This window comes from Ambystoma mexicanum, chromosome 8, assembly GCF_040938575.1.
Source record: "Ambystoma mexicanum isolate Mex_15411 chromosome 8, UKY_AmexF1_1, whole genome shotgun sequence".
In the NCBI taxonomy this organism is placed as follows: Eukaryota; Metazoa; Chordata; class Amphibia; order Caudata; family Ambystomatidae; genus Ambystoma; species Ambystoma mexicanum.
This window is the reverse complement of record NC_090929.1, coordinates 766,522,646-766,594,734: the sequence shown is the minus strand read 5'-3', so window position 1 is coordinate 766,594,734 and position 72,089 is coordinate 766,522,646.

Genomic DNA, 72,089 nt, shown 5'->3' with positions numbered 1-72,089 from the left:
GGCTGTCGAAGTGAACCTTTCTTTAGAAGAGGGAGAGGGGACTTTTCTCCAGCTCGATTCAGCAGTTCTTTTGAAATTCCGGAGTGCTTTTATTTCTGCAGTGAACCATTTGTTCAAGTGAGCAGGTGGTTTGGCCTTTCTTAATTTAAGTGGTGCTATCTGATTTAAGGCTAGCTCCATGGTCTTGATATAAAGGTCAACTAGGGCAGCTGGGTTAGGGTTGGTGACAGCGGTAGTGTTAGTGATCAGCTGTAGAAGGGGTCTTAAGTTCTCTATAGAGATGTTACGTTTGTTCCTGGCCAGGATTTGTGGTGCCGTGGTAATAGGTGCACTTTTAAGAACGTTTTTGGGTAAGGTGAAAGTGATGAGATGGTGGTCTGTCCAGGCACAAGGTATGATGTCAACCAGTGAGATATTACAGTTAGCGTCGGCTAACCAGTCCAAGGTTCTCCATTTGGAATGTGTGGGTTTATTGCTATGTTGTATGAATCCTAGATGAGTGATAGTATCGTTAAGCAAGGACGCATTAGCATTATTAGGGTTGTGGAGACCTAGGTTGAAGTTGCCCATTATAATAATTTGTGACCCTGGTTTAGTGTTACAGCGTAGTGTTAGTCCATAGGAGTGAGATATCCTCCTCGAATGAGGTAGTAGCACCTGGTGGTCTTTAAACAATGTGGAGTAGGATAGTTCTGGAATTAGATAGTGAGATTTTGAGGGAGAGTAGGACAGCCGAGGGTAGACTTGTATTAGAGACTTCTCTAAAGTTCATGTTCCTTTTAGAAATGAGGGCTGACCCACCCCCAGTTTCCGTCTTTCTATCTGTGCGAAAGATCGTGTAATTCTCTGGGATGGCTAATGACAGTGCATGGCCTGCAGCAGGATGTAGCCATGTTTCTGTAATTGCAAGAAAGTCAAGGTTGTTGGATGTGATCAGATCAGCAATATCCGGGGCGTGTGCCACTAGAGAGCGAGCATTAATGAGCGCACCTTTGACTGTGGTGGTAGTAGCAGAGTCTAGGTCTCCTGCGAGATGCTCAGATGTCATAGATAGACTATGGTCTTGGAGAGTGTCATTGTGTGCGGTTTGGTGTGGTGTAGATCGTAAGTTGTTATTTTTAGTGTGCGATGTGCGGGTCAGATGATGTTTGGATTTAGGTGTGACACGCAAGCCTAATCTTCTGTTTCTCAAGAATGTGGAACAGGGGGCACTGAGGCTATGGTTGATAGGGGTTATCCGTGGTTTGAATTTGGGGCTGAAGCGGGAGCCAAGTCTCAGGTTTCTAATGTGTGTCGCGGAGGGTATAAGCGGTGTAGGCGGTGAGGCAAATCTGATAATCCATTCTGTGGGGGATAATTGTGGTTCTCGGATGATAGTAATAACCATTTAAAACACTCCCATCTTATTCTGTAAATCCCCCATTACTATACAGCGCATTCCTCCTTGTAAACAATGCCCTATGGATATATTTGGCAATAAAGTAAAACATGCTAAGATCTTCACCGTTTTTACAGCGTTCCAGTGCTTCTGACAACCTCCTGATACATTTTAGTCTGCACATTGGCAGTAAGTTCATTGCCCTAAGATCTCTATCTCTAGGGCATAGCAGCATTACATTGATAACAGATTCATTCAGTGTTCCACTGCTCTGACATGACAAGCGATTTGAGTTGTTCCATTTTTTTGTGAAGGCTACATGCAAAGTTCCTGCTCTTAGGTCAAATAACAACGAGAGACCCAGACCAGGGTAATCATATCTAAATAACACTCATAACAAAATAAACCCTTTACCGGTAAAGCTGCCCACCATAAAGGCCTGCACAGGTTGTGACAAAATTCTCTCTATAGTGCCATCTACAGGCTGCCTTGATGACTTCCCTGCTCACTGAGCCAATACAAGCTGGCTACTCCGAGAATTGATAAAGACCCAATGCTGAGCACCAGCTCTTAATGTGCCCCGGCCAAGGGACTGTGTGGTTGCCTTCTAAAACAACGGAATGTGCCAGTAACTCTTTAAACACGTGGAAGCTGGGTGCTGACCAGATGCAGGGCCATAAACATAAAGGTTTAAGGGCTATTATATGCTTAGGCTTTCCTGTTTTCATAGAAATCCGATAAACACCGGAAAAACACCCCCGGAAGAAAAAGTGTCTCCTAGGTTTAAACTGAAAAACACTGTTCCCTCTTTCCCAGTGGTGCCTTAGTATGAGCAGGTATGGGATGAAGTTTGGAATTGAAGAGGTGGCTGGAGATGGGGCTTGGCAGACAATAGGTAAAGGGCCCTACTCCCCCCATGTATGCTTGTTTGCTTTCTCCCATTGCTTTCCCTCCTGTCCCCTGACCTTATTTAAAAACACTGTACATTCAATGTTTCATCGTTTTCTTTGTAAAGAAAAATCTATTCATATATGGTCAGAGCTATTTTGAGGAATTGTAGACAAATTGCAGCCATATTTATGGTTGCAGATTCCTGTCTTAAAATTGGCCAAAATTCCTCAAATAGCCTTTGACCACTGACAAATATTTGTATTTACAAAAAATGGGTTAACATGGATTTTTCAGTGTCTTGGTTTGTGGTCAGAGACCCTCTGTGTATGTGCATCTGTCTGGAGGAGAGCTGAAAAGTGTCAACTGCCTGACGGCTTTAAAAGGAAAGCCGTGTGAGGCTTCCATGTACGAGGTTTGCGTGAGGTCATGGTGTCACGGTCGCCTCCCAAACTCATGTAGCTGTCTAGAAGGTGCAGGTCCATTAATTGCTGGTTAGCACTTTCTTCCTTCAAGGAGAGTTTTTAAATTAGGTGTGATTTATAAATGATGGCTCATTTAAGGGATATATGTGAGTGGACAGCGTAGCTTGTGGGCGGATGTAATCCCTTGGTTTCTTTTGAGGTTGGCAAGCTTGCTCAAGTATTTGGCTGCCAGGATTTTACCCAGGTTGTCATGTTCCCAGTTCAGACGCTTACCCACAAGAAAACAAGCATTTGTCTTCTATTGGGATTTTGTTTTCCAGGGATTATTTCACTACATATTGCTGTGTTTAAAAGGTGAGCACCTTTTATACTTTTCCAGCATTTATATTGGAACACTTCCTCTCTCATGTTATTTTTCTGGGGTTTATTACATTTTTTTTAAAGTCCAATACTTTTGTCTTGAACACTTCCTTCTAAGTGGAAGGTCAATTGAACTACATTTGTATATTTCACTTTAAGATATGTTCACTTACTGGGCATATATTCAGGGGTGCCAGCTTTTAATTTTCTCTATGGGGACAAAAGTTCCCACACAGAGTAAAGGGAGAGAGCCGTGCTCTTCCCCAGTCAAAGAAACACTTTTTACAGCACATGTTGCAGCAGGAATAGTACAAAAAAGTATTGCATGATTTACAACAATAATATTGACTTGTAGAAATGTTAGATATTACTGGATTAACACATTCATCTTTATTGTCCGGAAAGTGTTCATAATATCCTGGTCTAAGAGACATTACCCTACTTATGTGCGCAATGAAACAAAAAAGAATATGTGTTTGTTTAATGAAACAAAAAAGAATATGTGTTTGTTTATACTGGAAAAAACAGTTATCCGTGATTTTTTGAAGTGGGCAAACGAGATAACACTGATATACACAGATCCTGAAACTTTTTGAAAACACTGAAAAAACACCACCGGAAGTAACAAATAATAAACCCCTAAAACAGGAAACCCTATTAATATGCTCAAGCAGGTGTTTGTCACATTCCTCGTCTTCCCATATTTTCCCTCTGCCAGGCCCTGCTCCTTTGCCCTCATCAATGTCCTCAAGTCCACTTCGGACCCCACATAGCTCTCCTCCTCCTCTTCTGGAGTCTCTTCATCTAATTTATATATTATTTTCCTGAATGCCCAGCCACAAGGTGTTGCCACCACCCCTTGCTCATCCTCCTTTTTCCAGACCTTCTCTATCATACTTTTGGCTGCTTTGAACACAGTTTCTAACTGCCACTATACACCTTTTTCCTATATCGTCAAGTGTTTATTGTTACTGGCACCTGTTCTCTCAGGAGTGGTGACCCTAGCCTCTGGCTTCCCCTTTCCTGTTTCTGCTTTGTCCTTACTGGACACTCGGTGTGGGTTTGTGTACCCCGCTGCATGCATCAGCGTAGGGTACAGCCCACAGGGTGGGGGCAGTGCAGTGCGGTTGTCAGTATCGCTGTGTCGTTATCTTTCCTGACCCCTTTGATGGGTTCCTCCATTTTCTCTTCATAGAGCATCCATAGGCCTACATTATTTTGCCCACTTGGAAATTTGGTGCCTTTATATGTCACCATCCAATATGAGAACATGTTCTCTATGGTGTCACCATCAAATGTTCCTTCTCCTGGCCTCCCTGACCTCCTGGCCTCCCTGACCTCCCGACCTCCCTTCACATCTTTCAACCCAAACCAACATTCAATGGACTTCTCCACAAGCCCGCTCACTTATTCTTATCATGCTCACTGGCCCTCTCTACAGGCCAGCCCACCAATTATTTATCAATATACATAATTTGCCAAATTACCATACAACATTTTAGTCATATTTTTAAGGCAGACCATAGGAGCTGATTGGTGGCACTACATCAGTCCCTTTTAGCCAAATATATGTGCAGTGCTCCTAATTGGGTAATACAATTTTATGCCACACTTACATTAACACCTCTCATGACGTAACAAACCTTCCCACACTGCCCCTCAATTACGTGATTGTGCTGATCATCAAAAACACTTGTTTGGCATCGTTTGCCAATGTCCAATATACAAAATGGCTTGAGATGGCAAGGGGCGAGTCATTCACACTTAGTCAGACCAATGGCGTGCCCGTGGACATCAGCAAGGACACTGTGCAATGCTGCACTGTAGTGACACCGAAACCTCTCCCTGCTGATTGCCTCCTCATCCTGCACCCCAAAGCTTGTACCCCAACACTCTGGACCCCAAGATCCCTTCTCACGCCTGGCTGACAAGTGCAGTCTGAAAAACAATACCACACCATGGCTGGAGTATAACTAACCGTACATACTTTCCATTTCTCTGCCGATTTTCCTTGTGCACCCAAGTGCCTAGTTCATTGGACCCAAAAGTATCTCTTACAATTATTTATTTATTTATTTAGATTCTTAAAGAACCTTTACAAATTATAAGATTGAAAATTCAACAGTGATAATCATCAATTTAAAAACAGTCTAAAACATTTAAAATGATCAATCAATCGTTATTTAGTTCTGCCAATTATCACATTGTGCTACATAAAATGTAATCGCTAACCAATAAAATCACTAAAACTAGCAAACAGCTGTTGTACAGGTTCTAAAATGTTACAAACCCCATTAACCTAGACAATGCCTACTACTGTCTTAATTTAGTATTAAGAGTTTGACAAAAGTTTAACAAAATGACGCCATACCCAATACAAGGCTATATGCACCTGCTCAGTCACTGTTCAGGCAATAGTCCAAAAACACATCACTCTTTATCAACTTGGTCATGTGTGCCTCACTCAATGCTTTACATTCTTAAATACATGCCATGGGGTCTGTATATTCCAGGATAAAGGATTCTTAGAGTGTGCACCCTTGAATACAAAGAGCAGGAGCTGTTTGGCATGCATTCTGACGATTAAATTCCAGACTTCCGGGCGTAATTATTGGTCCAAACCCATAGCTTCAGTTTCCTGGTAAATGGAGCTTTCAGGGTATCAAATGTTGTGCCCCAACCAAAAAGAGGGTGCCAGATTATATTGCAATACAATTTCTCAATTACGAGTTTAAATTCCCCACCACTGTTTCCCAAAGCCGAAACCGAGTCACCCCCCTGTAGCATGTAGTTGACATTTAGGGTTTGAGTTCGCTTTTAGGTGCAGAACCAATTTCCAATAGCAAACCCTTCAAAGATACCATTCCCAATTCAAGCCTGAAATATTCAACGGGTGTAGAAGGAGACAATTTCAACATTCTTCTCCAAATGTAGCCCTCCAACCCACATCTCATAGCCAGGGCTTCCAGGTCATACAAGACCATAGGGAAGTAGCTTTGTTTATTTAGTGCAACTATCCCATCAATTGAGTAGACTGCGGTATTGGTTTGCGAATGTTGCAATCATGTGTGTCAAGCAGTGGGCCTTCTTCTTCTTAGCTTCAATTATGTATGCATAGTCCTTTTTTGCACTCATCATTAAACCCAAATAAGGATATTTATCAATGTAGGCCAGGTTTCCCAAGCTTGTGATGAAAGTGGGTCGGTTTACTTTTTTGATCATTATCAGCATGACCTTTGTTTTTTCCATATTTAGGGTCAGCTAATTTTCAGCTGTGTATTTAGCCAATTCCTCAAACATCCCCCTTGCTCCACAATCCCCCTTGTTCCACAATATGTATGGTTGAGAATCACCAAGTCGTCAGCATAGGACATACAAGGGATAAATACACCACCAATTCTATGGCAACATCCTATGGTTACTGGGAGCTTTTTGGGGGAGGTCAGCCAGATATAAGTTAAATAGCAGGGGGGCCAAAACGCAACCTTGCTTGACCCCTCCCTACCAATCGAGTCTCTTGCAGACGTATTGCCTACATCGTACAGCCACACTTGTCCCCCCGTATCATAATGCCTTCCCTTTAGTATGAATATCAACCACATTGGGCATCCTCAGTCCTCCATTTTCTCAAGAGCTCTGCTCGATTAATGCTGTCAAAAGCCAGCCAGAAGTCAAGTAAAATTACATATAAAGGAGCCCTTGCCTAGGTCGCTGCCCTAGAGAGCAGCGTCTCTAAAAAACTGAGGCTGTGGGTGGTAGAGCTACCCGGGCGAAAACATGTCTGAACAAATTGAAGTAGTTGAAATTCATCAACCCAGGACTTTAAGGCCCTCAGGACAAATGAAGAGAGCATTTTACATGTCACACACAAGAGGAACAATAGCCTGTAATTTTCTGGCTTCATTCGATCACATTTTTCATAGACTGCCAGCAATGTTGGTTGCTGCTATGAGGTCGGGATCTTATGTGATTGACATACTTTGTTGAATAAGATCTCCAAAATCTTAGACCAGCCACTTGGGTTGTGTTTCAAAACTACACGGGATATTTAATTTGGGCAGGGGCTCTGGAACGCTTGAGTTTCAAAATTGTGCTGTCAGTGTTGCTCCATGTATACGGCAACATCGACCCGCCCGAACCCCCTCCGGGCCTGATTACAGTCTCGGCTCTTGAATTAGATTGCCATCTTTGTCATGAAAGTAATCCAACCACACCTGTTCTTTGATGGGATTTAGGGCATGCTTTTTGCTCTCACCCTTGACCTGTGCTAAAGTTGACCATATATTTCTAGTGTCCCCACTTTTGAGAACACAAATCATATTTTTCCATTGCCTGTTCTTAATCGATGATCTCCAGTATTTTAACTAATGTTTATATTCGCCCTTGATCACCTTAGTTAATCGATTCAAATTGTTTTGTGCATCACCGTATGGCAGTCCGTATGGCCCTCAACCTTCTTCTCATTTTCCTTTTCGCCTCTGGAATTGGCGGATTGAAATCATTTGTATTTAAATGCACTGTTATTAGGTGTCCCGAAGGTTGGGAACCCATTTTGAACGCTATGCATCTCAGCTAATGTTCAATTTGGTTTATCTTTGAAGTTGTGCAACAACTGAATGTCACTATAACTCAGTTGGGAAAGTAGCTGGTTGGCCCCCAGCACATGTCTGCTGTTCCAGCAAATACGATTGCACAAGTGGTTCAACTGGATTTCTGTACAGCTACAGGAATTATCTACTGACTTAGGCTACCGTTTGATGCATGCCAGAATAGCATGGTCACTGAAGTCATTTGGAACCACTTTTAGATCTATTACCTCACCAAGACATATATTATTACAAACAAAGTAATCCAGGGTGGCTCAATGATTTTTCAAGCCCTATGTGTATTATCCTGGGCTGTCCCCACTGGTTCGACCATTCAATAAAGTAATCTCCCAGGTTCTTAAAAGGTTTACCACTGGGCACCCTTACTATTACTTATGTTCTGTACAATCACACTTTTCCTAGCTACATGACAATAGGCAGCACATTCTTGCTCATCTATACATTGTGCATTTAGATCACCCACCCAGGAGATTTAAATGATTTTCGGGGATCTCTCCCCAAGCCAAAAAAAGGTCCACTAGAAGTGCATGAACCTCATCCAGGCTCTGAGTGTCTGGGGGTTGTATAGATTTACTAGCAGGAAGTTACCCGTCCTGTGCTTAGTATCCAATACAAATCTTATCAACACCTAGTTTGTTGTGCTGCTCCATTTGGGCAAATCGATTAGCACTAGGTCCCTTGTGCTAAGCCTGATCAGGCACGGGATGCATGACAACATCTGAGGTAATAAGGAGCGATTTAAAAAAAGGGTATTGGCTGTTGGGAGCATTTCATCAATCTTAACTAATGTGCCCAGTATAGATGTGCCAGTATGACTGCTAGGTGCTAATGGCCTTTCGTATTGTCCTCGTGCCCCCATCCCCTTGAAGGTAGTGCTCATATAATCACATTTTGGCCCCTCATCACATTTGACGAGACTCTGCATTTGCTCTGCTGATGATCGACATTCCTCTAAATTAATGACCCCACTGGCTGTCGGATTTATGGAGGCCTTCAGGTGTTCTTTTATCCAGCTATTGCCAACACATTTGCTTACTCTCCCAGGGATGGTCAAACTAGTGGCACTGATAGAACCACCATTGAAAAGTTTGCGTTCTTAATGGGAGGCGGCTTGGCCCTCGAATAAGTCCCTCAATCCAAGGGGCCTCTAAGTATTACTTGCCTCTTCACCCTGGGCCTTGGAAAATGTTTTTGGTTTAGTGGGAGGCCCAGCTGAAATCCTTCCGGCACCTACTCTGTAAGAATTGTGTACACCTGGCATCACTTTGCAAAGGGAGGATGGCTTAGGGTCTTTATACACTTGTGCAATGTTCACCGAATCATCCAACCATATGGAAAATCTCCCTTCCCAGATTCAGCCACTTTAATTGGGCTTTCCACTGAACTGGGGGATTATGTGTTTTGGAGCCTCATCCAGTTGTAACTTACATCTTTCCCTTGACTATTTTCCTTCTTTAGTACACTGCTGGGTTCAGGAGTAGGAAAGAAAGCCAAGATGAAATCAGGCACTTGGTGGTTATTGATTTTAGTTTGTGTTGTTCCGATGCCGGGGACATGCACAATATGAATAAAGTCTCAATTTTTACTAGATTGGTGTTTATCAAGGGCTGCAAAGGAATATGTTCCACAGCATGGTCCACTCTCTGGGAGACATTCGAAACATCATCACAAGTGCTTTTGTCGCCCGATGTCTCCAGACAGGAAACCAATGCTGTCATATTTGGGCTAGCAGACAGTTTGAGGTTTTGGCATAACTCAAGCAATCATCCGTTGTTGGCAATTGATAAGGGAGAGCTGAGTCCGACTTTGTCTAAATACTCAAAATCGCCAGTGGAAATGATATGAGTGTGTTTTTGGTGGAGATCCACACCCATTAATCTATTTGATCACATCTTTGGGTCGATACTGTCAGTACTCTCTCAATCTCAGTAGGCATCTTAAGCTTAGTAACGGTAGGAAAGTAACCAGTAATCAAAGATTGAGGATTAGATGAAGAGTTACCAACAATTACATTATCTTTCTTTTCTTTCTTTGCAATTGGTGTAGCTTTTAAACTATTGGTGTGATTTACTGGGCTCCGTAGGCATTTGGCAACCTTTATCGTACCACTACGGAGACCAGATCTGCATAATACTTTGACCTTTGTCATTTCAGAGTGTTGCAGCTCACTGACAAAACACGTGCCAACAATGTAGTTCAGTAAAAGTTGATTAATCCCAGGTAACATTAATAGTTATAACAATTACAGACGTAGGTTAACTTTTCTGGTTAATAGTACTTCAGCTCCACAGGCCCTAATGGGCGAGCTGGACAGGGGGGCGAAGAGGCGATCAGCTAAAGGGAAATAATGCTGCAGTTCTGGAAGGGACACTCACTGTTCGATGTTGAGATCATCACAGACTCCTTAAATCTGCTTCCTGTTAGCGGGCAGGATTTAACTGGAATTACCAATAGGTTTATTTATTTAATTAAGTCATTTGTAAAGCGCCTAAGCGCTCAGGCCTCAGGGTGCTTTTTTCAGACCAGCTACATTCATGCAGAGATTAGACATTTCAGACAAACGACAGCAGAAGTCAGTGATGAACTAGGTTGAATGATTATTGTTGCCAAAACGAGGCTCGGTGGTTGTAACGCTCTTCCTGATATCTCTTTGTTAACTTGTTTGATGCAGACTGTTCCCATCAAAGTAAAACATTTGCAATGATTGATAAAAGCAACCAGGGCTCCCACATCAGAGGCACTCCTTGATGATTATCACTGTTGAATTTGCAATGTTATAGTTTGTAAAGGTTCTTTACGAATCAAAACACATAAATACAAAATAAGGAGGTTTGATTAAAAGTATCTCTTAGAGTGATTTCACTGGGGCTGCGTTCTCCAGGGAAACTTCAACCGTCCAACGTTTCTGCAAACTGGTTCTGCTGAATGATCAAGAAATACATACTGCTTTTAGCTCTCTTATAATGAGCAGTCTGCGAAAAATGTTTTCTTAACATGGGCCTTCAAACAAAATGGCTTCTCTACTGTTCACATATTGCTGAAAACCCCCCTAGCGCATATCCCTCCAGAACATTTTGCATCCCCACACAGTGCCCGCTCTATCCAACTACCCCATTCAACTACCACTTACTGCACCCAAAGCACCCACCTGTCATTCAGTTGCCCCATGGGACTTATTGCGCTGAGCCTACTTTCGTGTCATTTTATACAAGCATCACAGCATTCAATGATGTCTCCAAACCAGATTCCACCCACCACATCACCCTCAATGTCACCACATTACTTGTGCAACCGGTACATGCGCCCCTTCCCCTAGTAGCATTGAACCAGGACCGTTTACAACAGTGTCATATCTTATTTGATACATTCATTAGCAAGTTTACGTCCTGCCCCTTCTCTGTTCCTTCCTCTTGCCCAATCTCATTCTGATTCTTGTCACACTTTCTACCTCTTCCACATCTGCCTCATCCCCTTCTCTTTCATCATGGTTTGACATATTTGTTGAAGTATTTTCTTGGACTATATCCTAAAACCTTACTTGTTAGGTGTTTGTTCTCTTGTTGCCTCTTTTGAATCTGTGAATTTGATCTAACACATTCTATTTTGTTCTTTTACCTACATAAAGATATCTATGTTTGTATTTTACTGCTGGTTGTTTCATGCTCACTGTCAATGTCTCAACTGGCTGGAGATGATGTGGGTGTATTTCCCCTTGGCCCACTTCCTCTGGTCTCACCATAGTTGGTTGGAATGTATACACAATGTATTCCCTATAGTCTCTATCATCTCTGAACAATGTTTTCAATGTTCTTAGTTGTACTTCATCTTAGTGTTTTCTTAATATTTCATGAAGTGTATCATAATTCTTTGTCTTACTTGTTTCAGATGTTGACATTTCCTTTTTTTCTCTCTCAATTTCTGTTCTTGAGTGTTCTCACTCTGCATGCGCTATGAGTCATTCTATCATGACTCTTAAACATGACCGGTTCTGTTGCCATTTGTCTGGCATAATTCACCTTATTTATTGGGCAAAATGTATCGGGTGATGTGTCTAGTATATTAGCAGGCAATTCTCTGTTTTTCTTTAGAGCAGGCAGAGGAAAGACTTCAATGACATCTTCCGTATCATGGCTAAAGATTTCCATACAACTATGTTGTGCATCGATTCAATTCCAAGTTCGTATCTTATGGCAGTCATTGAAACGCCCGTTGGGAACTTCAGGATACGTCTCCAGAAAATACCCTCGAGGGTGGGCCAACTCTGGTAATCTAGATTCCAACCAGCCTCTGCTCCAAACGTAATTGAGGGGACCACCTTTTGTGAATAAAAGGTTACTACTGGTTTTAGTGAAAATTTACCATACTCAGCGTGCAGTTTGGCCCCTTGCAGCGCAAAGGTCAACATGTGCTGTTTGAGGTCGCAGATCCAGTCGTATTCTCTGATTGAAGTGTTATACACAATACCTAGATATCGTATGGATGGTGTATGTTGGATCTGTACTGCATGAAGATTCCATCTGAAGTTCTTCGTCAGTCTTTTAGACATGTTCCCAATCGTCACAATCTTTGTTTTCTCAACATTTATTTGCAGCGAATTGTTGCTCAGATACTTTTCCAATGCAGATAGTCTCTGCAGCCCAATTGGTGTTTCGTCTATTAGCACAATATCATCTGCATATATTGTCCAACTAATGTTATTTCTATCAATCTTTGGGGGAAAACATCGAGTCTGAGAGAAAGCTTCAGATATGTCAGATATGAATAGTTTAAATAACAGGGCAGCTAAAGGGCAACCCTGCTTGACTCCTTTGTTAGTATATATTTTCTCTGTCAGCTCGCCTGCTTCATTAATTCGCACCCTGATTGAAGTCTCGTCATATAGAGCCATTATGGGCTGCAGTAGTTCAGGTGGACACGACCAAGTTGACAATTTTTTCCACAATTTTGCTCTGTTTAAGGAATCAAATGCTTGTTTCATGTCAATGAAAGCAATGAAAAGATTTTTCCCTTGATGTAAAGCTTTTAATTTCAGCAGATTTAGTATTGTCAGGTTCACTTCTGTTCCGACTCCTTTGGTGAAGCCTGTTTGGTGCATATCGAAGTGACCAGAGTTAGTCGCCCACTTGGACAACTTTTGCTGTAAAAAGGACGCAAAAATCTTACCCAAGATGTCTAAAAGGGCAATTGGTCGATAATTGGCCAGATCGTCACGGCTCCCCTTTTTAAAGATAGGCACTATAATAGCCGTGTTCCAGGATTTAGGGACCCTCTTTATAGTGGCTATCACTTGAAATAGATGATATATAAAGGTTGTCCAATGCTCATTATTTGCTTTTAATGTAACATTGGAAAGGCCATCAGGTCCGGCCGCACAAGAGTTTTTTAGTTGTCTGATTGCTATAGAAATATCTTCTCTTGATTTGACAACGTTCCAAAACTGACTGGTTTCCGGCGTTTCCTCTTTCAGCAGATTTGCAGTGCTTCCAAAGACTTTGGAAAAATGTTGTTCCCAACTAGACTTAGAGATGCCATGGTGATTTTTGCCTGCTGGAATATTTGTTTATTATTTATAATGTTCCAAATGTCCTTTGTTCAGACCAGATCATCAACTTCAGGATTCGTTTTCCTCGTTCTTGGTCTCTCATCGTTTTAAAGCTCTTCAGCCAGTTTCGATATTTCGCCTTAAGCTGTTTCATTTTCATCCATTTTTTTGGATCCGTCTCTTTTTTAGTTTTCGCAGTTCTCGTTGCAGTTGTTTTTTTTTATGTGACACTAATGGATAAACTCATGTTTTTTTTGTGTAAGAACAGGTATTTGGATGCTTATATTTGACCTGATATTCTGCCAACAGAGCCGTATAGTTTATTTTATCACATGCCGCTGTCTCTTCCGAGACTATCATTTCATTTAGAGCCCTCAGTTGTTTGTTATTTATTTTTAATCTATTTCCTCTTTGATTTACTTCTAATGTTTGGTTAAAGAGCTCTACATTTCTTGATGAATGTGCCTTTAAAGTCAATTCAAGTGGAATATGGTCGCTATTTGATGATTTCAGAACCTTCAATTGTATGATCTCATTTAGCAAGGTGTTTGAAGCCCAGAAATAATCAATAATTCTTTCAGATCATCACGCTTCCATGTATAATTCGGTGGGCAGTCTCCTTTTGTTTGCCCATTGAACATAAAACAGTTTCTTGCAGTCATAGCGGACTGAAATTGAAATCCTCGACAGATTGAGTAGGCAAGGTTCATGTGTTTTTTATTTTCAGATTTTCGTCGAACCACGAGAAATTGAAGTCCCCGCAAACAATCACCTGTAAATCTGCCCACGATTCCATATTATCATCAATTAAGTCTGTTATCGATTGAATAAACTTGGCTGAAGAAATCATGGCTGTGTTCCTATAGATGTTAAGAAGCAGTAGATGTTTGAATGTCGAACTAGATCTTCCGTTGTTTGAAAGAAGTGTTCCTTGAACGAACAAATTGGGAGAAAACGATTTAATAATCTCCCATCCCGAGGAATTATTTATCATCGTCAGAAGACCAGAGAAAGGTCGGCCAAACTGATTTTTTCCGGCTGGATTTAACGTAATTGCATATCCATCTCTTATTGGAGCCTCCCGAAGCCACGTTTCCTGCAGACATACTGCAATGTTGTTTTCCAGAGAGATGTCAAACTTCTGGAACAAATGCCGGAAACGTCTGGTATTCCATGAGATCAAGCCATTTTCCTCCTCCTTTTTATTTTGCAATGGCTAAGATCTGTTTGAATAGTTCTGGATGGTAGCTTTCGGGGGGATATTTCGGTTCTCTACTGGTCTTTCTTTGATGTTAAAATGTTTCCTTAGGGCTTCTCGACGATGTTCATGAGTTTGCTCTTGGTCAACCAACACTTCATTTCTGTTTCCTTCTCTCTGAATTTTTACTTCGATTGTCAGGTCGAAGCCATATGACATCAGCTCCTCTTTGGCAGCTAAGAGTGTATTTTGCACTGCTTGAGAGGTGATGTGCAGATAAACCATGTCGAGAGAATACTCATTGATATATTTGACAATGGCTATGTCGTTGGTAGTTATCGTTCTTAAGGAAGGAAAAGTATGTAATAGGCGCATCACATTACGCCGGTTTAAGTTTACTTCATTTTCGTCAGAGAAAATATTCTCGAGTCTTATTTTACAGAATTTTTGTTTTCATACTGGTTTTTCCGACACCAGTTCTTTTAAGTTCTTTTGTTTTTGCCATTGTGCGGTCGTCATCTTAGGATTCAATTTTATGGTGGTCAGTTTTTTTTGTTGTTGTGCACCCACATTAATATGTCGTGTTGATATTCCCTCAACCTGGGCTTATTTGTATCACCATCTTTCTCTCTTGGGTCGTGAGTTGATTTTCTCTTCTCTTGAGGAATTCTTCGAGCAGGACAAGACCCTTCCTCAATTTGTGGAGACTGCTGCCAATCAGCTGAATCAACTGAATAAGTCGACAGGTCACATAAGTCAGTGACACTTTGATCAAATATCTTCGAACCAGGGTCAGATTCGAGTCTTTGTCTTTTATTTGGATTAGGTGGTACCACCACATTTGTTTTAGAAATTTCTTGCGATGCCAATTTTCTTGTGGGAGCGCCTCCAGGCTCTTCTATTTGCATATTTGATTGATTACGTGAGAAGAGTCCCAGCTTTTGAGGTGTAGACAGATTTCTCACAAACTGTTTTGTTTTGTTTCTGGCGGTACTTGTTGGCATTTGCCGCTTGTTTGCTGTTCGATTATTCACTTGAACTTTTGTAGGTCTTTCACTTGTTTTAGGCTTAATCGAGGGAACAAACATTTTAGCTGCGCCAGTGAAGATGTCGAAAGAGGACACCGCTCCTTTTACTAGCAGAGCAAGCACCTGATTTGTTTTATTTGCCTGCACCGTAGAAACCTCAGATATGTTGCTATTTTTTTGGGCTACACTCGTGCTTTCAAGTGGTTTGGTTGAAAGAGAGACACCAGACTGCTCTTCTAAAATGGGTCTCGACTGAGAATCTGAGAGCCTAGTAGATTCAATATTCGCTTTTCTAAGCTGCGTTGTATCCGAGCCCTTTGTAATGTCTATGATAGGCGTAGTGGTGATAATTGCCTCTCATTGATTGACACACTCCTTAGCATCAGGGATAATTCTTCCCGAGTGAGGCAGGACTCTTTCTCTATGCGGACCCTCTAGGTCACCCTTATTCCGGGAAAACAAGTGATGACACCACTTAATCATTTCTAAAATGGCCTCCATTTGATCGTTTTTGTCTGTGTGGTCTTTCGAAGCCAGATCTCCAAGTCGATTTTGCCATTGGAAAGAGATTTCCGCTTCTCGTTCAACTCTTGATGTCAGCAGGGTATTCATTTCTTCCAGTGAAGTCACTTTGTTTGTTAAATTATGCAGCAAGGCATTTTGATCCTTAACAGACTCATTTAGTGATTCAAAGAGTTTGATAAATGGGATCAGGGCTAATGATGTTGTGGCCAGAACGTTATTGTGGATCTGGATTCCAGCTGCCACTGAAAGAATTCCTTTACTATTGGTCGTCGACTCGAGCTCCGGAATCGGTGTATCATCAGGTTTGCCAGAACATCCATAATTTCTTGCTTGATGTAATGCTTTTGTGCTACAATGAAAATGCCGGTTTTCAATCAGTTCTTTTGAGATGCTCGATTGTGTTTTATTTGTTAGAGTTGTACTCATATTTTTGATATTCTGTGTATCTTTTTGCTGTGGTGTACTGGTCTAAGATTTCGGCATCTCATTTGGATTTAGAGCACCTTTTGTTCCTTTCTCGCTTTTTATCAACGGCTTATCTTTTAGAGAGGATGCACTTTGGGAACCTGTAGAAAAGCTGTGTATAAGTTTGTTTTTTACAGCTTGATAGTCCGCAGTTAGCCTCTCCGTAAGCCGTGCTTCACGCCCTGCTAGATCCATTTCCAAGCATTTTTTATGGTTGGAAGTGGATGGTGCTGTCAAGGGCGGCAAGAGAACGGCAGTTTCCATTGAACATGACGTCACTCTTTGCTGTGAATGTGCTTCCTTTTCAGGTATTTCAATCTCATCTTCGACTCTGCTTCCTGATAGATTGCATAGTGTTTCTCCATTTAACAGCGGAACAAAAGAGAAATTCGTGTGAATATCTGACCCATTAGGTAATTTTAAGGCCATGAGTTCAGTATCCGTTACATCAAACGGAGACAAAAAGGAAGCAGTGTCAATTTCAACCGTCATGGTTGAGTCACGAGGATACGGACTATTCGCCGTTTGTGCCACCAACTTTGGAACAACTGCCGGGTGAACTATGTTTTGGATCGCCGCTTCCACTGCTAGTTCACTTTTTTCACTGTTTCTTCCACACGCCTGAAGTTGCCGCCGAGTTTGATCAGCCATTCCTGCTGTCACTGTAGCAGTCATGTTTTGTTCTATCGGCGGGATAATCTTATGCATTGCCGCACTAGCTGCTTTTTTACTCGCGACATTTGCCAGACTAAATCCTTGTGGAGTCTCGTCTTTTGACCCTGTTGCTTCAGACTCAGCCGACTCCTCGGCCAAGCACACACCCACCGGGACCACAGCCTGATCAAAAGCCGCCGGCTCTGCCTCGCCCCTGCCCACCACCGAGGACCGCGACGGGTTGCGAGGCGGGCCTCCTGCATCCAGCCGTACCGCAAGGGCACAGGAAGAAGGAGAAGGAGGACCTCCGAGGCCACAGGCAGCAAGGAGCGGGGAGGAAGGAAGCGGGCAGGTAGGCAGGGTACCCAGGGAGGCGATGGGCAGGGAAGGGGAGGAGCGGGGAATGATTTCAGTCACGCTCTGCACAGGTGAGGCAACTTCAACATAAGCAGAAGGCTCGCCACGATTTTGGGCGTTTTGAGTTGTTTGCCGCGTCTGCGGTCGAATGTCAATAACCATAGTTAGTTCTTACCAGTACCAGCCGACAGCAGCCACGGATGCTGGTCCCAGATCTTCTCTTTGTTTTTTCACGTTCTCGATGACTTCCTCGACAATGAGGACGTTGAAGGCGGACTCCGTGCTCCGCGTTCTGGGAGCATTTTTAAGCAAACAAGTAATGCCAATAGAAAGAGGACTGAGGCTCTGTAGCACGTCGTGCAGCTCCTCTCACAAGAAAAAACCACAGGGACTGGAGGCAGACTGGACTCTGCTCCGGACTCCGCGCTGCGCTCCGCGCTCTGGGAGCATTTTTAAGCAAACAAGTAATGCCAATAGAAAGAGGACTGAGGCTCTGTAGCACGTCGTGCAGCTCCTCTCAAAAGAAAAAACCACAGGGACTGGAGGCAGACTGGACTCTGCTCCGGACTCCGTGTCGCGCTCCGCGCTCTGGGAGCATTTTTAAGCAAACAAGTAATGCCAATAGAAAGAAGACTGAGGCTCTGAAGCACGTCGTGCAGCTCCCCGCAAAAGAAAAAAACACAGGGACTGGAGGCAGACTGGACTCTGCTCCGGACACCGTGCCGCGCTCCACGCTCTGGGAGCGTTTTTAAGCAAACAAGTAATGCCAATAGAAAGAGGACTGAGGCTTTGTAGCACGTCATGCAGCTCCTCTCAAAAGAAAAAAACACAGGGACTGGAGGCAGACTGGACTCTGCTCCGGACTCCGCGCCGCGCTCCGCGCTCTGGGAGCATTTTTAAGCAAACAAGTAATGCCAATAGAAAGAGGACTGAGGCTCTGTAGCACGTCTTGCAGCTCCTCGCAAAAGAAAAAACCACAGGGACTGGAGGCAGACTGAATTCTGCTCCGGACTCCGTGCCGCGCTCCACGCTCTGGGAGCGTTTTTAAGCAAACAAGTAATGCCAATAGAAAGAGGACTGAGGCTCTGTAGCACGTCGTGCAGCTCCTCTCAAAAGAAAAACCCACAGGGACTGGAGGCAGACTGGACTCTGCTCCGGACTCCGCGCCAAATTTACTACCAAAATTAAAAAGAGCCAGAGGAGGAGGCTTCAGCTTCCCGACTATGGCAACAAACAAATGGAATGCCCTCCCACCGGCTATAAGAGCAGAAGCTTCTTATTCACTGTTCTGAAAGGCTTAAAAATGTGGCTTATCGCCTAAAGACTACTGGACTTCCTTTCAGAATAGGAATAAGAGACTTGAAATTCTTACGTTTCTTACCTACCCTTTCTCTGTTTGTGGGCCTGTGGACACTGTAAGACACTGCTCAATATGGCTTGTTTTATTAATATGTGTAAATGGCTTTGCAACATCGCCCTGATGCCCTCTGTCTGAGGCGCTTTACAAATGAAAACATAAAATAAAATAAATAAATGTGTGGGAAGAGTGGCAGTCGCCCACCCTCAAGTCCTATCATCTTCATTCAAGTATAGACCCCTGAAAAAACAAAAAACAATAGTGTTGGGAAAATGCATTGATCTGGAAAGAATGAGATACACATTCAAAGTGAATAAATGTTATTGGGGTTTTCCCAGACCCATGTCAATTTTCTGGGCTTTCTGCCACCATTTTCACTTTATATTTATTTATTTTTTTATTTACTCTATATTGGTATTTTTAAGAGCAACAAAACCAAGTGCAGGTGAGTGTTGAGTATGTCTCAACAAACAATATACTAGTATACATAGTAATTTACAATTCGATCAGCTTCACACATTCGTACATTTCTATAAGTGAACGAAAACCTCAGGCTCCAATTTTCCACCCCCACCTGCCATTTCCCATCCCCTACTGACTCACCCATACATAGGGAGACAGAATGTTTCTATTGAAAAGAATGCAAATGGTAATTCTTATTTAACGACACCTTAAAATTAGAATAGCCCAACCTATACACATTGAGTTCCGGATCACGGTAGCAGAAATGCTGGTGTGTAGCACAGAAAACCTTTCCTGTCCATTTATATGAGCCGCTATGTTAGAGATCCCGAGTGTGTCAACATCACTTGTCTGTGGTAAGTTAGGAAAGGGAGCCATTCAGAATCAATATCATTATGTGTTTCTAGCAATATCACTGTCATACTGCATTTAATATTTAAGCAATAGAACCCGAGCAGCGGGGGCATTACCGAAGGCCCCGGGGCATTACCAGAGTCGGTAATGCCCCTGCCGCGAGGGTTCTATTGCTATTAGTATCTTAGCCCGCAAAATTTGCGTGACCGGGGTACTAAAAGCAATTTTGTCTGTCCCGAAACGCTGCGGTGTTTCAACGCTGCAGCGTTTTGGGACAGAAAAAAAACGACCATGAAAATGGCCGCCGCCATGGAAAGGGAAAACGGATTCCGTTTTCTCTTTCCATGGCGTCCATCGGGAACGGACACGCTGGGAACACTTGTGTTCCCAGCGCGTCCGCTCCCGAAAAAGGATAAAAAAAAAGGTAAGTGGGCTTGTGAGGGCGGGAGTGGGACGGGGGAAAAAGAAAAAGAAAAAAAGTACCTGTGTCCCCTGCAGGGGGCGAAGGCAGCCTCTCAGCCGCGAGGAGGCTTGGAGCAGGGATGGCCCCGCTTCGAGCCTCCTCATTGGCTGAGGGGCTGCCACGCCCCCGCGGGGGACAAAGGCCGTGGAATCCCGACGGAGGGATTCCCGGCTGGGTAGGGACCTGGCGAGAGCCAATCAGACTGCTTGTTGCATTCCGATTGTCTCTCGCCGGGGTACTAATATTAAATAATAATATTAATTGTTCTTTTATATTGCACTTAATACCAGGGACCAGTTTCTAAGCAAGTGCCTGGGATTTCAAACCTGTGTTGCTATGCGTTGTCGTGCTTCCAAGCCAAACGTATTGCCCCTGAGCTATTCTCCTGGTTTATATCTCAAATGTTTTGCATAGCCAGCTACTCTTTTTGAGTGGGAAGGTGGCATCTTTTCCAAAAAATCGTGATGCAGTCCTTTGCTGCTAAAAGTATGTTCCGGACCACATCTGTCAGTCCTCCAATTCCTCTAACCCAAATAATATTGGACATGGGCCTGTGTATTCCATCTTTGTCCTTCATTCAAACCGGCATTCTTTCCAAAACATTTGTGCCCACAGGCATTCCCACCAAATGTGCAGTAAGTGCCAATGTTACCACATTCCCTCCAACACAGAGGGCTTACATCTGGATACATTTTGGCCAATCTGTGTGGGGTCAGATGCCACAGTTGAAGCAATCTATAGTTGTGCATTTTATATAGCATTGCAATTGAGGATGACCATACCTTTCTATAGGCCATGGATCCCCTTCTTCCAATATATCTAAATCCTTTGCCCATGAGAGCTTAAGCCAGTGGGGACTCAGTGTAACTTCTGAGTAGTAACGAATTGTATGAATTTGAGATGAGGCTTCCAGAGCCTAGCTGTGTATCCAATACTTGCTCAAATGGCGTTAAAGGTCAATTTAACAGTCCCTCCCAACAGTGATTCATCATGACCCCTTTTAATTGCAAGTATCTAAATGCTGACATGGGCTATCTATGCAATGCTTCATGTAAGTCTGCCTTGCTCAAGATTTGCTCTACTTGCCACAGTTGTCCTGCCCACACCAGCCCTTTCTCATAATAGCGTTGATATCTGAGTGGTTCCTGAATGTTATCTCTGATAGGAGCGGGTCACAAACAGCTAAGTGGGGAGAGCCAGGTTGAGATCCCTTTTTATTGCTTTTGATTTCCTCCATAACTGCCATAATGTGACCAGGTTAGGGTGCTGCCATACTCTGGCAGGGAGATTCCTAAAGGCTACCTATAGCCAGTTACCTAAGGTTATTGGGGACAATAGCCCTTTCTCAAGTACCACCCATTGTTTGTCCTTGTTTTCCCTCAATCGCACTGCTCAGTAGTATTCGTACTGATCTGGGAGACCTTCTCCCCAGTCATCCTTGGGCAAAAGGCTCCCCTTGCAACACTAATCAGGAAGAAATTGCCTCATCCCAGCAATAGCAGGGACAATATCAGAGAGATCAACCACTGATGGTCTAGGCAATCAGGTGATAAGACCATGTGTCTGAACTTTCTAGGCGGTCGGAACAGTAAAGGGTTTAGACCAGCCCTTGACCAGCCTCTTTGCCTCTTCACCTATGAGCATTTGCTTTTGTCTTTCTCCCTAGTGCACCTCTGAGTACCCAAAGCTTCCTAATTACTGTGCTGTCTCTCCACACTGTGCTACTTACACAAAATGCCCTGGGCCCTGAATCCGGTTATTCCCCAGGGCATATAGTTATAGGCCTGAGCGGAAACAAAAAAGGAATGACACAGAAAATGCCAGCGGGAAGTGCAAATGCAGACAATGAGGAGCAGACGTAAGAATTGGCCATATGTAATATGTTGAACTTTCACCAGATTCTGTGAGATTTTGTTTGAGGTTACAACTATTCCACGTAAAAGGAGCAAGACCCTTTACACATTTTTATTTTGTATTAACATACATTACGTAAAAATACGCCACATCATATATTTACACTCTGGAAATGTCTTCCTTTACACACAATAGCTTGTGTACACAGGCTTTTCCACTAGTGTTTATATTTAAAAAAAAACACCTTTAGTCTGAAACCAATTCTACTATTAAGCATACATTTGTTTGTTATAAACTAACATGTATTTATTTTACTCATTGAACATTTGTATGGCACCTATGCAGCAGAATGTGTTTCTAGGCACCACAAGACAAAAGATGAGTGGGGAGGGCATAGAAGAAAACAACAATAGCAGTTCTACTAGGCCTTGTGACATTTGGATCTTGCAAGTGCAGTATCAAGAAGTACAGGGGGAGGGGGCAGGTCAGGGAAGGAATGGGAAGAGGGAGGGAGAAAAGGGCGAAGTGCTGGAGGGAGGGGGCCCACGGAGCTGGGCAAGTGCTCAGGGGTGCCCAGGAGGTCTAGTGCCAGGGGAGGCCAGGGGTTGTGTAATAGTGTCAGGGGAGGGGGATGACCAGCCTCAGGAAGACTAATCAGGGAAGGGTACCCAAGGACAAGTGCTGGTAGGAAAGGGTGAGAAGAGGGGACTGGACCAAGGAGGGCCTGACCCGGGGCAGTCTCAAAAGGGACACAGGCATCCAGTCATAGCAGCAGGAGGAGACTAGCAGGGGAGGGGGCGAGGAAGGGAGGAGGAGAAACGGAAGGTCTTGAGGAGCTTCCAAAATATAAGGAGGTCTGGCTCAAGACATAATTGGGCAGGGAGGCCATTCCAGAGGGCGGCTCCAGTCAAAGAGAGAGATCTACCCCCACTGTCTGCTTGGAGAAACATCTGACCTGCAGAGAGTTGGAGGACTGAAGGACTCTAGCAGGGAGGTATTTGGGGAGAGGGAGTTGATTATAGCGAGGGCACAGGTCCCAGAAAGCATTGTGGATGATGCAGAGGGTCTTGAATTTGATCCATTAAACCATTGGGAGCCAGTGGAGAGATTTTAGGGCTTGAGACATGTGGTCCCTGAGCTTGAGGCCAAGGATGAGTATTGCTGTCCTATTCGGGATTAGTTGAAGAGTGCGGAGTGAGGAGTGAGGCAGATTAAGATAGAGGCTGTTGCAATAATCAAGCCTTGGAGATGGGGAGTTTCTGGGGGAAAGTGAGAATGCATCTGAGGAGGTGAAGATGATAGTGGGCCTTCTTGGCAAGGTCAGCGATATGAGGTGAGAAGGAGAGAGAGGAGTAGAAGATGACACCCACGTTTTTAGCCTCACACAAGGGTGAGGGTGAGGGACCCAAGGAGAGCGACCAAAGTGTAGGCATGAAGGAAGGAGTAGGGACCCCAATGAGAAGGATTGAGTCTTACTGGCATTAAGGCAGAGTTCTTTAGCAGAAAACCATGTCTGAATAGCAGTCAAACGGTCGGGAATGAGAGAGGAATGAGAGGAGTAAGAGATGGGATGCTTAAAGGAAAATGTGTGTTGTCAGCATAACACTGGAAATGAGCAAAGAAGGTGGAGATCAAGTGGGCAAGGCTGGGCATGGTATATGTTGAAGAGCCATGGCAGGGCAGAGTCTTAACTGGGGGGCCCAGGAGCTCCAGATTGGAGGAGGGAGAGAATGGTCAGACCTGCAGAGAGGAGTAGTGAGAGGGTTAGAGAAGGAGATATCATCTGAGATTAGCGCATCCAAGGTGTGCCCATCTGAGTGGGTTGGGCCATGGGGAAGGATGGTGAATGAGAGAGAGAGATGCAGATGTTGCGAAAAAGTAGAGAGGCCGAATCAGGAGAATCTAGATGGATATTGAAGTCTCCAAGGAGAAGAAGCTTGGAGGAAGAGGTCAGAAGCAAGGGGGCACGGTCGGCCCACTCAGAGTGGAAGGGGGAGATGGGCCCAGGAGGCCCATAGATTGTAGTGTGATTGAGCAAGAGGTTAGGAAAGATGCAACGCTTGCAGTTAAGACATTCCAAGGAGGAGTAGGATTGAGTGGGTATGATGGAAACAGGGGCCCACATCCAGACCAGTTAGACCTGGGCTTTGAGAGGATCTTGTAACCCTAAGGAAGGAATGTCAAAAGCAGTGACAGAGCTGGCATTGAAGCACGTCTCAGGGAGAGCGAGGACATCAAGGTCAAAGTCATCAAGGAGGTGACAGATATCAGAGGAATGTTTGACAGCAGAACGAGAATTGAGGTAGCTAGATGAAGCTGTGTGCCACATTTAAAGGTTTTCCGAGGTGGGGTACACCAGGGTACACCCATTGGTGGTTGCAATGAGACCAGAGGGGTAGAAGCCAGAGGAGTGGCAGGAGAAGGGAGGATCTTAATGAGAGATGGAAGATGCCTGTCCAGAAGGAGGAGGTTGGGCTGAGAGCCCTGGGCCATGATTGTGTCATACTAGCAGTGATAGAGCTGGGATTGAACCACGTCTGTATTTCTTTAATATATGGGAAGTGACTTTGAAGAGATCATTTACTGATTTCTTCAGTATTCACTTTTATTAGATTTTTGAATGAGAAGCCATGATTATGACCCTTAAACAGATATTTGTTTTATTAAAGATGCAGGAAGGCATGAACTTGCTCTTGAATTGATATCTTTATTTACATTTTCTGGATTAGTATTTGTTAGAAGAAAATCCATCCAAAAAGATACCACTAGTTAGATGCAACTGGCAATGGTTTGAACAGCACTCTTTCCTCACTTATCAACATCATATGTATGTGTATCACCAGATTCTTGAAGGGAAATGGCCACAATGGTGTTGAATGCATTCTCCCTTAAACAATTGATTGCGTATTAATATTCCAATGTTTTACTCAATTGCACTCTCTTTGGCATGTCAACAAACATCAAATAGATTGAATCAAACAATATGTTTCAAACACATGAAATGGACCTTATTTCTTCCGTATTCACTCTCACTCTTGACACCCCTTCCCAATCTCAGTTATTTTCTCTCTCTCTGTCCCTCTTTCTCGCTCTCTTTTTTATACTCTTTTTTCTCAGTATTGTCATGTAGGCCATTTGCCGGTTTGCACTTGTTTAAGCAGAAATAAAACCTCCTGGAAATCATGGCACAAAAGAAGAACAATTGCTTTAATTTCCTCATTATCACCTTGACTCTTTCTTTCGTTCTCACTCTCCCTATAACCGTCCATATAAATGTACCTCAGTGTAACTCATCCTCTATCTGCATTAGTCTCTTTTCGTAGAGCTGTCTTTCGCTATCTTGCTCATGGCATCTATTTCGTTCTTTTGCCCTACCTCTTGCTTTCATCTCTGGCTCTTTATTTCTCTCTCTCTCTCTCCCTCTCTCTCTCTTTCTCTCATTCTCTCTCTCGACTGCTCTCTCTCTCTCTCTCTCTCTCTCTCTCTCACACACACACACACACACACACACACCCACACACACACACCTCAAGCTGCCTGTCTGTCTCCTCTCTTTACCCTTTTCTCTTTCTCTCTTGCTTTAGATAACGCTCTCAATATCTATATTAGTCTTCTTCTGGAAACTGTCTGTCTAGCCGTATCTTTCTTTCTCTCTCAGCTGTGTATTTAGCCAATTCCTCAAACATCCCCCTTGCTCCACAATCCCCCTTGTTCCACAATATGTATGGTTGAGAATCACCAAGTCGTCAGCATAGGACATACAAGGGATAATACACCAAGTCGTCAGCATAGGACATACAAGGGATAAATACACCACCAATTCTATGGCAACATCCTATGGTTACTGGGAGCTTTTTGGGGGAGGTCAGCCAGATATAAGTTAAATAGCAGGGGGGCCAAAACGCAACCTTGCTTGACCCCTCCCTACCAATCGAGTCTCTTGCAGACGTATTGCCTACATCGTACAGCCACACTTGTCCCCCCGTATCATAATGCCTTCCCTTTAGTATGAATATCAACCACATTGGGCATCCTCAGTCCTCCATTTTCTCAAGAGCGCTGCTCGATTAATGCTGTCAAAAGCCAGCCAGAAGTCAAGTAAAATTACATATAAAGGAGCCCTTGCCTAGGTCGCTGCCCTAGAGAGCAGCGTCTCTAAAAAACTGAGGCTGTGGGTGGTAGAGCTACCCGGGCGAAAACATGTCTGAACAAATTGAAGTAGTTTAAATTCATCAACCCAGGACTTTAAGGCCCTCAGGACAAATGAAGAGAGCATTTTACATGTCACACACAAGAGGAACAATAGCCTGTAATTTTCTGGCTTCATTCGATCACATTTTTCATAGACTGCCAGCAATGTTGGTTGCTGCTATGAGGTCGGGATCTTATGTGATTGACATACTTTGTTGAATAAGATCTCCAAAATCTTAGACCAGCCACTTGGGTTGTGTTTCAAAACTACACGGGATATTTAATTTGGGCAGGGGCTCTGGAACGCTTGAGTTTCAAAATTGTGCTGTCAGTGTTGCTCCATGTATACGGCAACATCGACCCGCCCGAACCCCCTCCGGGCCTGATTACAGTCTCGGCTCTTGAATTAGATTGCCATCTTTGTCATGAAAGTAATCCAACCACACCTGTTCTTTGATGGGATTTAGGGCATGCTTTTTGCTCTCACCCTTGACCTGTGCTAAAGTTGACCATATATTTCTAGTGTCCCCACTTTTGAGAACACAAATCATATTTTTCCATTGCCTGTTCTTAATCGATGATCTCCAGTATTTTAACTAATGTTTATATTCGCCCTTGATCACCTTAGTTAATCGATTCAAATTGTTTTGTGCATCACCGTATGGCAGTCCGTATGGCCCTCAACCTTCTTCTCATTTTCCTTTTCGCCTCTGGAATTGGCGGATTGAAATCATTTGTATTTAAATGCACTGTTATTAGGTGTCCCGAAGGTTGGGAACCCATTTTGAACGCTATGCATCTCAGCTAATGTTCAATTTGGTTTATCTTTGAAGTTGTGCAACAACTGAATGTCACTATAACTCAGTTGGGAAAGTAGCTGGTTGGCCCCCAGCACATGTCTGCTGTTCCAGCAAATACGATTGCACAAGTGGTTCAACTGGATTTCTGTACAGCTACAGGAATTATCTACTGACTTAGGCTACCGTTTGATGCATGCCAGAATAGCATGGTCACTGAAGTCATTTGGAACCACTTTTAGATCTATTACCTCACCAAGACATATATTATTACAAACAAAGGAATCCAGGGTGGCTCAATGATTTTTCAAGCCCCATGTGTATTATCCTGGGCTGTCCCCACTGGTTCGACCATTCAATAAAGTAATCTCCCAGGTTCTTAAAAGGTTTACCACTGGGCACCCTTACTATTACTTATGTTCTGTACAATCACACTTTTCCTAGCTACATGACAATAGGCAGCACATTCTTGCTCATCTATACATTGTGCATTTAGATCACCCACCCAGGAGATTTAAATGATTTTCGGGGATCTCTCCCCAAGCCAAAAAAAGGTCCACTAGAAGTGCATGAACCTCATCCAGGCTCTGAGTGTCTGGGGGTTGTATAGATTTACTAGCAGGAAGTTACCCGTCCTGTGCTTAGTATCCAATACAAATCTTATCAACACCTAGTTTGTTGTGCTGCTCCATTTGGGCAAATCGATTAGCACTAGGTCCCTTGTGCTAAGCCTGATCAGGCACGGGATGCATGACAACATCTGAGGTAATAAGGAGCGATTTAAAAAAGGGTATTGGCTGTTGGGAGCATTTCATCAATCTTAACTAATGTGCCCAGTATAGATGTGCCAGTATGACTGCTAGGTGCTAATGGCCTTTCGTATTGTCCTCGTGCCCCCATCCCCTTGAAGGTAGTGCTCATATAATCAAATTTTGGCCCCTCATCACATTTGACGAGACTCTGCATTTGCTCTGCTGATGATCGACATTCCTCTAAATTAATGACCCCACTGGCTGTCGGATTTATGGAGGCCTTCAGGTGTTCTTTTATCCAGCTATTGCCAACACATTTGCTTACTCTCCCAGGGATGGTCAAACTAGTGGCACTGATAGAACCACCATTGAAAAGTTTGCGTCCTTAATGGGAGGCGGCTTGGCCCTCGAATAAGTCCCTCAATCCAAGGGGCCTCTAAGTATTACTTGCCTCTTCACCCTGGGCCTTGGAAAATGTTTTTGGTTTAGTGGGAGGCCCAGCTGAAATCCTTCCGGCACCTACTCTGTAAGAATTGTGTACACCTGGCATCACTTTGCAAAGGGAGGATGGCTTAGGGTCTTTATACACTTGTGCAATGTTCACCGAATCATCCAACCATATGGAAAATCTCCCTTCCCAGATTCAGCCACTTTAATTGGGCTTTCCACTGAACTGGGGGATTATGTGTTTTGGAGCCTCATCCAGTTGTAACTTACATCTTTCCCTTGACTATTTTCCTTCTTTAGTACACTGCTGGGTTCAGGAGTAGGAAAGAAAGCCAAGATGAAATCAGGCACTTGGTGGTTATTGATTTTAGTTTGTGTTGTTCCGATGCCGGGGACATGCACAATATGAATAAAGTCTCAATTTTTACTAGATTGGTGTTTATCAAGGGCTGCAAAGGAATATGTTCCACAGCATGGTCCACTCTCTGGGAGACATTTGAAACATCATCACAAGTGCTTTTGTCGCCCGATGTCTCCAGACAGGAAACCAATGCTGTCATATTTGGGCTAGCAGACAGTTTGAGGTTTTGGCATAACTCAAGCAATCATCTGTTGTTGGCAATTGATAAGGGAGAGCTGAGTCCGACTTTGTCTAAATACTCAAAATCGCCAGTGGAAATGATATGAGTGTGTTTTTGGTGGAGATCCACACCCATAAATCTATTTGATCACATCTTTGGGTCGATACTGTCAGTACTCTCTCAATCTCAGTAGGCATCTTAAGCTTAGTAACGGTAGGAAAGTAACCAGTAATCAAAGATTGAGGATTAGATGAAGAGTTACCAACAATTACATTATCTTTCTTTTCTTTCTTTGCAATTGGTGTAGCTTTTAAACTATTGGTGTGATTTACTGGGCTCCGTAGGCATTTGGCAACCTTTATCGTACCACTACGGAGACCAGATCTGCATAATACTTTGACCTTTGTCATTTCAGAGTGTTGCAGCTCACTGACAAAACACGTGCCAACAATGTAGTTCAGTAAAAGTTGATTAATCCCAGGTAACATTAATAGTTATAACAATTACAGACGTAGGTTAACTTTTCTGGTTAATAGTACTTCAGCTCCACAGGCCCTAATGGGCGAGCTGGACAGGGGGGCGAAGAGGCGATCAGCTAAAGGGAAATAATGCTGCAGTTCTGGAAGGGACACTCACTGTTCGATGTTGAGATCATCACAGACTCCTTAAATCTGCTTCCTGTTAGCGGGCAGGATTTAACTGGAATTACCAATAGGTTTATTTATTTAATTAAGTCATTTGTAAAGCGCCTAAGCGCTCAGGCCTCAGGGTGCTTTTTCAGACCAGCTACATTCATGCAGAGATTAGACATTTCAGACAAACGACAGCAGAAGTCAGTGATGAACTAGGTTGAATGATTATTGTTGCCAAAACGAGGCTCGGTGGTTGTAACGCTCTTACTGATATCTCTTTGTTAACTTGTTTGATGCAGACTGTTCCCATCAAAGTAAAACATTTGCAATGATTGATAAAAGCAACCAGGGCTCCCACATCAGAGGCACTCCTTGATGATTATCACTGTTGAATTTGCAATGTTATAGTTTGTAAAGGTTCTTTACGAATCAAAACACATAAATACAAAATAAGGAGGTTTGATTAAAAGTATCTCTTAGAGTGATTTCACTGGGGCTGCGTTCTCCAGGGAAACTTCAACCGTCCAACGTTTCTGCAAACTGGTTCTGCTGAATGATCAAGAAATACATACTGCTTTTAGCTCTCTTCTAATGAGCAGTCTGCGAAAAATGTTTTCTTAACATGGGCCTTCAAACAAAATGGCTTCTCTACTGTTCACATATTGCTGAAAACCCCCCTAGCGCATATCCCTCCAGAACATTTTGCATCCCCACACAGTGTCCGCTCTATCCAACTACCCCATTCAACTACCACTTACTGCACCCAAAGCACCCACCTGTCATTCAGTTGCCCCATGGGACTTATTGCGCTGAGCCTACTTTCGTGTCATTTTATACAAGCATCACAGCATTCAATGATGTCTCCAAACCAGATTCCACCCACCACATCACCCTCAATGTCACCACATTACTTGTGCAACCGGTACATGCGCCCCTTCCCCTAGTAGCATTGAAACAGGACCGTTTACAACAGTGTCATATCTTATTTGATACATTCATTAGCAAGTTTACGTCCTGCCCCTTCTCTGTTCCTTCCTGATGCCCAATCTCATTCTGATTCTTGTCACACTTTCTACCTCTTCCACATCTGCCTCATCCCCTTCTCTTTCATCATGGTTTGACATATTTGTTGAAGTATTTTCTTGGACTATATCCTAAAACCTTACTTGTTAGGTGTTTGTTCTCTTGTTGCCTCTTTTGAATCTGTGAATTTGATCTAACACATTCTATTTTGTTCTTTTACCTACATAAAGATATCTATGTTTGTATTTTACTGCTGGTTGTTTCATGCTCACTGTCAATGTCTCAACTGGCTGGAGATGATGTGGGTGTATTTCCCCTTGGCCCACTTCCTCTGGTCTCACCATAGTTGGTTGGAATGTATACACAATGTATTCCCTATAGTCTCTATCATCTCTGAACAATGTTTTCAATGTTCTTAGTTGTACTTCATCTTAGTGTTTTCTTAATATTTCATGAAGTGTATCATAATTCTTTGTCTTACTTGTTTCAGATGTTGACATTTCCTTTTTTTCTCTCTCAATTTCTGTTCTTGAGTGTTCTCACTCTGCATGCGCTATGAGTCATTCTATCATGACTCTTAAACATGACCGGTTCTGTTGCCATTTGTCTGGCATAATTCACCTTATTTATTGGGCAAAATGTATCGGGTGATGTGTCTAGTATATTAGCAGGCAATTCTCTGTTTTTCTTTAGAGCAGGCAGAGGAAAGACTTCAATGACATCTTCCGTATCATGGCTAAAGATTTCCATACAACTATGTTGTGCATCGATTCAATTCCAAGTTCGTATCTTATGGCAGTCATTGAAACGCCCGTTGGGAACTTCAGGATACGTCTCCAGAAAATACCCTCGAGGGTGGGCCAACTCTGGTAATCTAGATTCCAACCAGCCTCTGCTCCAAACGTAATTGAGGGGACCACCTTTTGTGAATAAAAGGTTACTACTGGTTTTAGTGAAAATTTACCATACTCAGCGTGCAGTTTGGCCCCTTGCAGCGCAAAGGTCAACATGTGCTGTTTGAGGTCGCAGATCCAGTCGTATTCTCTGATTGAAGTGTTATACACAATACCTAGATATCGTATGGATGGTGTATGTTGGATCTGTACTGCATGAAGATTCCATCTGAAGTTCTTCGTCAGTCTTTTAGACATGTTCCCAATCGTCACAATCTTTGTTTTCTCAACATTTATTTGCAGCTTATTGTTGCTCAGATACTTTTCCAATGCAGATAGTCTCTGCAGCCCAATTGGTGTTTCGTCTATTAGCACAATATCATCTGCATATATTGTCCAACTAATGTTATTTCTATCAATCTTTGGGGGAAAACATCGAGTCTGAGAGAAAGCTTCAGATATGTCAGATATGAATAGTTTAAATAACAGGGCAGCTAAAGGGCAACCCTGCTTGACTCCTTTGTTAGTATATATTTTCTCTGTCAGCTCGCCTGCTTCATTAATTCGCACCCTGATTGAAGTCTCGTCATATAGAGCCATTATGGGCTGCAGTAGTTCAGGTGGACACGACCAAGTTGACAATTTTTTCCACAATTTTGCTCTGTTTAAGGAATCAAATGCTTGTTTCATGTCAATGAAAGCAATGAAAAGATTTTTCCCTTGATGTAAAGCTTTTAATTTCAGCAGATTTAGTATTGTCAGGTTCACTTCTGTTCCGACTCCTTTGGTGAAGCCTGTTTGGTGCATATCGAAGTGACCAGAGTTAGTCGCCCACTTGGACAACTTTTGCTGTAAAAAGGACGCAAAAATCTTACCCAAGATGTCTAAAAGGGCAATTGGTCGATAATTGGCCAGATCGTCACGGCTCCCCTTTTTAAAGATAGGCACTATAATAGCCGTGTTCCAGGATTTAGGGACCCTCTTTATAGTGGCTAACACTTGAAATAGATGATATATAAAGGTTGTCCAATGCTCATTATTTGCTTTTAATGTAACATTGGAAAGGCCATCAGGTCCGGCCGCACAAGAGTTTTTTAGTTGTCTGATTGCTATAGAAATATCTTCTCTTGATTTGACAACGTTCCAAAACTGACTGGTTTCCGGCGTTTCCTCTTTCAGCAGATTTGCAGTGCTTCCAAAGACTTTGGAAAAATGTTGTTCCCAACTAGACTTAGAGATGCCATGGTGATTTTTGCCTGCTGGAATATTTGTTTATTATTTATAATGTTCCAAATGTCCTTTGTTCAGACCAGATCATCAACTTCAGGATTCGTTTTCCTCGTTCTTGGTCTCTCATCGTTTTAAAGCTCTTCAGCCAGTTTCGATATTTCGCCTTAAGCTGTTTCATTTGCATCCATTTTTTTGGATCCGTCTCTTTTTTAGTTTTCGCAGTTCTCGTTGCAGTTGTTTTTTTTTATGTGACACTAATGGATAAACTCATGTTTTTTTTGTGTAAGAACAGGTATTTGGATGCTTATATTTGACCTGATATTCTGCCAACAGAGCCGTATAGTTTATTTTATCACATGCCGCTGTCTCTTCCGAGACTATCATTTCATTTAGAGCCCTCAGTTGTTTGTTATTTATTTTTAATCTATTTCCTCTTTGATTTACTTCTAATGTTTGGTTAAAGAGCTCTACATTTCTTGATGAATGTGCCTTTAAAGTCAATTCAAGTGGAATATGGTCGCTATTTGATGATTTCAGAACCTTCAATTGTATGATCTCATTTAGCAAGGTGTTTGAAGCCCAGAAATAATCAATAATTCTTTCAGATCATCACGCTTCCATGTATAATTCGGTGGGCAGTCTCCTTTTGTTTGCCCATTGAACATAAAACAGTTTCTTGCAGTCATAGCGGACTGAAATTGAAATCCTCGACAGATTGAGTAGGCAAGGTTCATGTGTTTTTTATTTTCAGATTTTCGTCGAACCACGAGAAATTGAAGTCCCCGCAAACAATCACCTGTAAATCTGCCCACGATTCCATATTATCATCAATTAAGTCTGTTATCGATTGAATAAACTTGGCTGAAGAAATCATGGCTGTGTTCCTATAGATGTTAAGAAGCAGTAGATGTTTGAATGTCGAACTAGATCTTCCGTTGTTTGAAAGAAGTGTTCCTTGAACGAACAAATTGGGAGAAAACGATTTAATAATCTCCCATCCCGAGGAATTATTTATCATCGTCAGAAGACCAGAGAAAGGTCGGCCAAACTGATTTTTTCCGGCTGGATTTAACGTAATTGCATATCCATCTCTTATTGGAGCCTCCCGAAGCCACGTTTCCTGCAGACATACTGCAATGTTGTTTTCCAGAGAGATGTCAAACTTCTGGAACAAATGCCGGAAACGTCTGGTATTCCATGAGATCAAGCCATTTTCCTCCTCCTTTTTATTTTGCAATGGCTAAGATCTGTTTGAATAGTTCTGGATGGTAGCTTTCGGGGGGATATTTCGGTTCTCTACTGGTCTTTCTTTGATGTTAAAATGTTTCCTTAGGGCTTCTCGACGATGTTCATGAGTTTGCTCTTGGTCAACCAACACTTCATTTCTGTTTCCTTCTCTCTGAATTTTTACTTCGATTGTCAGGTCGAAGCCATATGACATCAGCTCCTCTTTGGCAGCTAAGAGTGTATTTTGCACTGCTTGAGAGGTGATGTGCAGATAAACCATGTCGAGAGAATACTCATTGATATATTTGACAATGGCTATGTCGTTGGTAGTTATCGTTCTTAAGGAAGGAAAAGTATGTAATAGGCGCATCACATTACGCCGGTTTAAGTTTACTTCATTTTCGTCAGAGAAAATATTCTCGAGTCTTATTTTACAGAATTTTTGTTTTCATACTGGTTTTTCCGACACCAGTTCTTTTAAGTTCTTTTGTTTTTGCCATTGTGCGGTCGTCATCTTAGGATTCAATTTTATGGTGGTCAGTTTTTTTTGTTGTTGTGCACCCACATTAATATGTCGTGTTGATATTCCCTCAACCTGGGCTTATTTGTATCACCATCTTTCTCTCTTGGGTCGTGAGTTGATTTTCTCTTCTCTTGAGGAATTCTTCGAGCAGGACAAGACCCTTCCTCAATTTGTGGAGACTGCTGCCAATCAGCTGAATCAACTGAATAAGTCGACAGGTCACATAAGTCAGTGACACTTTGATCAAATATCTTCGAACCAGGGTCAGATTCGAGTCTTTGTCTTTTATTTGGATTAGGTGGTACCACCACATTTGTTTTAGAAATTTCTTGCGATGCCAATTTTCTTGTGGGAGCGCCTCCAGGCTCTTCTATTTGCATATTTGATTGATTACATGAGAAGAGTCCCAGCTTTTGAGGTGTAGACAGATTTCTCACAAACTGTTTTGTTTTGTTTCTGGCGGTACTTGTTGGCATTTGCCGCTTGTTTGCTGTTCGATTATTCACTTGAACTTTTGTAGGTCTTTCACTTGTTTTAGGCTTAATCGAGGGAACAAACATTTTAGCTGCGCCAGTGAAGATGTCGAAAGAGGACACCGCTCCTTTTACTAGCAGAGCAAGCACCTGATTTGTTTTATTTGCCTGCACCGTAGAAACCTCAGATATGTTGCTATTTTTTTGGGCTACACTCGTGCTTTCAAGTGGTTTGGTTGAAAGAGAGACACCAGACTGCTCTTCTAAAATGGGTCTCGACTGAGAATCTGAGAGCCTAGTAGATTCAATATTCGCTTTTCTAAGCTGCGTTGTATCCGAGCCCTTTGTAATGTCTATGATAGGCGTAGTGGTGATAATTGCCTCGCATTGATTGACACACTCCTTAGCATCAGGGATAATTCTTCCCGAGTGAGGCAGGACTCTTTCTCTATGCGGACCCTCTAGGTCACCCTTATTCCGGGAAAACAAGTGATGACACCACTTAATCATTTCTAAAATGGCCTCCATTTGATCGTTTTTGTCTGTGTGGTCTTTCGAAGCCAGATCTCCAAGTCGATTTTGCCATTGGAAAGAGATTTCCGCTTCTCGTTCAACTCTTGATGTCAGCAGGGTATTCATTTCTTCCAGTGAAGTCACTTTGTTTGTTAAATTATGCAGCAAGGCATTTTGATCCTTAACAGACTCATTTAGTGATTCAAAGAGTTTGATAAATGGGATCAGGGCTAATGATGTTGCGGCCAGAACGTTATTGTGGATCTGGATTCCAGCTGCCACTGAAAGAATTTCTTTACTATTGGTCGTCGACTCGAGCTCCGGAATCGGTGTATCATCAGGTTTGCCAGAACATCCATAATTTCTTGCTTGATGTAATGCTTTTGTGCTACAATGAAAATGCCGGTTTTCAATCAGTTCTTTTGAGATGCTCGATTGTGTTTTATTTGTTAGAGTTGTACTCATATTTTTGATATTCTGTGTATCTTTTTGCTGTGGTGTACTGGTCTAAGATTTCGGCATCTCATTTGGATTTAGAGCACCTTTTGTTCCTTTCTCGCTTTTTATCAACGGCTTATCTTTTAGAGAGGATGCACTTTGGGAACCTGTAGAAAAGCTGTGTATAAGTTTGTTTTTTACAGCTTGATAGTCCGCAGTTAGCCTCTCCGTAAGCCGTGCTTCACGCCCTGCTAGATCCATTTCCAAGCATTTTTTATGGTTGGAAGTGGATGGTGCTGTCAAGGGCGGCAAGAGAACGGCAGTTTCCATTGAACATGACGTCACTCTTTGCTGTGAATGTGCTTCCTTTTCAGGTATTTCAATCTCATCTTCGACTCTGCTTCCTGATAGATTGCATAGTGTTTCTCCATTTAACAGCGGAACAAAAGAGAAATTCGTGTGAATATCTGACCCATTAGGTAATTTTAAGGCCATGAGTTCAGTATCCGTTACATCAAACGGAGACAAAAAGGAAGCAGTGTCAATTTCAACCGTCATGGTTGAGTCACGAGGATACGGACTATTCGCCGTTTGTGCCACCAACTTTGGAACAACTGCCGGGTGAACTATGTTTTGGATCGCCGCTTCCACTGCTAGTTCACTTTTTTCACTGTTTCTTCCACACGCCTGAAGTTGCCGCCGAGTTTGATCAGCCATTCCTGCTGTCACTGTAGCAGTCATGTTTTGTTCTATCGGCGGGATAATCTTATGCATTGCCGCACAATTGCTTTTTTACTCGCAACATTTGCCAGACTAAATCCTTGTGGAGTCTCGTCTTTTGACCCTGTTGCTTCAGACTCAGCCGACTCCTCGGCCAAGCACACACCCACCGGGACCACAGCCTGATCAAAAGCCGCCGGCTCTGCCTCGCCCCTGCCCACCACCGAGGACCGCGACGGGTTGCGAGGCGGGCCTCCTGCATCCAGCCGTACCGCAAGGGCACAGGAAGAAGGAGAAGGAGGACCTCCGAGGCCACAGGCAGCAAGGAGCGGGGAGGAAGGAAGCGGGCAGGTAGGCAGGGTACCCAGGGAGGCGATGGGCAGGGAAGGGGAGGAGCGGGGAATGATTTCAGTCACGCTCTGCACAGGTGAGGCAACTTCAACATAAGCAGAAGGCTCGCCACGATTTCGGGCGTTTTGAGTTGTTTGCCGCGTCTGCGGTCGAATGTCAATAACCATAGTTAGTTCTTACCAGTACCAGCCGACAGCAGCCACGGATGCTGGTCCCAGATCTTCTCTTTGTTTTTTCACGTTCTCGATGACTTCCTCGACAATGAGGACGTTGAAGGCGGACTCCGTGCTCCGCGTTCTGGGAGCATTTTTAAGCAAACAAGTAATGCCAATAGAAAGAGGACTGAGGCTCTGTAGCACGTCGTGCAGCTCCTCTCAAAAGAAAAACCCACAGGGACTGGAGGAAGACTGGACTCTGCTCCGGACTCCGCGCCAAATTTACTACGAAAATTAAAAAGAGCCAGAGGAGGAGGCTTCAGCTTCCCGACTATGGCAACAAACAAATGGAATGCCCTCCCACCGGCTATAAGAGCAGAAGCTTCTTATTCACTGTTCTGAAAGGCTTAAAAATGTGGCTTATCGCCTAAAGACTACTGGACTTCCTTTCAGAATAGGAATAAGAGACTTGAAATTCTTACGTTTCTTACCTACCCTTTCTCTGTTTGTGGGCCTGTGGACACTGTAAGACACTGCTCAATATGGCTTGTTTTATTAATATGTGTAAATGGCTTTGCAACATCGCCCTGATGTCTGAGGCGCTTTACAAATGAAAACATAAAATAAAATAAATAAATGTGTGGGAAGAGTGGCAGTCGCCCAACCTCAAGTCCTATCATCTTCATTCAAGTATAGACCCCTGAAAAAACAAAAAACAATAGTGTTGGGAAAATGCATTGATCTGGAAAGAATGAGATACACATTCAAAGTGAATAAATGTTATTGGGGTTTTCCCAGACCCATGTCAATTTTCTGGGCTTTCTGCCACCATTTTCACTTTATATTTATTTATTTTTTTATTTACTCTATATTGGTATTTTTAAGAGCAACAAAACCAAGTGCAGGTGAGTGTTGAGTATGTCTCAACAAACAATATACTAGTATACATAGTAATTTACAATTCGATCAGCTTCACACATTCGTACATTTCTTTAAGTGAACGAAAACCTCAGGCTCCAATTTTCCACCCCCACCTGCCATTTCCCATCCCCTACTGACTCACCCATACATAGGGAGACAGAATGTTTCTATTGAAAAGAATGCAAATGGTAATTCTTATTTAACGACACCTTAATATTAGAATAGCCCAACCTATACACATTGAGTTCCGGATCACGGTAGCAGAAATGCTGGTGTGTAGCACAGAAAACCTTTCCTGTCCGTTTATATGAGCCGCTATGTTAGAGATCCCGAGTGTGTCAACATCACTTGTCTGTGGTAAGTTAGGAAAGGGAGCCATTCAGAATCAATATCATTATGTGTTTCTAGCAATATCACTGTCATACTGCATTTAAAATTTAAGCAATAGAACCCGAGCAGCGGGGGCATTACCGAAGGCCCCGGGGCATTACCAGAGTCGGTAATGCCCCTGCCGCGAGGGTTCTATTGCTATTAGTATCTTAGCCCGCAAAATTTGCGTGACCGGGGTACTAAAAGCAATTTTGTCTGTCCCGAAACGCTGCGGTGTTTCAACGCTGCAGCGTTTTGGGACAGAAAAAAAACGACCATGAAAATGGCCGCCGCCATGGAAAGGGAAAACGGATTCCGTTTTCTCTTTCCATGGCGTCCATCGGGAACGGACGCGCTGGGAACACTTGTGTTCCCAGCGCGTCCGCTCCCGAAAAAGGATAAAAAAAAAGGTAAGTGGGCTTGTGAGGGCGGGAGTGGGACGGGGGAAAAAGAAAAAGAAAAAAAGTACCTGTGTCCCCTGCAGGGGGCGAAGGCAGCCTCTCAGCCGCGAGGAGGCTTGGAGCAGGGATGGCCCCGCTTCGAGCCTCCTCATTGGCTGAGGGGCTGCCACGCCCCCGCGGGGGACAAAGGCCGTGGAATCCCGACGGAGGGATTCCCGGCTGGGTAGGGACCTGGCGAGAGCCAATCAGACTGCTTGTTGCATTCCGATTGTCTCTCGCCGGGGTACTAATATTAAATAATAATATTAATTGTTCTTTTATATTGCACTTAATACCAGGGACCAGTTTCTAAGCAAGTGCCTGGGATTTCAAACCTGTGTTGCTATGCGTTGTCGTGCTTCCAAGCCAAACGTATTGCCCCTGAGCTATTCTCCTGGTTTATATCTCAAATGTTTTGCACAGCCAGCTACTCTTTTTGAGTGGGAAGGTGGCATCTTTTCCAAAAAATCGTGATGCAGTCCTTTGCTGCTAAAAGTATGTTCCGGACCACATCTGTCAGTCCTCCAATTCCTCTAACCCAAATAATATTGGACATGGGCCTGTGTATTCCATCTTTGTCCTTCATTCAAACCGGCATTCTTTCCAAAACATTTGTGCCCACAGGCATTCCCACCAAATGTGCAGTAAGTGCCAATGTTACCACATTCCCTCCAACACAGAGGGCTTACATCTGGATACATTTTGGCCAATCTGTGTGGGGTCAGATGCCACAGTTGAAGCAATCTATAGTTGTGCATTTTATATAGCATTGCAATTGAGGATGACCATACCTTTCTATAGGCCATGGATCCCCTTCTTCCAATATATCTAAATCCTTTGCCCATGAGAGCTTAAGCCAGTGGGGACTCAGTGTAACTTCTGAGTAGTAACGAATTGTATGAATTTGAGATGAGGCTTCCAGAGCCTAGCTGTGTATCCAATACTTGCTCAAATGGCGTTAAAGGTCAATTTAACAGTCCCTCCCAACAGTGATTCATCATGACCCCTTTTAATTGCAAGTATCTAAATGCTGACATGGGCTATCTATGCAATGCTTCATGTAAGTCTGCCTTGCTCAAGATTTGCTCTACTTGCCACAGTTGTCCTGCCCACACCAGCCCTTTCTCATAATAGCGTTGATATCTGAGTGGTTCCTGAATGTTATCTCTGATAGGAGCGGGTCACAAACAGCTAAGTGGGGAGAGCCAGGTTGAGATCCCTTTTTATTGCTTTTGATTTCCTCCATAACTGCCATAATGTGACCAGGTTAGGGTGCTGCCATACTCTGGCAGGGAGATTCCTAAAGGCTACCTATAGCCATTTACCTAAGGTTACTGGGGACAATAGCCCTTTCTCAAGTACCACCCATTGTTTGTCCTTGTTTTCCCTCAATCGCACTGCTCAGTAGTATTCGTACTGATCTGGGAGACCTTCTCCCCAGTCATCCTTGGGCAAAAGGCTCCCCTTGCAACACTAATCAGGAAGAAATTGCCTCATCCCAGCAACAGCAGGGACAATATCAGAGAGATCAACCACTGATGGTCTAGGCAATCAGGTGATAAGACCATGTGTCTGAACTTTCTAGGCGGTCGGAACAGTAAAGGGTTTAGACCAGCCCTTGACCAGCCTCTTTGCCTTTTCACCTATGAGCATTTGCTTTTGTCTTTCTCCCTAGTGCACCTCTGAGTACCCAAAGCTTCCTAATTACTGTGCTGTCTCTGCACACTGTGCTACTTACACAAAATGCCCTGGGCCCTGAATCCGGTTATTCCCCAGGGCATATAGTTATAGGCCTGAGCGGAAACAAAAAAGGAATGACACAGAAAATGCCAGCGGGAAGTGCAAATGCAGACAATGAGGAGCAGACGTAAGAATTGGCCATATGTAATATGTTGAACTTTCACCAGATTCTGTGAGATTTTGTTTGAGGTTACAACTATTCCACGTAAAAGGAGCAAGACCCTTTACACATTTTTATTTTGTATTAACATACATTACGTAAAAATACGCCACATCATATATTTACACTCTGGAAATGTCTTCCTTTACACACAATAGCTTGTGTACACAGGCTTTTCCACTAGTGTTTATATTTAAAAAAAACACCTTTAGTCTGAAACCAATTCTACTATTAAGCATACATTTGTTTGTTATAAACTAACATGTATTTATTTTACTCATTGAACATTTGTATGGCACCTATGCAGCAGAATGTGTTTCTAGGCACCACAAGACAAAAGATGAGTGGGGAGGGCATAGAAGAAAACAACAATAGCAGTTCTACTAGGCCTTGTGACATTTGGATCTTGCAAGTGCAGTATCAAGAAGTACAGGGGGAGGGGGCAGGTCAGGGAAGGAATGGGAAGAGGGAGGGAGAAAAGGGCGAAGTGCTGGAGGGAGGGGGCCCACGGAGCTGGGCAAGTGCTCAGGGGTGCCCAGGAGGTCTAGTGCCAGGGGAGGCCAGGGGTTGTGTAATAGTGTCAGGGGAGGGGGATGACCAGCCTCAGGAAGACTAATCAGGGAAGGGTACCCAAGGACAAGTGCTGGTAGGAAAGGGTAAGAAGAGGGGACTGGACCAAGGAGGGCCTGACCCGGGGCAGTCTCAAAAGGGACACAGGCATCCAGTCATAGCAGCAGGAGGAGACTAGCAGGGGAGGGGGCGAGGAAGGGAGGAGGAGAAACGGAAGGTCTTGAGGAGCTTCCAAAATATAAGGAGGTCTGGCTCAAGACATAATTGGGCAGGGAGGCCATTCCAGAGGGCGGCTCCAGTCAAAGAGAGAGATCTACCCCCACTGTCTGCTTGGAGAAACATCTGACCTGCAGAGAGTTGGAGGACCGAAGGACTCTAGCAGGGAGGTATTTGGGGAGAGGGAGTTGATTATAGCGAGGGCACAGGTCCCAGAAAGCATTGTGGATGATGCAGAGGGTCTTGAATTTGATCCATTAAACCATTGGGAGCCAGTGGAGAGATTTTAGGGCTTGAGACATGTGGTCCCTGAGCTTGAGGCCAAGGATGAGTATTGCTGTCCTATTCGGGATTAGTTGAAGAGTGCGGAGTGAGGAGTGAGGCAGATTAAGATAGAGGCTGTTGCAATAATCAAGCCTTGGAGATGGGGAGTTTCTGGGGGAAAGTGAGAATGCATCTGAGGAGGTGAAGATGATAGTGGGCCTTCTTGGCAAGGTCAGCGATATGAGGTGAGAAGGAGAGAGAGGAGTAGAAGATGACACCCACGTTTTTAGCCTCACACAAGGGTGAGGGTGAGGGACCCAAGGAGAGCGACCAAAGTGTAGGCATGAAGGAAGGAGTAGGGACCCCAATGAGAAGGATTGAGTCTTACTGGCATTAAGGCAGAGTTCTTTAGCAGAAAACCATGTCTGAATAGCAGTCAAACGGTCGGGAATGAGAGAGGAATGAGAGGAGTAAGAGATGGGATGCTTAAAGGAAAATGTGTGTTGTCAGCATAACACTGGAAATGAGCAAAGAAGGTGGAGATCAAGTGGGCAAGGCCGGGCATGGTATATGTTGAAGAGCCATGGCAGGGCAGAGTCTTAACTGGGGGGCCCAGGAGCTCCAGATTGGAGGAGGGAGAGAATGGTCAGACCTGCAGAGAGGAGTAGTGAGAGGGTTAGAGAAGGAGATATCATCTGAGATTAGCGCATCCAAGGTGTGCCCAGCTGAGTGGGTTGGGCCATGGGGAAGGATGGTGAATGAGAGAGAGAGATGCAGATGTTGCGAAAAAGTAGAGAGGCCGAATCAGGAGAATCTAGATGGATATTGAAGTCTCCAAGGAGAAGAAGCTTGGAGGAAGAGTTCAGAAGCAAGGGGGCACGGTCGGCCCACTCAGAGTGGAAGGGGGAGATGGGCCCAGGAGGCCCATAGATTGTAGTGTGATTGAGCAAGAGGTTAGGAAAGATGCAACGCTTGCAGTTAAGACATTCCAAGGAGGAGTAGGATTGAGTGGGTATGATGGAAACAGGGGCCCACATCCAGACCAGTTAGACCTGGGCTTTGAGAGGATCTTGTAACCCTAAGGAAGGAATGTCAAAAGCAGTGACAGAGCTGGCATTGAAGCACGTCTCAGGGAGAGCGAGGACATCAAGGTCAAAGTCATCAAGGAGGTGACAGATATCAGAGGAATGTTTGACAGCAGAACGAGAATTGAGGTAGCTAGATGAAGCTGTGTGCCACATTTAAAGGTTTTCCGAGGTGGGGTACACCAGGGTACACCCATTGGTGGTTGCAATGAGACCAGAGGGGTAGAAGCCAGAGGAGTGGCAGGAGAAGGGAGGATCTTAATGAGAGATGGAAGATGCATGTCCAGAAGGAGGAGGTTGGGCTGAGAGCCCTGGGCCATGATTGTGTCATACTAGCAGTGATAGAGCTGGGATTGAACCACGTCTGTATTTCTTTAATATATGGGAAGTGACTTTGAAGAGATCATTTACTGATTTCTTCAGTATTCACTTTTATTAGATTTTTGAATGAGAAGCCATGATTATGACCCTTAAACAGATATTTGTTTTATTAAAGATGCAGGAAGGCATGAACTTGCTCTTGAATTGATATCTTTATTTACATTTTCTGGATTAGTATTTGTTAGAAGAAAATCCATCCAAAAAGATACCACTAGTTAGATGCAACTGGCAATGGTTTGAACAGCACTCTTTCCTCACTTATCAACATCATATGTATGTGTATCACCAGATTCTTGAAGGGAAATGGCCACAATGGTGTTGAATGCATTCTCCCTTAAACAATTGATTGCGTATTAATATTCCAATGTTTTACTCAATTGCACTCTCTTTGGCATGTCAACAAACATCAAATAGATTGAATCAAACAATATGTTTCAAACACATGAAATGGACCTTATTTCTTCCGTATTCACTCTCACTCTTGACACCCCTTCCCAATCTCAGTTATTTTCTCTCTCTCTGTCCCTCTTTCTCGCTCTCTTTTTTATACTCTTTTTTCTCAGTATTGTCATGTAGGCCATTTGCCGGTTTGCACTTGTTTAAGCAGAAATAAAACCTCCTGGAAATCATGGCACAAAAGAAGAACAATTGCTTTAATTTCCTCATTATCACCTTGACTCTTTCTTTCGTTCTCACTCTCCCTATAACCGTCCATATAAATGTACCTCAGTGTAACTCATCCTCTATCTGCATTAGTCTCTTTTCGTAGAGCTGTCTTTCGCTATCTTGCTCATGGCATCTATTTCGTTCTTTTGCCCTACCTCTTGCTTTCATCTCTGGCTCTTTATTTCTATCTCTCTCTCTCTCTCCCTCTCTCTCTCTTTCTCTCATTCTCTCTCTCGACTGCTCTCTCTCTCTCTCTCTCTCTCTCTCACACACACACACACACACACACACCCACACACACACACCTCAAGCTGCCTGTCTGTCTCCTCTCTTTACCCTTTTCTCTTTCTCTCTTGCTTTAGATAACGCTCTCAATATCTATATTAGTCTTCTTCTGGAAACTGTCTGTCTAGCCGTATCTTTCTTTCTCTCTCCATCCTTTCAAATATATGTTTGAAAATAAATGCGCAGGTGCCTCTTATACCAATATATATACAATGAAAATAGAGCAAAACAAAGTACTACTAAATTATCTAAGAAACTAGCTTGTACTATTTTCATGTTTATCAAATGTATGACTCTAAAAAAGAACAGGCATCTTTTTGTATCACAAAATGTGGTCCATTGTTACTCAACTCATCTATTGTAATGACAAAGGGGACAATTCACAAAGAAGTTACACTGAGTAACTTTCACTTAGTCGTCCCTTTAACACAGAGTGTGATATCCAATTAAAAAAAGAGCTACTTTGCGTAACTCTAAAATGATCTTACCAAATCAGGAAAGGAGTATTTGATTCACAAATAAGTTTGATAAGCATACCTTTTACTTACTTTCAACTTAAACCTCAGGATGAGTATTCAAATTCCAAGGCAGTGATGATGGGTACATTCTTTGCAAACCAGCTCCTATTTGTCTAATGTCCTTGTTAAAAACAAAATGATTTATAAAGAATGAATAAAGTTATATATGTTTTTAAAGTGCAATATTGTTTGGGCAAGTCGTTACGATAAATATGTTCATTTGTGTGTTATAGAAGAAGTACATGGGTCAAATTATTATAATTTAACATTATGGTCCAAATTAAACATGTATACCAACAGCACTGCATGCATGTTTCTTTTGCTTTATCACTTTATAACCTGTCAAATCAGTGATAAGAAAGGCTCCATACCACAATTCAGTGGTAGTCAATTCAATTCAGTTAAATTTTGCATTTGTTAAACAAGAATAGTTTTGACAAGGAACATTGCACATTTTAAAAAGACTTGCATCATGAGAAATTCTTAAACAGATAAAAGTTAAAAATTAAAAATAAAACAGAAAACTATCATGAAGTGTGAAACAAGTATCCCTAGTACACCCTGGCGATCCTAATTAGGCAAGATTTCCAAATTTAGTGGATTACTCCCAGCACAACAACCACACTGGCTGTGCTGCAAGCACACATCAATGCCTACTGCAAACACTTGATACCACATTCTTTTAGCCCAGTGTTCAACCATTGATTACTGAAGGTGGCCTAAAAGGTGAATAACACATGAAACCTGTGTTTATTTCACTTGAAAGACCACATAAACAGCACAAATCATGCAAATTAACCCATTTCCACATCCCCACGACTCCAGCTAGTGATACAATTTAATCCGGAATTCGATGTAAAAAGCACTGATTGAACTGCAGATAGTAGGACATTCTAAGAATTTGGACTGCTTGTTCTAGAAATATGTCCTCCATGCACTCCATAAACCGCATTTTAAGATTTCTAAAGTCTTGATGTATGATCTACATCGGATGTAGACCACCAGGTGCTCACAGACACCCAACACCTGCCAAACAAATACAAATACAAATGGGGATCAGCAACCTTGTCCTATGCTGGTTCAAGTCCTACCTCGCCAACCGCCAGCAGCTTGTTTAGATGGACGCCTATAGATTTCCAATGCTACCCATCACCTTTGGAGTCCCTCAGTGTTCCATCCTCTCCCCAGTGATTATCAATCTGTACATGGAGCCTCTGGGAGCCCTCCTAGCCACTCACAGCATTCACATTCACCAATATTCCAAAGACACACAGCTGTACCTCAAGATTGACTCAAAACTTGCCTCTCGCTGATTCAGTTTTGGATGCCCAGTGCATACTTGAAGCTCAACCCTGCTGAGACCAAATTCATGTTCCTCACCAACATCAAACACCCATACATACCTACCTGGCTATCAACGATGAAACCTGAGGGCTTCACAGCCAAGCTCACCACCTGCACCAAGTTCCCTGGGTTCCACATTGACAACACCTCTCCTTGAAGACACACGTAGCTAAGAAAACTCAGATAGCTTGGTATCATCTCTCCCTCCTCTGCAAAGTCAAGCCCTTCCTCCCTTTGGATGCTCAATAAATAAAAGAAAAGTAATAATAATAATAATTAATAATAATACTAATAATAATAATAATAATAATCATGATACTAATGGTGCCAAAATTGAGCCTGGCCGAAGGCTAGTAAACCTGTCCTAACATCTCTCAACCAGGTACATTTTTCAAATCTTGGTCTTGCACAAACATTCAAAAGGTGAAGTTCATGTATGTTAAATGGGAGGTTTTAGCCCAGAGCCTTATGGAGAGTATCATTGGTTCTAGCACCAATTCCTCAGATGTGGGTCTAACTCCTAAGAGTGGTAGTCCAAAGTGGACATCCCCAAAGTTCCCTTACTTCGATGGGACCTGGACGTTTGAGTCCTTAATGCTTTGTCTCTTTTGCAAACCACAGTGATTTGTTCTTTATCAGTGTCTTTCTCTGCTGTCAGCTCACGCTGCCCAGGCAAAGGAATGAGGGCCCCACACAACTCCCAAAGTACCATATGAATCACAGAAGAGTTAGGGAGGCTTAGAGGGTGGTAAACTACGTTGACTATACTACTCCATCATGGGTCCCACCTTCTATACCAAACAACATGTTCTCTTTTCCTTCTTTTAGCACTCATTTTGTACACATAACTACTTCTGCATCTGGTTCACCACTCGCAGACTCAGAGTTCATCTCAATACTTCCACCAGTATCTTCTTTGAATATATCACTTTCTAACAGTGCCTCATCCTCCCCTACATCTAAGTAGATATTTCCACTCCCATTACAGGTTTCCCCAATTCATTTTCCACAAATTCCTCACTTGTTTCATCTTCTGGGTACATCCCATGACAGGTCTCAACCTCCTCCTAAAAACCTTAGATATCTACTTTCCGAATTGTAATTGGTTCTGTGTCGTCCATACTTTCTTGCTCCTGCTTACTTATCTACCACCTTTGTCTTAACACCATCAGTCTCTTTGGCTGCCTATTAAAGACCTCTTCAACCCACTTGACTACTTCCCCTAATTGTACTCAGGTTTGACACTGTCAACCATTCTCATTGACTCCTCCAAAAACATCTTGCCTCTTTCCTGCAACTCCTTTTTCCTTCCCTAAAAACTTTTCATTAAATTATGTTGCCTACTTTCAGCTGTCTTGGGTGTTTCATCATCCTGAATCCTTTTGGGCATGACTCTTCTACTTACTCCTGATGTTCCTTCCTGCAATATTCTCCAGAAATCCTGCGCCCTCCTTGTCTGCTGACCTCTTCATTCTATGTCTTCTCTTCTGAAACCCTCCTTCACCACATACAGAATCCCTTCCAATGTTGTCTGCCCTCTCACTTCTAACTACCTTCACTTTCTTTGGACAACACTCTCCAACTGATTGCATCATCTTCCTTCTCTTCTTGCTTCTTTTTCTAGTCTCTTGGGTGTCTCATGCAGTCTTTTGTGTTCATTCTCTTCCAGTCTCCTGGGTATCTTCTCCAGTGTAAAATTGATTAATTCAAGCTTCGCTCTAGCTCCTGTTTCTGCTCCCTTCACCATATATCTCCAAATCAACTCCTAACTCTCACCTTCTCTGTTTTGCCAGCTGTCCATTATACAGAGCATGAATGCCTCCAGGGAGGAGTTGACGAGAATAGGCTCCCTGACTAGTATACTCTGGCCTCACCCCTTTACTGGATATTGGCTGCTCCATATGGAGCTCTCCATCTCTGGTGTGTTAGTAATATTTGTGTGGGTATTTTCCATTCCTAAAACAAGTAGATTAAATCCTGGTCTACCAGCATGATTGTCACAGCTCCCTCTGCCATGAACGTGGATGAGTGCTGGGCACATATGGCAGATCCATGTCCATTCTCAGACAAACATCCTCATATTTCCACATCAGTTCCATCATCACTTAGATTATGAAGGCCCACAGCCCCCTTGTTCATTGAACTATCTAGTCAGGATAGGAATGTTCTTCACAAACCTAAGACATAATCCAATGTGTATTCATGTGTCACCCCATTGGTTGATTAACAGGTTCACTTCCACAGAGGAAAAAGGATTTTTATCAATTGATTTCGAAGTAGAAATATTAATTGTAATAACTTGAATAGTTTTAACCAAAATACAGTGTCCAGAGAAATATGTGTTTCCATTTTTCCCTACTGGTTATATATTATTTTGCATTGCTTTAGTGTTTAATAAGATTACAACCACGTTTACAGTTTAGCCGGGGTGGGTATGGAACATGTATCTCTGCTGAGGTTTTGGTCTACAATTCCCATAATCCCTTGCCAGAATAGTCAATAGTGAAAGATCATCTGGAGAGCTGCATGTGGACTATCCCTTTTATCTAATACCAAACAGAGTCTCTTGTTTCTCTTTGCAGTCAGATATGTCTTCACAATTTTTTGAATGAATGTGACTGCAAAGAGAATGACAGCTTAAATGCTGGTCCGTCTAAGGCAAATGCTAAGTTATTTCTTTGGAGACAAATATTGCAAATAAAATGTGCCAACACAGTTTCATGCAAAATGTAATAGATATTAATGTTTTAACAAACGGCACAAGTGAATGTTATTATGGAACATGTCAAAGAAAATATAAAATTTAAACTGAATTTCTAATCCCTGAGGGTTGTATAGCTTCTTTTATTAATCTTATATAAAATGTAATCTGAAGGTTTAATCCCTGAGGGTTGTTTATCTTGTTTTAATAATCTTATTTGTGGAATGTTAGGCAACCATCTTCCTATCTACTTATTCAACAATCGATCTATATCTTTATCTATACCTATCAAAATCATACCTGATTTTCATTGAACTGGCTATTCATCCATTCAGCCATACACTTAAATATGAATTCTTTCATCCATTGAGACGCATACATTGTGCAGGCCCTTTCAAACCTGACTTGCAATGTTCAAAACAATCTTAAACATATTTAAAAGGCGAAAGAAAGTTTGAAATGCCTGAAGCAGTTGAAATCTTTATTCAATACAATACATATTACAACATCTGAGTCAAGTCTGAATCAAGTCTATACTTGTTCAACTCAAATCTTTGTTAAATACAACATTGCAATTCATATTTAATTCAAATACATCTGCATCTTTAGTGAATCAAAGGAATGTAAAATTGGTGGGATAACAATGGTATGATGCATGATTGTGATCAGTCTCAGATCATCCACTCTTGTTCTTGTGCTTAACAAACACTTCAAAGAATGTGTTTTTTTTTTTAACTTTGTTTCTTATAGTACATTCATTGGCATTAATTGTCTCAACATGATTTATTCCAGATAATGTAATGTAAGATTGGGGCATATACCACATCGTTAACCACAAAAAAGGCAACAATCGCTGTAAAAAGTTTTTGGGTGTCATATTTTGAGATTTTGTTGTTGGGGAAAAAGGGAAAATAGGCAAAGGGTGTCATAATGCATCTATAAAAGATTATCATATCATCACACATTAATTATAGATACAATTTTAATTATTGCACACATCCTCATAATTATCTTCTTATTTCTCTTATATGATTTATTCTTCTGGTCAATAGTACCACACTGTCATAAAGCCAGTCTTCCTGGGCTTGTTTGTGCTTTCCTGTTTTTTTAATCTACGCTTGTTGCCGCAGAGCATGATTTATACAACATTTAATTTCATCAGAAGTGTTAACTTCTTATCTTGAGGCAAACAACCTAAATCAAATGACAAGTGTTCCTTAAGAGCACTAGTCTGCACTAGTGAAAAATCCCTTCTACATTGTCACCAATGGCACAGAGAACAATCAGAGACTCAAGAACAGTACAAGGGTTTTATTAAGGTTTTCTTTGTGGGCCCTAGACTCTCAATCTTTCCCTCGTCTACCATGGGATATCCTCCATAGCCTTAACGTCCGTACCCCCAGTGAGTTTTATTAAAAAGTAAACCCTACTGCCTAATGTCTGGCTTATACTATCAATGATTCCCTAAATAAAGGCTCACTGACACACTTAGGGACTTCTTAACCTTCCCTACTCTCATCAAAGGTTAGTGGTGTAATTTGGACTGGAATTGTACCTTACACCTCCTCTGTTGGATTCGGCTGGGTTCATTCATGATCACGCTTACCAACTTCCTTCTTCTCTTTCTACCTAACCCTCATTAGTCCTCCATCCAATCCGCTGTCCCTCTGATGTTTTACTCCTTCCTTTCGCTTCACACTTTGATGCTACTTCTCATCCTACACCACTTTAGTGATCCTCCCCCCACTACTATTCTCCTCCAAGAATAGTCATGAATGGTCTTTCAGTCCAAATTGCAGGTCTGTATGGTACGATTTGCCTCTTGGCTCCCCTGAGATAACCCATCCCCATTGGGGTTTGTGTTCCTTGAGGTACTCCCTGGTGGTGGTCTAATGGGCTCCCTGTTGTTGGTACAGACCACTGCTATGGAGTGGAGTGTGGTCTGTATTTCTAGCACTTGTGCATAGCTTTTGGCTGCCGGTTCTCTCACAACGTTTGGTTGATGGTGTGGAATGCTGGCTCCTCTTATTGTATTTATTTATTGGACATTTGTATGGCACCTATACACAGGTGTTTCCTGGTGCCACAAGACAAGATGTGGCAGGGCATAGGAATCAAAAAGTAGAACAGCAAAAAAGGTTATATTGGCCTACAATTGGTACCAATCCTACAGTGCAAGTGAATGACAAGGCGATAAGGGCAAGAGGGAGGTGGTGGAGGGAGAAGTGCAGGAGTGGGGAATCCCCAAGGGTGGGGGTGGGCAAGTGCTAGGCTGGCTGAAGCTGCAGGTGCTAGTGGAATGGGGGAAGGGAGGAAGAGTGCGCTGGACAGGGAGGACCAAGTTGGGCTAGTCTGGGAAAGGGGGCTGAGGGCAAGTGCTGAGAAAGGATGCTGGGGGACTGGTAGGGGACGGTTCAGCCCCTGTATGACTCTGAAGGGGCGAGGCACCAGATTCAGCAGCATAAGGAGAGTTAATGGGAGGGTGTGAGGGAAGGAAGAGGAGAAAAGGAACATGTTGAGAAGTTTCTGGAACTTAAGAAGATCTGGCTCAAGTCTGAGGGGGGAGGGAGGCCGTTCCAGAGGGAGGAGCCGGCTGAGGAAAGGGATCTGCCTCCACTCTCTGCTTGGAGAAACAATTCATCTGCAGAGAGTTGGAGCCACAAAACCAACGGGAGGCATTTAGGGAGAGAAAGATGGATTTAGAAAGGTCACAGGCCCCAGACAACCTTGTGGATGATGCAAAGGGTCTTAAATTTGATCCTTGCTATCACCGGGAGCCAGTGGAGTGGTTTTAGGGGTGGAGAGATTTGTTCCGTGGGCTTGAGGCCAAGGATAAGTCTTGCAGTCCTTTCCTGGATTAGTTGAAGGGGCGTAGTTGGCCTGTGCTCTTCTGTGCTAGTGGCTCTAAAAGGAACAGAGAGACAGGTACACAGGCACAAAGAGAAGGGATAAGGGTTAGATCCACCAATGTCCCCCAAGCTGCCACCTCCCCCTTCAGTGTTAGGGGTGACTCTGGATACCCACTTCCCTCGGAAGAGAAAGGTTTTTCCATGCCCGTTTGTCAAGGCCAGGTTACTGGTTGACCCCCCCTTCCATTAGTTGTAGTCCTTGCCTGACTCTAGTAACCAATCTAAAGCTACTTTTTGCCATGAAAATCCTCAATCCATTCTATTCTCATTCCCAACGTCATTGCATAGGTTCCTGTCAGGTTTTCTCAGTTGCTCTCAGGTGCTTTCATAGGGTTGCAGTTCTGTAAAAGTCAAACAAGAACTCTGGCCAGCAACAATACTGGGAGGCATCATGTGCCAGAGGGTGGTACCAGCATTAACATTCAAGACATATTTAAGGACTCAGCCCCCATCACCTAAGTCCCTATCTCCACCTCTGGGATTCATTGACTCTGATTTGTGTCCGAATAGCTCCCTACCTCATGTCAGGAGGGGTCCCTTGTACCCTGACAGGATCAAACTCCAAACTCTGTCACACTGTTGAGTTACTCCTGAAGTGAAGCTATTTGATCTCATGGAAAGATAAGAAGGCACGTTTTGAGGAAGTTTGGAGGAAGTTGGAGTTACTCCTGATAAATTATTTGTGACTTAGCTACTCCTGGGATCCGAAACTCAATAAGGAATTTAAATAAATGTTTTACAGCGGATTTATGCGCAATCGGTATGGTTAAGGATAAGGATGAGATGTTGCAAGCTTGGAAGTTATTGGCTAGTAAGAATGATCTATTGACTGAGATGGGTATTTTTTATACAAAGCAGAAATTCTGGGAATGTGGAGATAAGAGTGGGAGGCTACCAGCTAGTAGGTTGAAGGGTATGACGGAGAAACCTTTTGTTCTTGTTGTTGAGCATGGCAATGTGGTGATGAAAAATGTCGATATTTGTAAATGTTTTAAGGGATTTTATGAGAAATTGTATTCAGAAGATGTGTTCCCGTCTCAGGTGGAATTGGAAGATTTCTTTGTGAATTTGGTTCTTCCTAGGTTATCGTTGGAGGAAAGCAGGGAATTAGAATTGGATATTGAGGTATTTGATATTTTACTGGCTATTAAGCAACTAGGAGTAGGTAAATCTCCAGGAATGGATGGTATTCCTGTGGAATTTTATAGGAAATTTGAAACTTATTTGGCTCCTATCTTATGTAGGTTGTTTAATCTGTTTTTACATGAAGGTGATCTGTGTCAGTCGATGTTTGAAGCAATGCTTACCTTGATACCGAAAGAGGTGAAGTATAGGAAAAATTGTAGCAATTATCGTCCCATTTCATTACTGAATGTGGATGTGAAGATATTTGCTAAGATCATGGCTAAAAGATTGGAAAAATGTGTGGGGAAATTGAGTCATACATCCCAAGTGGGGTTTTTGCGGAACAGATTTGGTTGTGATAATATTAGAACTTTGATTGATATAATGAGTTTGAAACAGGAAGATCTGTCGGATGTGGCATTGATTTTTATGGATGCGGAGAAAGCGTTCGATAGAGTGAGTTGGAGATTTTTGCAATTTGCGATGAGGAAGATGGGATTTGGGAATGGTTTTTTAGGGATAATCAATTGTCTTCAAAGTGGTGCCAAGGCTAGGATCTGGGTAAATTGTGTTTTGTCTGAAGCTTTTGGGTTGACTAGGGGAACTAGGCAGGGATGCCCGTTGTCACCCTATTTGTTCAATCTTGCTTTGGAGCCATTGTTGGCATATATACGTGGGGAACGTGCTATTAGGGGCCTGAAATTTGGTCTTGTGGAAGTTAAAGTATTTTCCTATGCAGATGCCATGGTGGTGGTTCTTGCGGATCCTGAGCGTGGTATTGTAGTTCTGAAAAGTATTTTTTATAGGGTGAGGGAGTTGTCGGGACATAAAATTAACTGGTGCAAAATGGAGGTGTTTCCAATCGCTAGTACTTGTGTGCGTGATTATTTTTTGGACTGGCATTGTAAATGGATTACGTCTCATGTGAAATATTTGGGTTTTTATCTGACAAAGGATGTCAAAAAAATGGTGGAATTCAATGTTGGAAAATTGGTGACTACCTTGAGTAAGGATATTAGAAGATGGGAACGGTTGCCGATGGGGATTTGGGCTAAAGTCAACGCTATTAAGATAACTCTTTTACCTAAGGTACTTTATGTTGTGCAATCTTTGCCTTTGAAATTTTCGAAAAAGATGCTAGCTAGTATAGATCGTGTTTTTCAAAACTTTATGTGGGGGTATAAAAAGAGACTTATGATTCCTAAGTGTATTTTGATGCGTAGTACTAAAAACTGAGGTTTTGGATACCCAGACTTGGAACGCTACTATAAAGGGTATATTTTGAAAAAGGCAGCATATTACTTTTCGGTGGGGGGTGGACCAGTGCCCTTGTGGGTGCTTATTGAAAGGAATAAATTGAATGGTTTTTCGTTACATGCTATTACCTCAATGGGACATCTACCTGGGAGGGGTAGTAGGCTTCCGACTATTATGGTGACTAAAGAGGTTTTGGTGTGGTGGTTGAGTCTCTTTCAGTGGAACTTGTACTTACACTATGGAGCATCTATCTGGCTTAATCCGAGCTTGCAATTTGCCAATAAACGCTTTTGTTGGAGAAGTTGGGTCTCGAAAGGGATTTTATGTATTAGAGATGTGGTGCGTGATGGCCGTATTTTGTCATTCGAGGAGGTGCAGAGGACGTTTCATTTGGCAGGGAGGGAACTGAACAGGTTTGTGAAGTTGAAGGCTCTGTTGAGTGAAAGATTGGCAATGTTGTCAGGACCGTTGGAGGTGGTATCGGCGGGTGGTCAGATTCTTATGTCTTCGCCACGAATGGTATGCACTTATACTAGCTTGATGCCGATATGTTCTAAGGATGTTGATGCTGACAGGAGAGCAATGGAGAGGTGGAGACAGGAGTTGGGTTGTGATATTACGGAAAAAGAGTGGGAATCTATGTGGGGTGTAGGATATAGAAGTAGGTTGGATCTCAGGTTGAGATTGATTCATTTGAAAGTGTTAGGGCATCTGTATTGGACTCCATTGCGTATGTATAAGATAGGATTGGCTAATGATGACCTCTGTTGGGGGTGTGGGAAGGAGAAGGGAACGTTGATTCATATGTTATTGTATTGTCCTCGGGTGTTGGAATTTTGGGTGGGAATGTTAGACAGGCTGGAGGCGATCTTGTCTATACGCTTTCCCAGGATGCATATGCAGGTGTTGCTGTTGTCAGGTAAGGGCGGTGTGCGGTTGCTCGTCGATATGGACAATGGGTTGATAAAGCACTTGTGGTTGCAGTAAAACAAATATTAATGGTGTGGAAGACGAGGAAGAAGCCCAGAGTGGAGAATTGGATTAATGATTTGTTGGTATTGTCAAACTTTGAGCAGGTGATGTTTGTGAGACAAGGTAAAGAAGTAAAGAAGATAAGTATCGAGCTCTTTGGAAACCATTTACAGATTTATATGGTGACTGTGTATCTGAGGATTAGTTGTACCTGTTGGATTCGACTATCTTATAATGTATATGTGTTTTGTTTTTGTTCTGTATTATGTAGTCTGTGTAATGTCTTTATGTTTTTGTAGTGTTCTGTGTTACAGTTTTTAATATGTTATTTTGTGATTAGGTGTTTATTTTGAAAAAGGTACAACAATGTGTCTTGAATTATTTGAGCTGTTTTACTGTTTATACATATTTTAGATCACTTTTGCTTCCATACCTATGTAATGCTAAATGTTATGTTTTATACTTTGATTAAACTTTTGGTGATGTAAAAAAAAGTATGGGATAAGTCCACTGATGCTAAAAAAAAATTCAAAAACATTCTATGGTTTCTATATTGTTTATGTTAAAAAAAACTCCAGATATGAGAATAGTTTTCTTAGATAATCATAGTTTTCTTGACATTCAATAGGAATGCTCTCATAATCATAAAAAGGAAACAACTTCATATGTTCATTATTTCATATTCATAAAGTTATAAAGAAAATGGGGAAAATGACATTCATGTAACCATGTTATTTGTCAAGGAGCAACATGCAATATTGCCACTGACGTAGGGCCAGATGTGGGTAGGCTGTGGATAAGATCACTTACAGGTTATGGAGAGGCCCATCACACTCAGCTCAATCTAATTTTTTAGGAATTCTATTTTGAAGGGAATTTATGTAGCCACATGTGTCTGGTCAATGCAAAGCAGGCAGCTTACCACAGGAACAACTCCAGCAGGAGCATCATTTAGGCATAGACAGGGTTAGCAACTGCAACTCCTTGCTTCTAATTTGCTACCCCTGAAATTGCTGCTGTGACCCCTGGGTCTGCAGGAGATAGCAGGAAAACAGGACCCTCAAGGACTGATGAATTGCCTCTAAAGCATGTGTCCCTTGACTGAGCTTTCTTTCCTGATTCCAAAGACTAAGATAGTAAACTTCACTGAGTGGCTTGCACAGTTTTGGCAACTAAGTATTACATCACTTCTGTCTACTTCACAAGTAGATCTCTTAGTGCTGGCTAGACCTCCATATTAATTCTGGCCTTGCGTATGACTGTATGAGATCATATTTTTGTCTCATTGCTGTAGTGTGCTTATCAGTAAGCCGCATGTACGTATTCATTTTCGTTGTGCCAAAGTGGGAAGATAAAGAAATGTTGAGGCACTTCTTTTCATTTGTAATCAAAGAAGTTCCCTTTACCTCACAACAAATGTTTACAATTAACTGTAAACTGAGGTTATCAGTCTCTGATGATCTGTATATATTTATACATTCACTGAAAAAACATTGGGATGTTATGGTTAAGATGCACCAATAAAAACCTATGAAATTCAGTGAAAAAACTATGTTAAAGGGAAATTATGGTTAGGTTGCATTAAAAAACTATCAAATTCACAGAAAAAACATTGTTAAAGGAACATGATTGTTAAACAAAAAACCAAAAAACCCAAGAAATTGTCCAGTTATGGTAAGCTATTAAAAAATAACCTGTGCCACCACCATGCATTGCTAACACTAACACCTAGGACATCAAAGATGACGTCACAAATTACATCAATCAAAACGTTTTGAGGGAACTCATGTTTTTAATTGACCAATCAGCAGGCATGGACGATGTCTGCAAATGTCACATGGCTCTGTGATTGGTCTAGAGGGGTCCGTGGACTCTGAATCAGGAAAGGTATCCGTGGACCGGACCAAGATATCATAAATCATTTTTTACCTACTTTTTGCTAATTTAAAAACAAATACTGGACAGATTCACACCAAATTTGCAAAAGCATACTTATGGGACCAAGCCGCCATAAGTATGCTGGATTTGCAGCAAGTTTGCTGCAAATCCATCCAGCGGTTTGGGCTGTAGGCACAATCAAATTCTTGCTGTCATTGTTGTCATTGAGCCCCGGCGTAGCCCTGGTCTGCTTTCCATGTCTTTTGTAGGAGGTGGGGCTATCTATTTCAAATATCTCTGCCAGAGCAGAGCAAGCAGAGTCCTGCTGAGTCCTCGTTGTCCTTGCGGTGGAGTGTGCTGGAGTAACCCACACTGTCAACTTCTGTGCTCCTTGGATGTTGCTGACATGCTGACATGCTGAGACTGTCCTGGCATCCATAGTCGACACAAGGAAGCTGAAACACGCATAAGTGGCGCTCATTGTTTATTAGTCATCCTATTGCAACGTTTGGGTACAACTTTTGGCTACTATCAGATTTTACTTTGCTACCATCATCTGCCTTTGTACACATTGCAAATAACTTGCTTAAAGATTAAACACGCCTAAGCTTTAAAGGGGCATTATAAGGGCAGGGGGGAGAAACAGACTCTGGTGGCTCCTCAAGCCATCGGGCATGCTTTGACCTTGGTCTAGCACCTGCTTCTTGTTAGGGCTTGTTGAAAAATGGATGACAGTCCTTGCAGATAGTAGGCGGCTCGGCACTTTTGCACTTTGGATTAGTAATTTGTCTGCCCTTTGACTGCACTGTAGGGGCTGCAGGTCTCTCTCCCCTTCACATAGCAGTCGCTCTGGATGGTGAATATTGGCAGCAACGGCAGTAATTCTAGACGATCTGTGGATTAATTGGTAGAGTAGATTTCTGGACTGACTTTCTCTCCATTATAGTGGGCTTGTAGCTCCTAGACTTTTGGGTTTACGGCCCCCAGATTTTCTGTGGAACTGGCAACAACTTTTGAATTGTTAATTGTGAATGTGGAGTATCATTCAACCTGGATCATCTTTTATATCACAGATTTTCTTTAATAATTGTGTAGCATCTTTTCCCTTTTAACCATATTAACCATTAACTTGCACATTTTTAATTTTATTTTTAACTTTATTGCACTTTAATATTGTGACGTCTGTGGTTTCCATCTAGTGGGCAAAGGCCAACATCATTAAATAATTTTACTACGGTGGATTTTTATACTGGTGACACATTTTATATTTGGTGTTGATGATAGTACTTTATGTCGGATTTCTATACTATTACTGCCTATCACTAGTATTTTAGTACACTAGCGCCCACTCTAGTATGCTAGTACACAAGATAAATAGCTTGAGTTTATAAAATGGAAAATTAAGAGATGAGGGTGCCTCTGGGAAAATGGCAATGAGTGCCAAAAAGCTGAAACAATGTAGAGCCTGGAAATTAATCCCCAAACCCACTGCTAGGACTACAAGGGCCAGGAGGGCCGAGTGCCAACTCTCGCTGGATTCCTATCTGAAGACTATGGCAGGGAACCTGATGGATATGATCCAGGTTACTGAAAAAGCCATATGGGAAGCAACGTCATCTATAGGAGGGACAGATGAAAGGGAGATGGTAGGGGGTTCACCTGTGTCCAGGGTATCATGTAATGTGAGCAACACGGAAGTTGGGGAATTGGGGTTGGTACGGTCTAATCTTGATACGAGGGAGACTATTCTGAGTATGGGCACTTTTCTGTCCAGTAATAATGGGTATTTAGCAGTACCAACAGAATTAACAGGAGGAGGGGGCGATTTGAGGGGGAGCAGGGGGTTACCCCTCTCCTAGTAGACATATTGATGGACTTGACGAGAATGGAGGATGATAAGATTCGCTTAGAGTCCTTAATTGACAAAAAATGTAGCCCCTTTACCAACTCTTAGCCTTGAAACCAGGTACATCCACAAAAGACTTATCACAAGAGGCCAAATGGATGGATAAAATGGAGGCCACCATTTCCCCACTCCAATCATTTAAAAGCAGGGTTGTGAATATGCTAGTGATACTGGATGACTCTATTAGAGATCTAAAACTAAAAGTGGAGGAATTTGGTTGGGTTAGTGAGAAAGGACGGGAAGGGAGGGTTATGCCTTGGTGGTAGCACCAAATCAAGAGCGTCAGAGTGTAACGGAGGGTGATCCGTCAGGAGGCATATATGTTCAAGATGGCAGAGACAGTTTCAGCGGAAGAGGGATTAGTCCTAGGCGGAAAGCTCCAAGCAGGACCAAGTCCTTGCAGTGTGCCCTGGTGTGTGCCACAGACACAGGACGGAACTGTGGGGAGGCCCCTTTGGTGGGGGTGATAATGGGAGTCCGGGGCTTGCCTAAGGGCGTCTTTGAAACTACAAAATCATTGATTAACAAAGCTACACATTGGATTAACACCAATTTGATGGGTCCAAGCGTAGACCCGAATCTAGTCATAATGGCCAGAAGAGAGAGTGGGATGGGTGGGCTCCACTAGAAAATCAGTTCAGGGTGACTGTATTGTGGTCTCCTTCACAAATCCATTAGTTAGGCATATGGTAACTTCAAACTTCACTAGAGGGTTATGGGCAAATGGATCGAGACTAGATAGTAGGATGGTGGGCTTGGATTATTTATATCCACAAGCCGGGTTGTTGGCAGCTCGCCGAGAAGGAACCATGGAGAGGTTGTCATTTGGGGACACTGGATTTGGTGATGGTGGTGCCCCAGCTGCACAAAATGTAGTCAGTTTGCAACTCTGGGTCCAAGTGGGAAGGAGTAACCATCAAGTATGTGGAAGGGGTGAAACTGTTAGGGGATTGAGTTACAGAATAGATTTTAGCCCCTACCCTCCATGGATGAGAAGGACTGATAGAGGGATAATTTGTCATTGACTCTATAGGGGGCACAAGAGAGTATGGCCAGGAGTGGGCATGACCCAGTTGAGGCTAATTCGGTCACTTCTTGGAACATATCAGGATCCAGGGGAAAACTGGAGCTGGATGATAAACTGGATTTGTGAGGTGGCATGAGGTGGTCCTACAGCAGTACAAATGAGGTCAAATCAAAACAAAAACAATCCCCACAGCAAGGTCCGTTACATAGACCTACTGTTTTCACTGTCTGGGGACCCCAAGACAATATTTTATACTATAGAAGAAAACTGTTCAAATTCACATTTTAATGGGAAGGAAAGGTGTAACACACAAAAGCTATATCATTAAGAAAAATATTTTATTATAGAAAAAAGACATAATTCTCATTAAAACTGTGTTAAATAATACACAGATTAAGGAACAACCCTAAAACCAGGTTATCAAAAAACAGGACGGTTACATACACAACATCAATGTAAAAATAAAAAAACAACCATACCACATTAACTAAAAAAACAACATTTACCATACAAATATCAGTGAAAAATGTATTTGTTGCAATCTATATATAAACCAACATGTTTCTGTCTGTTGACTCTTAGATGTCTGACATTCATCAGGGGTAGCTCTTCTTAAAATTCTACAGTGATCGTCCCCTCCAGTCCTGGTGGGCATGGATCTGAACTTGATCCTTAATGCAATCTATAAAAACATACAACCATATTAAAAAATTGTGTGTGCACCAACATTTCCCAAGATTTACCTACTTTTAATGTCATATGTCAACATTACACAAACACGGAAGCCTGAATTAATAAAGCCACCCGTACCTAGTCCCCATTCGGGACCCCTTAGCACCAAAAATCTGCTGTAAACATATATACCTTGGGATCTGTGTATTCCAAGGATCCAATGTTGCCAATAATACAGTCACATCCAGCCGGATATCAGCCGCTTATATTAGTAATCCTTTTCAATGGATTTGAGTAAGAACACACTAGAGAAGAAAACATAACGACACATTGTGTCACACTATAATCACACCGGAGTATAAAAAGTCAAAACACCCCCTAAGGAACATGCTTGCACATACCTTGCAAAATGCGGTAGCCAAATGTGTTCCCAAAAGAGAATAAACCTTTGAGGAGAATGATCAGTCTTTAACGTGAAACGGCTACTGTGTCAAGTTCTAACGTTTAAAACACAATCTGTGAAGATTAAACACAATAAGAAGTAATCAACCGCTGTGTTCACTAGTGTTCACTAGGGTATTATTTAAACAAACAATTTTCCTGCAGTTCCAAGGCCACGAAAAAAGGCACATAAATGATCTACAAAGTGCGTCCCCAAATAAAGGCATATACGCCAATAGTGAGCCTCAATATACACATCCTAAGCCCGAGCTCAATATGTTATTTAGCCCAACAAAAACGCATCTCCATTTAGCCTAGCATAATAAAATGCTACACACTGCTGAGCCTATGTATAGTGTTTATCCCAAAAAAAGGGTTTACATGCCGCCTGTCAAATGTTGTTAAACTTTGTGCCCCCTCCAAAGTGCAATATCACTCTGTTTGAAAACAACACATGCACGTTATGCTCCACACTCGTGAGCCTCTGAAAACTGTTTAACTCAAAGACTCATCTCCATACTGCATCGCAAGAATTCTTAAAATCAGTGCCATTGTTGTAAACACACAAAAAAACGCCAGGAAAGACTGTCTACAAGTAGCTTTTACCCATAATGCAAATGGCAAGGTAAGTGGCTTTTTCACAGTTCGTTTTCTACTTCATGAGTCCCTTTTTAGTGTTGTTTTACCTTGCCATTTGCATTATGGGTAAAAGCTACTTGTAGACAGCTCTTCCTGGCGATGAGTCCCTTTTTAGTGTTGTTTTAGCTTGCATTTGCATTATGGGTAAAAGCTACTTGTAGACAGTGTTTCCTAGTGTTTTTTGTGTGTTAACAACAATGGTGTTGAGAGGATTGTATGGTGGCACCTGAACCACGGCAATCGGCGGTTGAAAAAGAACTTTGGGCTTTTGTTGGTCCATTATGGGTAAGTTTACCGTTATGAGGTGTTGTAACTTGTGCTTTGTTTTGGGGATGCATGCAGTAGTTCTTAGGTAACGTGGTTACATGCATGCAGGCTCTTTTTTGAAACTGAGTAGAAACTGGACAGTGGATGCAGCACTGATTTTAAGAATTCTTGCGAGGTAGTATGGAGATGAGTCTTTGAGTTAAACAGTTTTCAGAGGCTCACGAGTGTGGAGCATAACGTGCATGTGTTGTTTTCAAATGGAGTGATATTGCACTTTGGAGGCGACACAAAGTTTAACAACATTTGACAGACATTCACACAGAGTGATATTGCACTTTTTTTGGGATGAACACTATACGGAGGCTCAGCAGTGTGTAGCATTTTATTATGCTAGGCTAAATGGAGATGCGTTTTTGTTGGGCTAAATAACATATTGAGCTCGGGCTTAGGATGTGTATATTGAGGCTCACTATTGGCGTATATGCCTTTATTTGGGGACGCCCTTTGTAGATCATTTATGTGCCTTTTTTCGTGGCCTTGGAACTGCAGGAAAATTGTTTGTTTTAATAATACCCTAGTGAACACTAGTGAACACAGCGGTTGATTACTTCTTATTGTGCTTAATCTCCACAGATTGTGTTTAAAGAGTTAGAACTTGACACAGTAGCCGTTTCACGTTAAAGACTGATCATTCTCCTCAAAGGTTTATTCTCTTTTGGGAACACATTTGGCTACCACATTTTGCAAGGTATGTGCAAGCATGTTCCTTAGGGGGTGTTTTGACTTTTTATACTCCGGTATGATTATAGTGTGACACAGTGTGTAGGTATGTTTTCTTCTCTAGTGTATTCTTATTCAAATCCATTGAAAAGGATTACTTATATAAGCGGCTGATATCCGGCTGGATGTGACTGTATTATTGGCGACATTGGATCCTTGGAATACACAGATCCCAAGGTATATATGTTTACAGCAGATTTATGGTGCTAAGGGTTCCCGAATGGGGACTAGATACGGGTGGCTTTATTAATTCAGGCTTCCGTGTTTGTGTAATCTTGACATATTACATTAAAAGTAGGTAAATCTTGGGAAATGTTGGTGCACACACAATGTTTTAATATGGTTGTATGTTTTTATAGATTGCATTAAGGATCAAGTTCAGATCCATGCCCACCAGGACTGGAGGGGACGATCACTGTAGAATTTTAAGAAGAGCTACCCCTGATGAATGTCAGACATCTAAGAGTCAACAGACAGAAACATGTTGGGTTATATATGGATTGCAACAAATTAATTTTTCACTTATATTTGTATGGTAAATGTTGTTTTTTTAGTTAATGTGGTATGGTTGTTTTTTTATTTTTACATTGATGTTGTGTATGTAATCGTCCTGTTTTTTGATAACCTGGTTTTAGGGTTGTTCCTTAATCTGTGTATTATTTAACACAGTTTTAATGAGAATTATGTCTTTTTTCTATAATAAAATATTTTTCTTAATGAGGTGGTCCTACTACAGGAAATCTGTGACCTAGAGTCTCCCCTACTGGACGGGTATGCATCTTATGGCATGCCACTAAAAAAAAAAAAAACAGGAGGGCGAGAAGTTATGGGGGGCTGGCCATGCTGGTGAATGCGTGACTAACATGCAAAGTTCAGGTGGTACAGACCCAGAGGGATATCCTACAATTATTAAGGGTTAATCTGCCTGGTAGTGAGAAGTTTGACATTTTAAACTTCTATAATAGTCCTAACAAGGCAGGGGGGAATAAATGGGACACAGTAAAAGGGTTTGTGGGCAAGTATTGGGCAGATAAAGGGTGTACTAAGAACAGATTAATTTGGGGGGGGGGGATTTAATGTCAGAATGGGATGTGGTTTAACAAAAGATCTTTATGAACCATTGGAGGACCAACTATTATAAATTCGGGATCCTCAAGTGGAGGAAACTAGGGTATGTGCCAGGGGTCTCCAATTGAGTGCTTGGCTGATCGAATGTGGCATAAGATCCGTGAACAGCCGTAGCAAGCCGGACATCCCAGGGAAACTTATTTTTAATAACCATCTGGGTTCTTTAATTATTGATTATTTTTGCCTATCATTAGATCTATGGAAAGATATTGTGAGTTTCAAAGTACCCAGAGCAGGTAATTGTGACCCTTACCCCTTGGTCTTAACGATCAGAAGATTGGTTGTTGGCGTCGGGCAAATCCATAGCATACCGTGCCAAGGGGAAATTGAAGCTGTGTCACCCAGAAGAATTAAATGGGGGAAAATTCAAGTATCTGGCTTGCACTTAAACCTATTGGATGGGTTAATCACTGAAATAATGGGAATCCTTGAGAACTCAGCTGGACCTCTGGTAGTGGTGGGTTTGTTTAGTGCCATTCTAGAGGCTCGAACTAGCGGCTTTTTGGAGGTACCTAAACGGAAGGGGAAGTCTGGGAAGAGGGGCTGGTTTGACCAGGCATGTAGGACAGCTAAGCTGGCACTTTTAAATACCTTAAAATCCCTGATGACAGATAGATGTAACATTGCTCAAGCATGATCTGAATATCGTAGGGTGATTGAGCATAGAAAAATAGTGTTGGAAGACTTGGCATGTCAAGAATGTTCAGAGCCAAACAGGTTGAACACTGCCAAAGGTTTCAGGGAATTCAATAAGGGTTGCTCAGTTTATAATGGGAAGCAGTGTCATAAGGGCACCCATGGAGGGGTGGCAGATTGGGTTTTCTATTTTGGGACACTTGCTAGTTGCACACGGTGCTTATGGTCAGAACCCCTAGGGCTCTGCAGGCTTTGGTCGATGCCTATGCCACCTCTATGACTGGTTTGGGTCTTAAGATCAATACCGCTAAATCAGCAGTGATGGGTTGCAATGGAGGGAAGAAGCATATTAAGATGTGGCCCATAGTTTGTAAAGGAGATATTAGCCCCAGGGTAGCGAATATGACTACTTGGGGCTAAGGTTTTAGGAGGCCATGACGGGCAATGCCCATGTAAAATAAACAGTCAGTGAAAATGATCCAATACTTGGGGGGTATATCCTGTTTTCTAGCAAGTTGTAAGGGCCAGCATTTGTAATCGGCCCTCGAGGATTATACTACACAAATAAAGGCAGCTACTCAACATGGAGCACCATTGTGGGGCTATTGCAAGAATAGTGATGTGCAGGGAAAGGAAAATCATTTTTTAAAAGCCTGTTGGGGCTTCCAGGTTCATCATCCTGTGCCTCGGTTCATAGGGAACTGGGGATAGTGTATTTAGAGGATGATTGGGCATCTGCCCGAGCAACCTATGACTGAGAATATGGGGAAATAAGAATACAACTTTGTACCATTTCATAATAAAAATACATTGGAAAGGGAAAGGTGGTCTAAAATACCTTGATTGAGGTCTGTTAAGGAGTGTTTGGGTCTGAGTAACTTTCCTGCTCAGTTTCCTCCTATTGTAGTACTATCAGCCCTTTAATTGAGAATAGACAAGGAGGCAGTGAGTCAGGGGATTGCGGCAAAACGTGCTCTTCCAGTACGGGCTACCCATCATGGTAGTTATCACAGGCTCATCAGTGGTATCCCCGAAATACAGCCTTATCTTGTCCGGGCCACGAAAAAGCATCACAAATGCCTCACCACAAGGGCAAGATTTTACTGTTTATTGTTATGGGGAAACACTGAGAAGTGGCCTGGATATTCAGATGACCTCAGCTTCCCAATGTGAAGAGCTCCTTAAGAGGACTTGAGTCATTTTATATTTATTTGCCCAGTTTATGGGGATATTAGAAAACAAACAATTTAGCAGATCATAAAGCGTACGTTCTACGCCACTATAGACCTGCTTCGACGTTGCTCTTGATGGCAGGAACCAAACTGACGGCATGGGCCCTTTTGTCCTACTTAAAGGCGGCCATGTATAGAAGAAAGGTTTTTTTAAAGGGATAGGATGCTGTTTTTTATCGCTTTGAAAATGTATGGTCTTAATGTCTCTATTGAAAATTAGTGAACTTGTTTTGGTAACTGATATATCCACATTTTGCACTCTAATGTGATATGTCTTGTATGTGTTTGATGGATGGTTATACATCCAAATGAACTGAACTGAACGAGCAAATTATTTTTTCCATTTTGTCTTTGAGGATTTCAAAAATGTTTGGGCCCCCCTTATAACCTTGCCCCCCGTGGACAAAACTTCTCAAAACTTTGCAAAATCATTCTGAGGTGGCCATTTCATTCTTTTGCAAAGTCTGGTGAGGATTCGTCGAATGGCGCCAAAGTCATAAGCCACCCAAAAACTGCTCTTTCAATGAGTTGAGCATCTTAATCTTTAACTACTGGGCCGTGACCGTAGACCATGTAATTAACAACATAATTACATAGTATGTGCTATTTTACTGATATGTTAGTATTTAGGCATTAAAGGCTGAACTTGAAATATGATGGTAGAAACTTGATGCGTGAGGCTGCATCTTAATTATGGTGTAAATCCTTATTTTTAACATGGAGCCAGGCAACACTTAACTATTTCAATAGTCTGATATGCAGACTCATTCATTCATCCCTCAAAGGTGCACAAAGGTGCATATATTCGGTAACATAAAACTGGGTAATGGTAACACATATTATAACAGTGCTTAGAAGCAGGAGCAAGAGGAATTATGTTCTATACGAGCTCCTGATATTATTATTAATTGACATTATCTGGCATTGATTTGCCTTACAGGATCATTTGAGAAAGCACTTATGATATGATATATGATGGGTTATTTATAACACGCTTAATACCCAGAGGTTTCTAAGTGCGGACCTGGGGATCGGACCTGTGTTGCTCCACATCGTCTTGCTTCCAAGGCGTTGCCCATGAGCTATCCTCCCGAGACTCAGCATATGATTATAGAAAATTGACAAGTGAGGCTGTACCTGTGAGGAATTGACATCTGGCAAAGGTGAAAACCCCAGGCATTTTATTTGTACATAAAATGATGCAGGTGATGAATTCTCCAAAGGGGTAATCTGCTAACCAGACCCCCCTTTGTTGCTTCTCTATGCACTTGTGCCCTGCAGCATCACTAGCCTGATGCGCAGCACCCGCACAGCATTTGGCAGGTTCAAAGGTCACAAGATGACCACTCAACTGCTGCAACGACAGCAATGTCACTGCAGCACAGGGGCGACATTTAAGATATGTCCCCTGTACTCACGCTACAATGATCATGAGTACCCCATGCTGGTGGCAGGGTAATCTCTAAGAATAAGCTATGCCTGAGTTTAGGCATAATGCATGGCAATAATTACGATCATGGACACCCAATCCCAATTGAAATTGAACCTGTGAGTCAGCTCTGCTATGGGAAGGAATATTTATGTGTGTTATACGGGCCAATACTGCCTCACGGCAGAACAGAGACCCTGAGGAGCCAGGCTCTCTTTGATTTTCTTTGGGAGGGTCTTTGTCCTGGGCCCAATGTATCAAAGGAGCACCCCCATTCTAGAGGAGTAGCTTTACAACAAGGTGCTGCACATCCAAAGGTTTTTGTTGTCAGTAGGAGGGAAAGGGGCGGGAATAGAATAGACAGAAGTGCTCTGGACATTGGAAGAGCCTTATACCATCTTGTTTCTCATTATTAGAATATGATATGATATGATATTTTATTTGTATCGCGTTCGTACAAAAGTGTTTCAGAGCATGACTAGGCAAGGGAGGGGAACAGGGGAGAACACAACACAACAACAACGACGATTTTACTAGGCCCAGTGACATTGAGAACACGCAAGTGCATGGGAATGGGAAAAGGGAAACAGTGCATGGAAGGGGGAGAGTGGAAAGTGCGGCGCAGAAGAGAGCAGATAAATAATAATAAATAAAAATAAATAGAACATGGGGGCAATAAACAGTGGTACTGCAGCCAGCAAGTGGCAAGTGCTGTGTTTAAGGCAGCAGACTGGGTAAGTCTGATAAGTGCAGAGAAAGAAGAAAAATGGGGGGGGGGCTGTAAGGGTACATATACAGTCCCCAGTGCAAGGAGTGGCCAGGAGGCAGTGTGAGAGGGTGTCAGGATGAGCAGGTACCTGGGCCCAGGGGACAGAGGGTGGCTGAGTGCACAGTGCCAAGAGAGAGCAGATTAGCAGGTGAGAGGGGGAGCAAAGGCAGAAGCAAAGAGAAGGTCTTGAGGTCTCTTTCCCTTTCCTGTCCCCTCTACTTCCCCTGGAGCAAAGCACTTTGGTGCAAGATGAATGGGCAAAGTCCACTCCAGCCAGGAGCAGGGTTTGATGACTTGTGATCTTAAAAGAAGAAGTCTTGCACCCTTTCAGAAGAATTCCCTCAGTTGCTCAATGATTCTTTAAGGCCAAAGACACGTCCTAAAGACAGTTGCATTGCCCAAAATCCTCTGCTGGAGGTGAAGAAAGAGCCATCCAAGACAGAAGGAAGCTCTGTCCCCTAACCACACTCAGAGCACATCGGGAGTTACCAGTGCTGTTGACCAGGACCAACCATTCTGCAACAGATCTTCTGTGCCAGAAGAACAGACCTTGAACTGGAGTTTCTTGTCTGTGAGACCTTTGAAAGGGTCTCACAACAAACGAAGAGCCAGGCCAGCCAAAGCACCCTGTACTCCCGGACCGATCAGTCGCTCTGTGTTCTCTGAAATCTGAACAATAGGTAAGGCATTGTCGATGGATTCTGTGGTCCTCCAACCAGCTGAATTATTGCAGAGCATCTAAACCAGCTAAATACTGCATTGTGACCTAGCAAAGCATGTCATCTGTTAGACCCGAAGTGGAAACTGAACCAATTCCCTCATTGACTGCACATCAACCCGCTCTTGATCACCACTTCAACGACCATCACCCGCCAACTTGAAATGCTGGAGCGTCACTCGTCGAGCTCTCCCTGCGGCCAAAACCTGATTTTGTCTGAGCAACTTTGAAGTGTTCTTGGGGCTGCCATGACCTGCATCATTGAATCACCACTGTTCGAAAGCACAGAGCACCCACCTTCAACCTTTCTCGATGCTGCTTGCTGCCAGGGCCTCCATGATCCTATGTGCCGACTGATCCTGATCAACTTGTACAATATTTGAACCCGGGTCTGATGTGTCAGCCCACCAAAAACTGAATCTAGGTTTGGTGACACTGAACTTCCCCCACGGTTCACTTGGGCCCTAAAGATTGGTTAGGTCACGATCACCCCAATTTACAACCCAATATCGTTTTTTAAATGTTTTTATTATTTATTTATAGTTCAAATTGGTTAATTAGAACCTTATACACTTAACATGTAAACAATGTACCATTGTAAAACACTACACAAGAGAAGAATACAATTACTAATTACTAATCCATTTAAGAGCAACACATTTGTACAAAAGCAGTACAACACAACCTTTACAATTATAAACCATTTGATCAAATCACAATTCCTATGACATTCCATGTAACAAAAATATAGTATAAGATATGTGCATGTTAAAAACTGTTCATAAGGTAAATAAGTCGGATGGGACCAATGGCCTCCTACTAACTCTTTTCTTCAAACCTTCAAATTTGTACGGATATTAAGAGGGGAGCACACCCCCCTTATTAAAATGGCATGTCTGCTACTACAAACTAAGAACTACCTGGCTGACTGTGCAACAATTTCAGTGTGCCTATGGTGACGTTTTACAGCAGGATTGGGGGCATATTCTTTCCAATTTCACTCCAAATATAAAATGCTGCTCCCACATACACCATGGTTTCAGCTATGTAAATTGCTGCCAAAAATGGATCCAATGTTATCATTCCTAGATCACTCACCAAATCTCTGTAACCTTTGCTATAGAATTCTTGACAGTATATACAACTTGTCAGCAGTCGTCTGGTGGTTACAACCTTCTTCTTACACAGCCGGCATAGTTTATGCTGGTACATGATTCCAGCTCCCCACAAATTCATAACAAGGTAGTACATTAAACCGGAACATTAAAATAAAACATAACAATCATGGGTTGCAGCTTTCTTTAATGTAATTTTTTGTTGTCCTGATCTCATACCCCATCAGACTATATGTTTATACCTTTTCTTCATGCTCAGTTTTGTCATGTTATTACAAATTTCCCACTCCATGGCTCACTTTTTAAGGTGTTTTTGGAAGACACTAACCTCAATGTCATCCCCAGACAATGGTATCCCTATATCATGCAAAAACATTGTCACATTCCTTTGCAACCCTGTTAGGAATTCATTTATATTAGAATTATCATCCATATTTGTGGCACTGATTGTTCATTAGACTGTCCCCATTCCGTTCACACCTTTTTATTCTTATTTACAGTTTGCAACACCGTATTTTCCATAGGATATTCAAGGCAATCAGGCCCAGTTTGCATCTTATGGCTTCAATGGGAACCGTATCAGGTATCTTAAGAACCAGCCGCTGTGCTCTAAAGACAATAGAGATGAAATATCTGTCAAACCATGACAGATATTTCATCTCTATTGTCTCTAGAGCATAGAGAATCCCAGGCACTGTAATGCTTTTATAGAGTTCTATGAACCCCTCCACAGAATGTCCCCCCTTTTTTCCCATATACTGTTTGATCACGTTCCATCTACCCAGCATCTTATTCTTTAGGGAACATTCATAGAAATTAGTGACAGGTGCATTCATAATAGGGATACCTAGATAATATCGATTTTATGGTATTACCTTAGCTACCACCCCAGCAACACTCAGTATGCTGCTTTCTTCAGTCTGTCAGACCTTCTCTGTTCTTTCCTTTGAGGTGGGTTTTAGCATAGAATTTCTTTTCGTTCTACTTGCCGATGGTGTGTTTCATTAAAGTGTTTATATTTTTTTATAGAACCTTAATTGGACATTCCTTTTATTTTGGACTGTGACACTGTGTTGTTTGGGTCACTAGTGGTTCACCTTCACACCCCTCTTGAGAGTATAGCCTTCCCTCAGCCTGTATTACCACAAAAGGTGAAGGAGGTTGATCTCTTGATTGTCCCTGGTTTGGATTGTAGAAGTGTGAGGGCTGGGCTGGCCGTTTTACCCCTACTCATCCTTGTAATCCAGTGAAGTTGAATCCAATCCGTCAAACCGGTGGCATTGGTTGAATTTTAAAAAGACTGTGCCTAACGCTCAGCCAGCCACAATAAGTGATTGCAGTTAATGTTCGTTTTTACTGACAAGGTATTTTTATGACCATGAAACTCAACATGAGCATGGTGCAGACATTCACAGCAAGTGTCTTGCATGAACTCTGTCAAGAGAGGGGTCTGCCTTATGGCAGTAAGGTTAAGAAAGCTGCACTTCTGAAAACTCTCTGGGGATGGAGGTCTACTCTGGCATCGGCAGCATGCTGGATCCTCTACCCCTGTTGCCCATGTACCTCGGGGGTTCATAAGCTGCTAATTGAGATCAAAAGTGATAGCGCATCTCAGCATTCATCCCACCGGGCAGTAACTGTGGTATCCCATAGGCCGCAAGCCCCCCACAGGTCTCACTAATCGGGTCGATCCCATGCTTCAGTCAAGCCATGAGAGACTGTCACAGCACTCAAGCCTGACTGGCTCTACCCCATACAGGAGAGGAGGATGTTCCTGGAGTAACAGAAGCAACAGTGCTACATGATTTTGTGTAAGCTGGAGCTTGAGGCCAAGAAAGAAGCCACAAAAACTTCCAGTGGAGAAGTATCCCTAGCAGTGGATCCCAATGGAACCTAACTGTCACCTCCCTACATACTTAGTCTAACCATATGAGGAGTAGAAGGATATTTTCATCTGGTTCAAAAAGCTGGAGTTAACTTTCCACCTACAGGAGGTGGAAGAGGATTTGTGGAGTGCGGCCCTTATGAGCCGTCTACTGACAGTTGGAACTGATTTTATTATTCAGTTGACTCTGGAGGAGAGGTCTACATATGCAAAGGGGAAGGCCACGGCCCCCGCAAGTTCTGCAAGACTCCAGAACAATAACTCGAGAGCTTTATAGAGTTAACAAGAAGGGTAGTTAAACCTTTGAGGCATTTATGCATCAGTCCCTGAAATATCTGAGTGGTTGGGTCACATGTAACAAAGTTGACACATTCATGGGCATGTTTTATCTGATTGCATGTGAGAGTACGAAAATATGTTTAAACAATGCGAGATGGAGTTACACCAGCATTTAGTGGACAAGACTATCACAGGCCCTCGGGAGCTTGCAAAGTCGGCCGTTCGGTTTGTGGTTACTTGCATCCAGAAAAAGGCTGTTGTTAGTGAATCCAAAACAGATGACAAGGGGACAGATAAACATAAACTGAAAGAGGGTAATGACAAAGATTTGCACCCTCTTGTCAAGAAGGAGCCCAAAAAGTCTGAGGGGAGAATCCCATCACCTATATCATCCGCTTCAGCAGAAAGAAGAAGTTAGGCCACCCCCAGCATTGGAGCGTCTGCACTCACAGCCCCTCAAGGCTGCTTTACCTTCAGAGATCAGAAGCATAGGAAGGGAGAT